The 72,089-nt window shown below is 40.6% G+C and overlaps 1 long non-coding RNA gene across 1 annotated transcript; it reads left to right on the plus strand.

The window, feature by feature from the left end:
• The first annotated feature begins 36,349 nt into the window (after positions 1-36,349).
• LOC140689684 (uncharacterized) lies at positions 36,350-36,916 on the plus strand. Its single transcript, XR_012064717.1, has 3 exons — positions 36,350-36,454; positions 36,549-36,649; positions 36,833-36,916. It is a non-coding gene; the product is annotated as an uncharacterized lncRNA (long non-coding RNA).
• The last annotated feature ends 35,173 nt before the right edge of the window (positions 36,917-72,089 follow it).

Here is a 72,089-nt window from a genome sequence, read left to right on the forward strand (position 1 = left end):
AAGTCCAGAGAGACATATACAGATAGAGCATGGCTAAGAAGAAAAAGAGGAAAAATATATCTATGGGGGGAAATTAGATTCTGGGAGCAGTGGTCTAGGTAATTCAGACTAAGCCTCCCCATGAACCTCACCGGAAAAACACAAAGGACATTTTCCTGAAGGAATCGTAGAACCAGCAAGATGGCAAAGAATCGCCAAACAAATCCTCGGAGGATGGAGGTCCAGGAAGGTGAACGAAGCATATGGGGGCCCCCTCTCGCCATAGGGTTGTCCTCTGACTCTGGAGTGTGGCTGATCAGCACTGTGACTCCATCCAGGGATCAAGGGACGGAAATTGGAGTCCCAGGCCCACCACAGTCAGGGAGACTGCATATCCATCTTAATTAAGGTTGGGATTCTGGATGTGAACCAGAAATCAGCAGGAGTCACAGGCACTGTAGCTTAGTGCCGAATCATCTCTGTCCTTGAAGCTGGACTGAGGTGTTCCCAGCCTGCTACAGATGCCAAGTGCCTGGCACAAACAAACAAAAACCCATTTTGGAAGAGGATTAGACTTCAGTCTAGTTTTAAATTTGTTCATTTTTCAGGCACTCAATTAAAAATAACCAGGCAGACACAAAGACAAGACTCCATGAGGGAAAAAAAAAACAAACCCACAAGCAATAGAATACCCACAACCACTCTGGATATTAGAGGGTAAAACACAAAGGATAAAATAACTTTGCTTACTATGTTCAGCAAGATAAAAGACAAGACTGATGTTTCAGCAGAGAACTGGATGCTACCAAGAAGAACCAGCAGACATATGAAAAGAGGCTTGATCTCATTAGTTATTGCAGAAATGCACACTAAACTCACAATGTGCTACTACCACACCCTGACTACGATGGCTAAAATTTAAAAAAACTGATGATGCCAAGTGTTGCTAAAAATAGTGTAACACAAACTCTTGTGCACCACCAATAAGATTATAAATTGTTTAAGCCACTTTAGAAAACTGTTTAGTGTCATCTAATAAAACAGAACATATGCATAAGCTAATGTGTAGTAATTCTACGTCTAGATTACACGTCCGACAGAAACTCAGGCACACAGATGTCAAGGGACTTAAACAAGTAAACGTCTAACAGCAAGACTTGATCAGCAGAAGGAAAAACGGACAACCCCACTATCACAACAGTCGTAGTTAACGTGCGTACTTCAGTAAATTAATTGAGCAAGGACAGAAAAGTGGAATAACAGCTAATAAGCCTAATCTAAAGGAAATAAAAGATCTGACTAGAGAACCCATTGTTTTCTATTCATAGACGTTAAAACAGACTAACTTCATTAGGCAAATAATGCAAATTCAGCAATTATCAGAGACTCATTATTGCACAGACTACAGTATCTTACAACAATGGAATCGCAAATCAGGGTAAAAGGGTAACCAACTTGTGCCCTTTCTCTTGGAAATTTATGAGCATAGCTCTAGATAATGGTAGGTCAGAGAAGAAACCATAAAAGATACTAGAAAATACTTAAAACTTTAATGACAATGAAGGCACTAAATACTGACATATATAGGAAGGAGCTAAATCACTGCTTAGAGAGAAATCTGGTGTTTTGAGTGCTTATTAGAAAAGAAGAAAGACTGAACACTAATGATCTAAACATGTAACTCAGAAAGTTAGAGGATGCTCAAGCAGAGGATAAGAGGATAGAACAGAATAATGAAACTAAAGAAAACCATGGAAAGAAGCAATAAAATTGAAAGCTGGTCCTTTGAGAAGACTAAAGAAAATCATAGGAGGAATAAACACACAATATCAGGAACGAAAACAGGGTCAAAATTACACATACAAGTTGACATTTTAAAAATATAGAATACAATGGACAGCTTTATGCAAACACAACTGAAATTTGGGGAGGAAAATGGACATTTTTAAAGAAAGATAGACATCAAAATTAACTCAAGAAGACATGTAACACTTGAATACACCTAGAAGCACTAAAGAAACTGAATCAGCAGTTCAAAATCTACCCCTTCAAAACATATTAAAAGCAAACACATAAAACCCTGGATACCAGCCAGCCCAAGATGACACTTCAGACAAGTTCATCAGACATTCCAGAGGTGGATAAATCTCTATTTACACAACCTACTCCAGAGAGCAGGAAAAGAAGGAATCATCCCCGCCTCACAGAGTGATGCTAGGAAAACCCAGAAACCAAAGCAGATGAGAATGGCATGAACGCCTCACTTCCTAATGCAGACGTAAAAAAAATCTTCCTGAAAATGTTAGAAAGCCCAGTTTTACCAAGTCTTAAATAACAACATCGTCAAGCACAGTTTATCCAACTAACCAACATGAAAACAGTTTCATACTGGAAAAGGCAACAGGGGAATTGTGTAATTCAGCACATGGACACAAACATGTCAATTAAGATTTAGGGAGAAAAAACGCTTTATCTCCATAGGTGTAGAAAAGGCACCCTTTAAAATTTAACACTCATTCTCGACACGGATTCTTAGCAAACTAAGACTAGAAGAGGAGTTCGCTGACCTGAGAAAGGTGATCTACGAAAACATACGGCAAGCACCACTCATAGGGATGAAATGTGAGAAGGTGGGGTGCTCAGGACGACAGGCATCTGCTTAGCTCGGGGACAAACCCAATCCCCCGAGAGACTGAAGGTGTGGGGAGAGAGAGGACACAGAAGCCTGAGGGCGGTGGGGAGGACGGACTTGTGAAAGAGGAAACACGACCTGGTGTCCAAAACGGGAGAAAAGGACAGGTGTCAGGATAAAGATGTCCCCGAGTGGACACTGTGTGGAGGGACTTAGAGCTAAGTGAACCTGGTGATTTGAGTACCAAGATCTGGAAGGGACAAAATTCTATGTAAATCAAGAAGCATCTCCATTAAGCTGGATCCAAGAGCGTACTAGAAATACAAAGAAAAAGGAAAAAACACCCCTCGTTACATCTTTACTTTAAGTCACTCGCGACATAAGAACCAAGTTTGGGAGAAACTTGATAAAAATTGATGCTAAGGGGAATTTTAAAAACTAGCTAATCACTGACATCAATGACTGACAAGCTTTTGTTTCCTTAAGAGATGGAAAGTATTGCCTGATTTTAATAGTATTTTTTGATAGTGTCTATCCACACTGTTAGCGAATGCCACACATAATGAGTGTTTCTGTGCTATGTGGTCAGCCGCGTAATTGCTAGTTTAAGATACAAAATGAAAAGCTAAACAATTCAAGGTGAACTAACCCAACCCATGTTTTCCTGAGCGTCAGTGATTACACAAGAATGTGATGGTTCATGGTTCTCTATTAAGTTATACGGAGGCTGCTCCCTGGTGACGGAGCAGTCGGGTGGGGTTGTCACGGTGGCCTTCCCAGCCCCTTTCACAGCCTCTCTGCTCCCCTCTCGCCCATCAGAGTCAGCCCCACCTTGAACGACGCCAAGTTCAAACACTAACATGGACATCCCTGCGCTGTCAACCCCACAGACTGGAGAAACAAGACTGCGAACTGACCTCCTCAATTACTCCTTAAAAAAAGATCTCAAGCTTATGAGTAATACAATGTGTACACATAACTAAAGGCTACAAGCTGAAACACCTGGAACTTCCAGACTGGCTTTCAACTTCCAATACAAACATTCAGCAGAGGCGAAAGCTACTGAGCTTCATTACAGGTAGCGTGTGAAGAGGTGATGTGATTTCAGGAAGTAAATAGAGCTTGCAAAGATTTTTCATTTGATGGTGGGTTTCCAAAATGTTCGATAATTGTAATTTCTGAAATAGCTGTTATCTTCCCATAGGTTAAAATTAATTAGGTAGCCAAGTGTGAAAGTCTGTGTGGTCATAGCAAACCAATGCCGGAGGGTCTAGAAAATGATGGTCAGAACTGAAGCCACAGACAAAACACTGTGCCCGCGGTCCTCCCTCCACTTTCCACGGATGCTTCTTCCACGGACTTACACGAACCCTCGGCTCCTTTGCACACCAGCCCCCACCCTGCTGCCGTGACACTGTAGGCCGCCGTAGGCCCTTAACTCTGAGCATATAACTCTCCATTTGGCTGAAACTGCCTCCACAAACCATTTCTTTTCTCTTCCTTCAGAGGTTCCTTATTCTCAAAGTTCTCAAATTTTGTTCAGTTTTAAACTCTTTTTTGAAACTGAATTTTTACAATGTTGTGTTAGTTTCTGGTGGAGAGCATAGCGATTCAGTTACACACACACACATACATACACACGTTCTTTTTCCTTATAGGCAATTTTAAACTCTGTATTTACCTTCTACATGTTTTATTCACCTCCTCTGCTCTAATTATCAGTGACTACTTGGCACTCTAAGCCCCTATCCTTTTCAGCAATTGCTGTCAGGCTTTCTCTTAAAATTCCTGTGTCTTCAGTGAGATGCTGGCGGCTTTACAAGGTTCTCTAGAACAGCATTAATCACACTCAGGAAAGGAAAGTCAGGAACTGCTGAAGACGCCATGGCCTGTTTCATCCCCCCATGATCATTTCAAATGACTTCAAAATTCCTGGCTGTACCAGTTCTAGAAGGACCTTGACCCCCACTCCATTCCAACCATCTACTCCCGAAGCCACCCCTGGGTCCTGGTCACCCCGACAACTTCTTTAATTCCTATATCCAGCACTCAAGCCAAAGCTCTCGAGTGCTGCACCCAGGCCCCCAGCCTCCCCAGTCCCTTCTGATGGTTTCATATCTTCGCATCGTCAGTCTGGTCTGGGGGCCATCATTTCCAGCATTCTCTCGCCTGTCTTCTCCACTGTATCCTCCCCTGTCTCCTGTGCACACTCCCTCCTTGACTGGCCAGGCCAGCTCTCCATCGCTGCCCCCAGGTGGGGGGCTCTTCACAAGAGACTCACTGCTGGCCCCTCCACCCTGCCTGGCCGTCCTTCCTCACGTTGCCAGCCGTTCTGTCTCCTCTTATCCTGCAGTAGCAATGGCACATCCTCACGTCTCTTTAGAATTCTTTCTCGACTCGCAGTCTCAATGCCCATTTCAAAAAAGAAGCTACATCCCACCCCCAACTTACCTCTCTACACAGCTATTCAGCTCCTCCTCTCTGGGAGGTGAGGGTGAGGGGCTGCTCTGTGCTTTGAATTCCATTCCCTTTTCCCACCCCAACAGCAGCAGACCCTCCATCTATCTCCCTTCTCCCTCTGGTACCTTCAAAGGCTCCCCTCTGCCATATAAAGATGCTCAGTATTCTCCCACTTTTAAAGAACAGCATATATCGAAAATCACAAACTTCTAAGAGTACGTTTAACACTCACTGTGGACAGTGGCCTGCTCCGTCTTCCCTGTGTCATTTTCTGAGTATTGTCAGCACCTGACTCCCGGGTCCTGACTGTGACCCTGATGCTCACCCCTGTGATTCAGCCCCTGCTACTTCCCAAGCCACACCCGCTGACCACGCCTCCAGCCCCCTGCCAGGATCTGGAGGCTTCCTCTCCCCTGTCTACCACCCTGAGTGCTGGACTCCTGGCTGAGTTTCCTTTTGTGCCCCAAGTCCCTGTGGGGACTGCAGCGTGACCCCAGACCCCCACGTCCTGCACTCACTTCCGATCAACATCTCTGTTCCACTGAGGGTCCTGACCTCCTCTCAACCCCAGGAGTTAGTAGGGGTCCTCTTACTCTCAAATTCACATCACTGCACCTAGCTGAATAAAAACACTGCACAACCCACAGCTCTACCCTGGAAGACAGGATCCACCTTGGTTGATTGAGTCCCCTCACACCCTGTATCCAGGACACTGGCCACCAGGGTGGAGCCCAACCACACAGCAACTTAGAACCCTCAACCCCCTGCCACCCCAACCCCCAACCCTAGCTCCCTTGTTTCTGGTCTTCTCTCCTTTTCTACTGATCTCCAAACCACCTCTCATCAAATCTACGGGCAGATGCTGATGCTGCAACAGGTGGTTCATTTCGTTTACCCCATATTCTAAGTTATGGTAAGTACTATACCCAAATTCTGAAATCTACACAACTCTTGGAGTGCTTAGCAAACAACACTATTCCAGACTTCATGATATTTCATAATTATACATTATATACAACATGAACACTCTAGGATTTGTGCTCAGAGAAGATCACCATTTTAAAAATACAGTATTCATGAAACTGTTCAATTGGTAAAAAAAACAAAGAAGAAAGATTAACATCAGGTGGTAATATTCTGCAAAGTCAAATCTTGAACAAAGATTTAAGGATCCTCAGGCTGACAAATGTATTGGTTTCTGCTAGATCAATTCTTGGCTTTCTCATTTTATACTATCCAGACAAAAGAACTGTTATTATGGCTTTAAAAATATGATCCAAAATAAATCTGAGAAAATACAGAAAAAAGTAGCAGTAACTGTATATGTCGTATCTTCTGGAATAAAGACGTATATGTCGTATCTTCTGGAATAAAGACAAAGAAAAAAACAGCACGCTAAAACCCACTGGCACTCATGTGCTTCACGATGGCACCACAGAGCAGTATTCAACGGCTTCCAAAAGCAGTTACCAGATACCATCTGTATATGATGTGCAAAGGAAGTAACAAGTATACAACCGAAATCAGACAACGCGGACCCCATCTTGGACACAAAACGACACACTGAACACACTGTTATCTGGAGAGTAAGTCAAGAAAGGCAGCAGGTGGACTCTAAGCCTTTCCTACATGACGCTGTTGATAACTCGGTAGAGCTTCAGTCAGACTGTTCTCTTGCCCCGGTCCAAATGTACCCAGCTATGAGGAAGCACACGGAAAAGTATTTCTCTTTGCCAGAAAGAAATCTAATTATCAGGTGCTAAATCTAGTTTTATGCTCAAACAAAATTTCAATAAATAAAACATGACCCAGCTTCAAAGCACTAAGCAATCTTGCCGAACCTCACGGTACCTCACTAACAATTTCAAGGGGAAGAAAACAAACATTGGTATCATTTAAATTTAAACAGTCCAGTAACGTTCTGCTGTGGACACAGAACACACAGCGCGCTTACTTTACTTGACATATGAAAAGGATCACACTTACATGGAAACCAAAGGTTAAGTAGAGTCTTAAAAATATAAATAGTAGCAACAGGAATAAACTGAGTTATGGAGCTCCCAAAATGCTGAAAATGAATTTTCATGCCTATAGTGTAAGAAAAGGCCAGTGATTGAGTTATCGAAATAAAATGCGGTGGGGAGGGTACAGCTCAGGGGTAGAGTGTGTGCTTAGCATGCATGAGTTCCTGGGTTCAATCCCCAGTCCCTCCATTAAGAAACAAATAAAATAAAACAAATAAACCTAATTACCTCCCCCCAATACACACACGAAAAGAAATAAAATGCAGTAACTCGAAGTATACAGTTAAAGCCAATGGAAAAAAAGTAAAATATTTTAAAAGCTAGTTCATGATTTTCATTTTCTAATTATAATAAACCTTATACAATTTAATACACAACAGAGAATTGGGAAACAAAGTTAACAAATGCTTACAAAGGTGGTTCGCGTCACATTAAAATATGCAAATAACTATCAAATATGATTTTTAAAACCATCCAAAGCTAGAATCATGTTTGGAGTCCAGGTAAGTAAATGGCTAGTTTCAAAGAATTTCAACTAAGTTACTTTTTTAAAAAACAACAAGGAAGCTTGATTTCTTTCTTCTTTTGTTTTTTTTTGGGGGGGGGAGGTAATTAGGTTTATTAATTAATTTCTTTACTTTTATTTATTTTTTTGGAGGGACTGGGGATTGAACCCAGGACCTCGTGTGCGCTAAGCACATGCTCTACCACTGAGCTCTACCCTCCACACCCTGACGTCTTTCTGACAGTGTGGAAGCCCTTAAAAGAAGGGAGAAGCAGTTTCATTTTCATCCCAGAGGATAAAACAGAGCCCTGCTCTCACCCTGCTACCAGGTATCCTCCATTTATCAAAGCTCCTGGCACAAAATCACCTTCACACGAGCACAGGGTGGCTCAAATTTCTACTCTGCTGGAAGCAGCACCTTCTGAACATCAACAGCTTCCACTTTCCTGTCTACATTGAAATCCATCCATCATACATTTGAACCAAGGGGCGATGGGCATGGAGGAGGAGAAATGAAGCTCACGGCGGGTAGGGACCCAGGTGAACTCGCGGGGCAGCCCTGCCCCCAAGTGGCCGAGTGTGGCCTGCACCCTGCCCCGGGCAGCGGGAGGAGCATGCATCGGGCTGGAGAAAGATCCAGGATGAAGCCTCCTACCAGTCACCATCCCTTTCCCGGGCTCGGGCTCAGCGCTGGACCACACGACCACAAACGTAAAACCACTGAGACTGACGGAGACAGAGCATGTCTGCAGAGCCTGGAATCGTGGACAGTCCAGTTCTGAGACGATGTGGATGCACATTCTAATGACGTCTCTCCCGGTCACAACCAACTTTTGCTGGCAGTGCAATAATATGAAAGGTCATCTGTAATACACTTTTTTTTTAATATTAAAATTTTTATTGACGTGTAGTTGATTTACAATGTTAGTTTCAGGTGTACAGCAAAGTGATTCAGTTATACATGAACATACATATATATTTTTTCTTTACAGATTCTTTCCATTATATGTTATTATAAGATACTTAATACAGTTCCCCGTGCTATACAGTAGGTCCTTGTGGTTTATCTATTTTATATATAGTAATACATGTCTGTTAATCTTCAACTCCTAATTTATCCCTCCCTGCTCGTTTTCCCTTTGGTAAATAAAGTTTGTTTTGTACATCTGTGAGTCTGTTTTTGGTTTGTAAACAGAATTCGTATCTTTTTTTTTTTTTTAGGATTCCACATATAAGTGATATCATATGATATTTCTCTTTCTCTGTCTGACTGAATTCACTCAGTATGATAATCTCCAGGTCCATCCATGTTGCTGCAGATGGCATTATGTCATTGGTTTTTATGGCTGAGTAGTATTTCATTGTATAAATATACCACACCTTTATCTAGTCACCTGCTGATGGACACTCAGGTTGCTTCCATGTCTTGGCTACTGTAAATAGTGCTGCTGTGAACACTGGGGTGCATGTATCTTTTTGAGATAGAGTTTTCTCCAGATATACGCCTAGGAGTGGAATTGTTGAATCTATTTTTAATTTTTAAAGGAACCTCCATATTGTTTTCCATAGTGGCTACACCAAATTACATTCCCACCAACAGTATAGGAGGGTTCCCTTTTCTCCACACCCTCTCAGCATTTATATATGACTTCTTAATTAATATTAAAGTTGTATATAGAGGTCCTGTGGGACTTTTTTGGTGCTGGGGCAGAGGGGGCATCCTGGGGCTCTGGCCTCTCCAGGTCCCTTCTTAGTCCTGAACCTCCTCTGTGGGCTGGGACCCTCCCTTCCCACACCCTGCTGCCGGGGTCTCCCCTGGAATGCTTCTGTCCCCTCTGGCTGCCACTCCACACACCCCCGAGGCAGGGTCCCCAGTGGCCAACCTCTAGCTCTACCCCTGGGGGACCTCTCCCAGGACTGTCCTGTCCCCACACCTCAGGTGAAGGCTCTCAGCACCTCTGGAGGTGAGATCCAGCTCCACACCCATTGGTGACTCTCAGGGTGGGACTTCCAGAACAAACAGGCCACCAAGAGATGTGGGAAGACTGCGTCTCATCTGGCACCCAAATCAGGCTCTGAAGAAGGAGGCTTCCTATGAGCTTTAGTCATAACTGAAGAGGAATTCACTATACTACGTTCCCCCAAGTGCTACAGGAAAGGAAACAGCAGAGCACTGAGGAAATGCAGGGTTTTCTTCTCCTGGCGTCTTTTCTCAGGTCCACCCCCGTCAGCACAGGAGCTGTGGGTGCCCTCAGTCCCTGCCCGGGGCATGTAGTCAGCCCTCGCCACTGTTAGTTACTACAAAATGTGGGGCTTCCCTATAGTAGAAAATGGTGCAGAGAGAGAAAACAGCACATTCTGAATCTTCCGCCTCTCATTCTAAGGCCCAGAAGTCCCATAATAGCCAAAGAAGTCAAAATGCTTTTATTCAGAGGAGCAAGAACAGATTATTTGTTTCAAAGACAAACACAATCAATTTTTACATATCCTTGAAATTATACATGTGTGTCACTGACACAGACCCCCTACATTGTCTGCTGTGTTCCTCAGCGATTACTTATTCTGTTAAGTAATAAGTGTGGAAATCAAAGGATTCGGTTCATTGGGTTAAAAGTAATGAAATCATCTAAGATCCTCTCTGAAAACCTGAAGCAGACCCATTTTAGATAAAAAAAAAAGAATTATTTTCATTAATGTACTCATTCAGCACATAGGAAAATACTGTCTCTTTGTATAATTTCAACTTCCTCTGGCCTGCCTGCCTTTCCCCCCACTGCCCTTGGCTACTGTCACCAGCCACATCCAAATGTCCCCCTGAACCTCGCCCACCATCATAAGCACCACAACCAGAGGGCGAGGCCCCCTGCACTGTGCCCGTCACAGAACGGGCAAGGGCTGTCACAAATGTGACGGGGTCAGAGCGCAGGACATCAGCTCTGCCTCTGTTCTGTGGCTGCACGTAAAAATGACACGACTCCTCATCTCAAGATAGAAGTGCAGGGAAAGACCAACTCTCGTCCTGGCTCCTCAGGCGACCTTCTCTGAACCCTGGCATTTCTGAGCTGCCTGTGTCCGCCCCCAGCTACGTGAGGCCAGGTGTGTCTGCGGACCGTGGCTCCCTTCTGGAAAGTGCCCTCCCACCCACTCCCTCCGCCTGCCCCTTCTTTGAGGAAGAAAGCCATTACAGGCAAAGCAGCTCCTACTAATCGGCTGTCAGTGGCAAACTGCCCTCGGAGTGGCCTCTGGAAGTCCCAAAGTTCTATAAATAGCCTGATTCTCCAGTTCTGGAGAAGAATCTGAAACATCTACCTGACTCCTCTCACTCTGGACAATTAATGAGGGTGGCTCTGGAATATTCCTTACCCCTACAGCAATGCCCATCCCCATGGAGGGTTGGGACCCACACGTGCTGGCTGGTTTATGGACATCCAAGCCAGCTGGGACTAGTGTGGGCATGCCCTCAGCTCCTGCTAAGAGCCCAGAACCTGAGTCTGGTCACAAGGAGACACGGGACAGCCCCAGGTAGGAGGGTCCTTTTAAACCATCAAGGAGGAGACAGGACACCTAACAGCGATGCCTGTCCCTGGATGGGGTCCTGCACCAAAAGGGAAGAGAGACCACTGGGACAGCAGCACTCACCACATTACAAGCGTACTGATGAGGTCTACGCAGAGAGGAGAGTAGACCCCAGAGTCTCAGGAAAATGGAACTGGATCCACTGGATTCAATTAGCCCTGAAGATTACCCCACTAGACTTCTGGGAATGTGACCTGGTAAATGTCCTTAATGTTTAGGCCACCTTGAGTTAGTGTTTTGCTACATGCAATCAGGAACATTTGAATTGCCTCAAAAGGTGAGAGACTGGCTGTTTCAGGAACAGAAGCTACCATAATCATCTCCTCCACTTCCACCCTATCACTGCTTCCTCCACCTCCATCTCCATCCCCACCTCCATCTCCATCCCCACCACCCCACCTCTACCACCAGGACGACTACCACCTCCACCACCTTCACCTCTACCACTTATCACCACTCCCTCCACCAGTACCACCACATCTGCTTTGGCTGTACGAAAAAAAAAAGATTTCCTCTCATTTCTTAGTGCTCAGGCAAGTTCCCCATAAGAGAAATCAGTACATAGATTTGGTTATTTACCCGACTGTATGTTAAGGGAGTTACATGACCTTACGTGACCTCTTGCTTCTCAGTCCCGACTACTTTGACATTTCACGGTCTCTCAGTGTTTCCCCACTCAGCTCCCACAGTTAATGAAGCAGTATGTCCACCAACAATCAACAAACTCACCTTCAATGAGCATCAAACCTGCCACGCTTAGCACTGGGGGACTACAGAAGACGCGCTCCCTGCCTTGGAGGAGCTGAAGCACATGATATGGTCACGGAAGGAACACGCACCCAGAGCTGAGGGTGCGGGGAGGAGACCTGCCGGTGGCCTGGGCACCAGCACCGACAGTGACACGGGGAGAGATGGCAAGTCACTAGAGCTCAGGGCGGGAAGAGCAGCTGTGTGCCCAGAGCACAGGGGGCCATGGGATCTCTGGGGGGATGAGGGGGTGCTGGTGATGGGAGCGGCTGGCCCCCCACCCCCACGCCGGGAAGCAGGACACACTGGTCCTCAGTGTCCCTCCATGTGTCCTCCCTTTCAGTGCCTGGCTCCTCACTCCCCAGTCAGGTGCCCATGTCATGTCAAGGAGAAAGCAAACTTGATATACGTTCAAAGTCACAGGGATCCTTGGTCTTAAAACAGGCTTCTGGGGTCCCTGCATCCCGCAGATCTCTCAGCAGGAGGTCTCGGGTTGAGGAAGGAGGAGAAAACTTCTACCACTGGTGGTTCCACAGAGTCACATATATCTTCCAGAATCTACATAGACACCTCTCTACCAGGAGGAGAAACCTTCTTTTCAAATGTGAAAAACTGCCGATCATTAAAAAACCCTAGAATTATTATTCAGGTGGCACTGAAATGTGACTTCTTCACCCCAAAAATGTAATACTCCAAATAATATCTTATTAACACATATTTTCCCACTCAGGACAAAAACTCCTCTGAGGGCTTTGAAACATGTAACATTTTACCAAATGACGACTGAATACTTCTTTACCCAAGACTGATGGAACAGAGACGTGAATTATTAATTGGTTCACTGTTTCTATTTATTGTGTGCAGAAATTTTTGCGGTATTTCTCTGTAGGCCGTAGAAAAATCAGAAATCTACGTTTCTAACCACAAAGCAGGAAATAAATTACTTAAGTTCCTGTACAGGACAGCTTCTCCAAACTGAATGAATCCTACCCAACTGGCTTCATCATCCGATTTTACTTAATTTTATTTTTAAAAATTTTTATTGAAGTGTAGTCGATTTATGGTATTAGTTTCAGGTGTACAGCCAAGTGATTCAGTTATATAGACATACATGTATATATTTTCTTTTCAGATTCTTTTCTGTTACATGTTATTATAAGAAATTTAATATAGTTCCCTGTGCTTTACAGTCGGTCCTTGTGGTTTATCTATTTTATGTACAATAATGTGTATCTGCTAATCCCCAGTCCCTAATTTATCCCTCTCCATCCTTTCCCATCCTCCAGTTTTTAGGGAGGAGGTATAATCAAGAGAAGTTGTGAAATTTCAAGCCATTTGTTGAATTTAAAATATTTGGACTGTACGCTTGGGATCTGGGAGGGAGGAAGCAACAGAAGTAAGAATGGGACCCGATGGCTCTGAACAGGCAGTGACACCACAGTGAAACTAAGAACTGAAACACCATTAACTCAATCTAAAGACAAATAGTTGCTTTTCTTCTCCACATTGATGATCAATATGTCACTCCATTACTCCAAGGGAAAACAAGAACTTGTTCTGTGCTTTCTATAGCATTTAGACTCATTAACATGTTAAAGAAGGCTCAGAATTTCTAGGCAGAACGCATCTTCGTAACAGGCTTGTCCACCGCAGGCTGTGCCTAAGAACATCTTACCAAGTGTCTCTGGGACACGGTCTCAAGGACCCAGGGAGGTTGGATAGATTCCAGTCCCCTCCACAAACTGGGGTGTCAATCAATCATGCTGTGGGGATCACAGAATCCTCTAGAAAGCCCATCCCACTTAATCCCTGCAGAGAAGGCTGAGACAATCACCTCTCCATAGGGGTGAAGCGGCATAAATCTGACTCCTGGGACCAAAGCCAACAGTCTCAGCTGGAGCCTGGGGCTTCTCAGCGAGAAACTGGGACCTTGGACCAAGCGCTAGTGGCCCTCTTGCTTCCCTCCCTAAATTCTTCCAAAGGCAATAAAAACTGCATTTGTTTTCCTCAGGCAAAGATAAAGGCAAAATGTAAAAGTAAAAATATAAATGTTATTCTATTGGTCATGCAAATTGGATAGATGTGCACGTGACAGGAGATATGAACTAAGTTTAAATCCTTCTAGTTTAAGGTGTTCTGTGTACTCTGGCAGTCAAAGGAAGCCTTACATTTGATAACAATGTTTCCAATTAAAAAAACAGTACAATATGACCAATACTTCGGTCTTTTTGAATTGGAAGAACACTTACGAAGAGACACCTACGATGGCAAAGCTATTTCCTAAAGAGAATGAGGACCATACGGTCCCGTACAACAGAAGTCATGACAGGCCCTTCCCCAAGCATCTTCCCTTTAGACTCTGCGGCAAAGGTTTTAAAATATAGGTCTCATGATTCTGTTACAAAGTCAAGTGCGTTAAAGAATCAAATCAGGACATCTTTTACCTCCCATGAAATCCTTTCCTAAACCACATTTTAACAAAGTATAGCACTCTCTTCTTTTAAAAAAGAAGATCACATTTTAAAAGTGGAGGGGGAAAACTCCTTTTTTAGCCCCATGCCAAAGATGCTCTATGTCCCTATATATTCTGGATATTATACTATTAATTGACCATCGCTTATGGTAGGAAGTGGAAGTAGCCAAGCTGCTAGAGTCTTCTTCTTTCTATTGTCTTATTGTTCAGAAAATCACTTTATTGCTTTTCTAAAAGTGGGACGTGTTCGTTGTAAAATCTTCTGACAACCTAAAAATGTTCAAAGAACAACCAACCGCGACCACAAAACGCTGAGACAGAACATGAATTCAAACTGCAAAAGATCGAGACTGACTGCAGGAATTACAGTTCGTTAATACAGTCCCATTACTGACAGATCGATGGAATATCAGTACAGCAAAGTCCACGCCTCTCAATGCACCCTTCAGAAAGTGGAATATCCAAACCATAACAATGTAGCCCATGAAGCTCCGCTGACCATCACACCCGAACCCACTCCTCCCTGCGATCGACCTTCTGTAAACCCCACGTTTCCCTCTCTTTCAATCTCAGTGTCAAAATGTCATCCCTCCAGAGAGGCTGAAACATTTCACTTTTGAGATAAAGTCCAAAGGGAAAGATCATCAAAAAGAAATAAGTGAATTCTGCAGATGGTAACTGCACCTAACATTCAACATCATATAAAATAATGCAATAAAATTTCAATTCTCATTTTTATATTTTAACAAAGAATTCACGTTTGTTTCTCTATTTATTCAATGTTTCACTTTTGAAAAGCAACTTGCTTTATTTTAAACCACTCTTATAGGTTCTTTGGTCGTTTTGTTAGGTCTGCTTAGTTAAGAATTTCCTATCTTTTTACCCCTTTTATCCCCATTACTGCTTAAATGTCTTCTGAGAGGTCACATTTCACCTACGTCTTGTATCATGAAATTGGTCAAGCACACTTTTAAGTAAAACAACTGGGTACAAAAAACCACCATCATTAACTGAACTGGGATCGGTCTTAATATGAGAGTGTTTCTATTTTCTGGCACTACCAGAAAGTTGGGTGTTTGGGGTTCATCAAATATTTAGTCTGTATTCACATGAACAAGTGGATTTGTGATTTTCTAAGAAATTTACATTATCCACTAAATTTAATTCAATTTTTCTTTTAGAGTTCAGGAAATATTTCTTTATCTTGGTCTCTGAATCAGAATCATTAAGAATCACTTAATATAAATGCACCTAAGGAGACCTGGTAAGAAAGTTACATGGGTTGGTAAGCTGTTGGAGAAACCGGTTTTACTGAAACACACTCAACATGAAATAAGCCTGTTGTGTTTTTATGAAACTAAAACAAGAAAAAGAAAAAAAAAGAAATCAAAGGAAAATTTTGAACCGTCCACTTACAGTGAGTTCACAGAAATCGATGCTATCCAAGCTTTTGCTTCTGTGGAGTCTCCCTTTAATTCGTCGTAAAGAAGGTTTTCCTTGGCTGACATTAGAAGTAGCACCATTAGGATTTTCAGAGGATGGCGTGACCCTGCAAGAAAGGGAGAAGTTTTCAGAAGACAGGTTGGTGGGTGAACATGTTTCTCAAGTATGAGGTAAGCGTGTACCTGAGGATGGCTTTGGAAATGCCGTTCTCCTTTCTCAGCCAAAAAGCTAAAAACCACTGTGGAGCTGCGTCCTAGCAGAGAGCCTTGCCAAGGATTTCTTTGCAGCTTGCTAATTTAGAAACCCTTTGTGACAGAGGTCAAATACTCCAACATTAAGATTCACTAAAAAGTCAACTCTGTCACCATCAGAAAAGCAATTAAGACTGGACTGAGGGAAACGAGAATGTGTGTGTATGAGTGTGTGTGTGTGTGTGTGTCTGTATATATATGCATGACCAGGACATTATGCTGAACACCAGAAACTGACACACTGTAACTGACTATATACTTCAATTAACAGCAACAACAAAAAAGACTAGACTGAAGTTTCCTAGGAAACTCGGAGGCATGACTTCCCTCTGGGTAGTTACTTATCCAGTGCTCAGCCTGGTCCCTGACACATCCAGTGCAAGTCGGCTGTCATTGTGTACAACCCCAGAAACCTTTTGTTAGGCATAAAAAAAACCCTTTCTGAATGTAAGCATGATAGTCAATACTTAATTCAGTGTTCCTATGGAATCTAGAAAATATGATAAAAAGAAATGGCAGATAAACTAAGCCATCAACAGGGGGAAGGCATAGCTCAAGTGGCAGAGTGCATGCTTAGCATGCATGAGGTCCAGGGTTCAATCCCCATTATCTCCTCTAAACATAAACCAATAAATAAACCTAATTACCTTCCCGTCAAAATGATAAAAAGAAATGATACAAAACATTAAGCCATCGACAGAATGCATGCTGGGCTACGTGTTCACACATATCAACACACACTCAAGACTGTCACATGTTCTGTCATTTCTGTGGCCCTGCTGGGGGCGGCCTTAGAACAAGGTACCTTAGAACCTGGGAGGAAACTGCTCAGTGGATTATTGTCTTAGATAATAAATATTACAATAGAGATTATATAGCATGAGTCTGATTTGTAAATGAGGTTTATGGAAAAGTTTCCTTATTTTATGATCCTATCTCCTATTTATAATATAGTCCATGTTCATTTATTTATCAACCTTCATGACCTATTTGATTGTTGATATTTAAAATGCTGTTGTCTGAAAGGGGTAAAATACACCTCTTGTTCCTTGAAAAGGACACAAAGGATGGACTACTAGCAATATAATTTTGACTTAATAAAAATAAGATAGAAATAAATATAAAATAGATTAGTTTAGGTACAGCTGTAGTTTAAAACAAAGTGCTACATCCATGTAGTTAGAATATCTGAGGAGGACACAAAGATACAAAAAATGAAAAGTAAAAGCTTCCCTTTTGTCCGCATCCTGAATCTCCATCCCTTCTCCTAAGGACGCTCACTGCTAACAGTTCTTTGAATAACCTCCCAGACAAATGCTTGAGTTTATCGATGTATGTGTTAATCTCCTGAAATTTTTAAGTAAAGTGACCAAATTGCTTACATTGTCCTGGACCTTAAATTTTTCACTTAATCACCTATTTTCACACTCTTCTCATAATAACCCATATGGATCTACGTCATTTTTTTTAATGGCTAAACAGTATTTCATGATGTAGCTGTACCACAATTTATTCAACCATTCCCCTACTGATGGAGAATGTTTAGTTTAGTTTTCAAATGTTTGCTATCAAACCGCAAAGCAATGAACATCTTTTGTGACAACATCCTTGGGTACAAACTCAGTATTTACTTAGGAAAAGTGACTAGAAGTTGCCAGGTACTGCCTTTCAAAAAGGCTTTATCAATTTACACTTCCATCAACAGCATATAACACTGCCCATTTAGGGGTCCTTAAACACAAGGACAATTTGATCATTTTATTTTATTAGGTAAAACTCAGCTTCGCTGTATGTGTCTTGCTGAATTGCTGATTTCTATAGGAAAGTCTACTACAGAGTTCCCCAGCGTGATGCGGGTTTGTCAACTGATCTTTGTGTATCATTTGTTTTTCCTTTACCTATTTCAGATCTGTTTTACTAGCTGCCTTAATGTTTGTGGCTCATATCCTCTTAGGGATTTAACTTTTTATCACATGAAAAGTCTCTGTCGGAGGGAGGGTATAGCTCAGTGGTAGAGCATGTGCTTAGCAAGCATGAGGTCCTAGTCTCTGTGTCGGTGAAAGATTTTACCCTAAATGCTATTTTGTCTGATTAGTTCCCTATCTATTCTTTTTTGGGAAGGAGGTAATTAGGTTTGTTTGTTTGTTTGTTTGTTTACTGGGGATTGAACCCAGGGCCTCATGCATGCTAAGCATGCACGCTACCCCTGATCTATACCCTCCTCCCATCTATATTTTTATATTAAACTTTTCCTGGCTTATATTTTCAACCTTCCCAAGTGTCTGCCTCTCTCCTCTAAGTTGTAACTTTAACACTTGGTAAACAGCATGGAGCCATATTCGCTTTCTTTTTCACCCAATTTGAGAATCAGCATCTTTTGAGAGGAACTTAATCCATCCAAAGTATTGCTTATTGATATGCTTAGATTTACTCCCACCATCTTATTTTATGGTTTGTGGTTTTTTTAAATTTACATGCTTTGTTCTTTTTTTCTGCCTTTTCAGTATGACTGAGTTTTATTTGTCCCCACCGACCCCTAGACTTTTCCCCTTTCCAAATAGATTGAAAGTAATACATCTTATTAGGGCGACTTGAACTCTAAAGCTAACTAACTATGCAAGCACACATATTTATGTATTTATATGTATATGTATATACACACACGAAGATACACATATAAAAACATACATATTTAAACTCATATTCTTCTATTAACATGTAGGGTTCACTGTTACTCTTATCTCCTCTTACACAAGAAATGACATTCACACATCTTCATTTTTCTTCTTTCTCAGTACCACCACGTCCAAAAGTCCAAAAGTCCACTACCTACTCTCGGAAACAGTTTTAAAACCTCCTAACTTTTCTTTCTTTTGACCCCTTTCTTTAATGGAGGGACTGGGGACTGAATGCAGGACCTCATGCATTTACCACTGAAGACCCTCCCTCTAATTTGATTTTCAATTTTGTCAGTTCAGCCATTCTTTAATTTCAATGAGCAAATTTTCCATTTCTAAAGTGTCTAGTGCTTGTTTTTTATTAATAGAATATTCTCTTGCATCTTTCTGAAAATTATGATAATTCAATGTTTTTTTTTTCTGAGATTAGTTGCTCTGTTTGTTGAATATGGTAATTCTCTTAATACTGGCTTTCCCCAGTTGTTCTGTGATTTTTCAAGCCTACTTCTGTTTGTATTTGACAGTGTCTGTTTCCCCACTGCAGGGTTCTCAGGGTTCTCAGGGTTCACTTTGGCCGTGCTGCCAGAGAGACAACATGGGGTGCAGGGAGGTTTGTGAGATAACTTCTCTTCCGGGTCAAGAGACCCAGTTGCTCTCTCAGGTCCAGCCCTATCTCTGGCCCCAGTGCCCACCTTACTGCCTTAGTGAGAAAGCAATACTGTTGTCCGCTACTTGTCACAAATCAGTGAGCATGAGGGGGTGCATCAAATCTAATTAAGTCTTCACGTGTCCTCTGCTCCTTCCATTCCCCGATGCTACTTCAAGATCCACCCTTAACTTGGCAGGGTGCACAACTTTGCACATTTTCCGGACAATGCTTTCTGCAAGGCTCTTCTCTCAGTAGATCTGTCCTGATCTACCAACAGCATTTCAGAGATTCCTCAAAAATGCTGGTCCACCGAAGGCAGTCTTTATTGTTTAGTCAGACTGTTATTACTTTTGTGGTTGCTTTAAAAATGTTTATTCTTTGTTATTTTACTGAATTTCCAATGAGTCCACCTTTCAAGTCACCGCCCAGAGTAAAATGTTCATGATGTCACTTTCATTATCCTCAGTACAAGTAGCAGCACTTGAATGCGCTTGTTCTCCTCTCTGCAGGGTAAAAGCTTCCATGAAAAGAACAGAGACCTCTGTTCAAGAAAACAGGGCATGTGGGAAAGAAAAACAGAATTGTAAAACAACATACAAGTCTTTTTTTTTTTAATTGAAGTACAGTCAGTTACAATGTGTCAGTTTCTGGTGTACAGCACAATGTCCCAGTCATGCATATACATACATATATTCATTTTCATATTCTTTTTTCATTAAAGGTTATTACAAGATATTATATATAGTTCCCTGTACTGTGCAGAGGAAATGTGTTTTTTAATCTATTTTTATATATGTTAGTATCTGCAAATCTTGTTTATCCTAGCTCATCCCTTCCACTTCCTCCCCATCCCCCACCCTAACCATAAGATTGTTTACTATGTCTGTGAGTCTGTTTCTGTTTCGTAGATGAGTCCATTACTGTCTTCTTTTTTCTTTTTTTTAGATTCCACATATGAGTGGTATCATATGGTATTTTTCTGTCTCTTTCTGGCTTACTTAGAATGACGACCTTCTGGTCCATCAATGTTGCTGCAAATGGCATTATTTTATGCTTTTTATGGCTGAGTAGTATTCCAAAACAATATACAAGTCTTAAATTCTCTTAATTTCCTCTCTCTCACTTTATTTTGATAGCATTGGTTATGTGGTATCATCATAGTATGAGAAATGAGTAGAAATGTAACAAACCTTTTAAAATTTTTATTTCTATATTACTGTATTTTTTTGCCAAGGGGGAGGGATAATTAGGTTTGTTTGTTTGTTTTAATGGAGGCACTGGGGATTCAACCCAGGACCTCGTGCATGCTAAGCATGCACTCTACCACTGACCTTTACTCTCCCCACCGTAACAAACTTTTTGACAAAGAAAATTTTCCAAACTTTTTCTTTCATCTGACTTACAGAAGTATCACTATTTTCCCTTTTTCCCCACAAACCTAAAAGCTTAAAACCTAAAGTCTGCAATAAGAATTTATATCCACCAAATTTTACAAATGACGAACAGCCAAGAAATTTACCAGACTTAACTCAATGTAATACTAGATCCAGAAACAAAGTAAAACAGAAACAAAGATTCTAAAAATGACTGGAAGGATGGACTCTCCTCCTCTCTACTAGGATCACAATAAAACTTTTACTAACCAGGAGAGCTGAGCCAGTCCATCCCAGGTGAAGATCAGGTGAGTACGCACCCTACCTGCAGACTCAGTGGCAGGATTGTGTCCTGTCCAAGAACTGAACCAGGCTCCTACAAAGGAACTTCAGTAACTTTAGAGCTCCGACTAGGTCTTTGTGAAGCTAAGAGGTCAACTGTTAAAAAGCATATGGCTCAGTAATGACCCTACTGCCTTTGGTGAGGGATAAAGGAAAGGAATAAACAGGTCCAGATAATAACACAGAAGGTTAACTCAAGTACAAGTAGAAGGGGTCTTGAGATACAGGGGAATTTAAGACGTCACTTCTTTAGACAACAAGTTTCTTCTGTCTAGCACAGGGAACTATATTCAATATCTTGTAGTGACCTAGCATGAAAAGGAATATATGTATGTACATGTATGACTGAAGCATTATGCTGTACACCAGAAATTGACACATTGCAAGCTGACTATGCTTCAATAAAAAACTCAAAAATAAAATAAAATAAAAGCAAAAAAGGTAAAAAAAAAAAGATGTCACTTCTCTTTTGTTTTAACATTTTTTGACAATTAATACTTGTTCTGGGGTGGAAATATGTTTCTCTGCTGGACTGTCACAAGAAGACAGAAGCATGCCTTCGACTTGGGTGGGAAGAGCTGTACCTGGGTACAAATAACTCACCAAGGACAGTTCCTCCTGATGAAGCGTAAGGAGATCTTGTAATCCCAAGGTACACTGTCCCTCACCCTGATGGTGCGGGTCTGCACCCAATAACTCAGACTTTGGAGTTTATTGATCAAACATTTAGGAGAATAGCCTCTCATGACAAGGAGATAAAGTCATCAGCTGAGGAAGAAGCACCCTGGATACTTGCCCTTGAACTCTGCAGAAATCAGTATTTAGCTTAGAATGAAGTTTTTCTTTCCAGATTCTTCTTCTTACTATTTTTTAAATTTAATGGAGTTACTGGGAATTGAATCCAGGACCTCGTGCATGTTAAGCATGTGCTCTACCACTGAGCTATATCCTCCCCCGTCTTTCCTAATTCTTAATTCCACTCATCCTTAGGGAGCAATTGGGGAGAAAACAACTGCCTCCCTCCACTCCCTTCATAACTTCTCTAATGGGGTTGTGTTTTTATTTGCGGCCTCGGCTGATGCACTTGAAAGGCAGAAACCCGGGGTCCCCCCTCTCGTTTTGTTATGACTCAGGAGCTTGGGCTCACAGCCATATCTCGAGCACGGGTCACTTAGGACAAGCCACTCCCAAGCTCATCTGCCTCACCCGTTTCCAATTTCCAGTGGAAAAGAACTCAAGTCATCACAACTGGGCAAAAATAACCCAGATGGTAAAAACAGAGCGGATATCCAAGAGCAAAACTATCAACAAAAGCAATACCTACTAATCCTTCTACAACACATCAATTCTAAAGTATCAGTGATCGGCAGCTACAACCAAGTCAAGAGAACGCCAAGAAGTGCTGGCAAAGCACTGTTCCCCCAAACGAGGAGAATCCTAGAGAAAGGTGTGAGAATACGAGCCTTGGGATACTGCTAAGTAGGGCAGCGCTGCCGACTTTAGGAGGGTGCTGAATCCTTCTGAAGGATTCTTCAGGAAAAGCTAGTAAAATGCTAATTTCTGTTGACGAGCACCAGACTTTGAAACCTCAACAGCTCAGTAGAAAGGTTTATATTAAATGACCCTTAGTTGTACTTCCAAATAATAATATGTGTAACTGCCTATAATTTGCACAGTAAAGAAACTAAGATGGGACTTGGGTATCAGTCCCATCCCCTCAGGGGGACCTCTGTGACTGGTGAGTGGGCCATGGGCCACCCTTGGAGAAACAATATTCTATCAGACACTGTCCATTTTCCATCTTTCTCTCTTTCCAGACTGTCATGTCCTTGTTCAGGTGTGTTTTTAACCCCAAGAACTGGCATGAAACTTGATGTGTGAGTCGGGGCCAGTCAAGGGCCTTATTTATAAAACTGGGGTGCTATGGCCCCCACCTCATGGGGGTGCAGTTGGTTAAATGAGAGGGTGTTGAGTTCAATGAATGGCAGGTCTTATTTTGGGAGTCTGATTCTCAGATGACTACTCAGAGGAATGCATGGCTGCTGCATGGCCTTCTATAATTAGGGACTCTAATAGCCAGGAGAAATAGGTGAAGAAGCATGGAGAAAATGAAATGACACTCTTTCCCCACCTAAGATCAGTGTAGACTCCCCTAAAAGCACTCAGTGCAAAAAATCAAGACTCTGATAACAATAAATAATTATGAAAACATTTTTTTCACATTTCACCTAGCACGGAGCTGGCCGTGGTACCTGTCCTGGGTTGAATAGGGCCTCTCCTGCCCACATGCCCTACCCCCGGTGAACGTGACCCTATTTAGCAAAAGATGGAATGCAGTTGAGGCTCTCCAGATACGATCATCCTGGACTATCCAGGTGGGTTCAAAGTCTGATGACAAGTGTCCTAAGAGACGGAAGAGGACACACAGACAGACCATGTGAAGTTGTCAAGGGAGACCGCAGTGATGTGGCTACAAGAAACTCCTGGACCCACAGGAACTGGAGGAGGCAGGAAGGATTCTCCCCAGAGTCTTGGAGGGAGCACAGCCCTGCTGACACCTTAATTTCAGACTCCTGGCCTCTGGAACCGGGAGAGAATACACTTCTGTTGCTTTAAGCCCCGTGGTTTTGGTGATCTATCACGGCAGCGCTAAGAAACCCAGCACCCTACTGCTTCTCTCCATCACAGGCTATGATCGGAGGTTCCCAGAGGTGCCTGCAGGCTCAATGATGCAGGTCTGGTCGTCTGGCCGCTTTAGGTTCCGTGTAAAAGAGTCTGCAAGCAGGACACTCATTCTTAAAGGATTTGCAGAGCCAATCAGACAGACAGAACGATACAGCAAAAAGGACCACGGACCAACTTGAATGGCCAAACTAGACAGAAGTGAGGGGCCAAAGTGCTGGCCCATTCAATGAGCACCTCTACTAAGAAGGGCACTGGCTTTGCGGGCACGCAGTCTTCTCACACAGCCTGGAGCCAGGAAAAGAGAGACACGGGGAGCATGCACATGTCCATAAGCATCTTCACACAAATCTTGGTATATGCTGTGACCAGCGATCACAGCATGTCCTCACATCCTGTCCATGGACACAAGCTGGTGCATCCCACCACCTGAGATGCCCTGCTGACGTCTGCTGTCTGTTCCCACCCACCATGCTGGAGTCAGACCCCACAGCCTCATCCTCTAGCCATATAACAGGGCGTCCATCTCTAATTCTCCATATGCAGTGGCTAGGACACTGGAAAAATGAAATACTATCTAGAAAATACATTCCAGAGGCTGTAAGAGATGGATTAATCAGGCAGCCCAATAGTGTCCAACTTGAAGAAAAAAAGTGTGTGGGGGGCAAGGGTAGAGCACAGTCATAGAGTGCATGCTTAGCATGCACCAAATCCTGGGTTCAATCCCCAGTACCTCTACTAAATAAATAAATCTAATTACCAATCCCCTCCAAAAAAAAAAAAAAAAGGACTGTGCATCTATGTTTAAAGGACCACCCCTCCAGAGTTCTGCAGTATGTTCCTCACTCTGCCCTGGAGAAACTCGACGAATGTTTGCAAATCCACTTAACACTGAGTGGAAACTCTGAAGTGCTCATTTAAGACTGTGGAAAAGCTCAACCAAATCCCCCTGCTCTGTCCAGGCTGTCTCTTCATAAATGTTTGTTTGTTTGTTTTTCAATTGAAATAGAGTCAGTTTACAATGTTGTGTCAATTTCTGGTGTGCAGCATAATGTTTCAGTTATACATATACATACATATATTCCCTTCCATATTCTTTTTCATTATAGGCTACTACGAGATACAGAATATAGTTCCCTGGGCTATACAGAAGATATTTATTTTTTATCTCATCAAATGGTTTCTGATGCTGGTCCCAGTTCACTGCCTGCCTCGACCGTGAATGTTTAGAGCACAAATGTCACCTGGTTGCTCCCTTGTGTTCTCTCTGCACCCACTCTATACTGGTCAATGTCATTTCAGAAGTGGCACTCCAATGACGAAAAAAAAATAAGCCTAGTCTCTTGACGTTGTGACCAACTGTCACTAATATTCACGCCAAATAGCTCGTCAAACATTATTTTCATATCTTGGTTTTTAAATGTAACAGCAAGAAAATTCCTTAACTTTCTTTTCCAGTTAAGCATTATTAAGAATTCATTTGTTCAACACATATCTTTTGAGAACATATTCTGTAACAGATACTAATTGCAGGAGATCTAGTAATAAACAAAGTAGACAAAAGCCCTGGTTCCAAGCAGCTTACATTCTAGGGAAGGGGGAGAAGTAATATATGCGAAGATTTAAAAAAATATTCAGTATGTTAGATATTGATAAGCACTCAGGAGAAAAGCAGGGTGGGAGGAAGACTGCTGGTACTAATCATTTTTTTTTTCCTGTCCACCATCTATCTGTAACGATAGTTTGTTTTCTACATCCGTGAGTCTATTTCTAGTTCATAAATAAAATTTGTATCTTTTTAAAGATTCCCCACATAAGTGATATCATATGATATTTGTCTTGCTCTGTCTGACTTACTTCACTTAATATGATCATCTCTAGGTCCATCCATGTTGCTGCAAATAGCATTATTTCATTCTTTTTATGGCTGAGTAATAATCCACCGTGTGTGTGTGTATATACACACACACACATATACATATATATACCACATTTCCTCTATCCATTCATGTGTCTATGGACATTCAGGTTTCCATGTCTTGGCTATTGTAAATAGTGCTTCTGTGAACACTGGGGTGCATATATCTCCTTGAACTATAATTTTCTCCAGATATATGCCTAGGAGTGGGATTGCTGGATCCTATGATAACTTTAGTTTTAGTTTTTTAAGGAACCTCCATACTGTCCTCCCCAGTGGCTGCACCAATTTACATTCCCACTAACAGCGTAGGAAGGTTCCCTTTTCTCCACACCCTCTCCAGCATTTATTATTTGTAGACTTTTTTTTAACAATGACCATTCTGACTAGTGTGAGGTGATACCTCATCGTAGTTTTGATTTGCATTTCTCTAATAATTAGTGATACTGAACATCTTTTCATGTGCCTGTTGGCCAAATGGATGTCTTCTTTGGAGAAATGAATAGTGACATATTCTTGATGTATTTGCTAAAATCTTCTTCCATTGACATTTCTTAATTCAATTGGTGCCAACTTTTACCAGCCTAGTCTTCCATGCATTGCCACTTGCTGTTCGTCAAATTAAAATAACTTTTGACCTACTGTATAGCATAGGGAACTATATTCAATATCTTGTAGAAACCTATAATAGAAAAGAATCCAAAGAAAAATATAGATAGATAAATAGATAACTGAATCACTTTGCTATACACCTGAAACTAACACAATATTGTAAATCAACTATACTTCAATTTTAAAAATTAAAAAAATGAAAATCCCTTTTGCAGAATGAATTTCTTTTTGTAAACAAATGGGGGGTGTGGAGGGAAGATGACACTAATATTTATTCAGCACCTACATTCAGCCAGGCATAATGGCAGGCACTTTTTATTTACTATTGCAGTTGATCTATGACCCTGCGAAGTAGACAAGCACGATTCTCACTTTACAGAGGAAGAAACGGATACTCCGGTAACTTGTTTAAGGTCACACTGTAAGTGGCACAGCTGCAACTGGAACTCTGCAGCCCATATTTTTTGGTCTTACCCTCAAAATTCTCGACTATTGGGATTTTTGAAAAACTCTTTTTTTTGTGGCTGCTCAATCTTTATATTTCTCAGATCATTTATTTCATTTTGTCTTATACAGCAGCAATGACTTTTCTCCAACACTTAAAAGCACCTCACTTCCTTGCTCTCTAACCTTAAAATTAAATTGGACTTTGTTCAACTGAATTGCATAAACCTCTATGAACTATATTAACCACAAATGTTTTAATTAAAATGACCGCTGAATACTAAGATCACTGGCATCTTTTGTGTATGGTCGCCATCCCTGTACTTGACCGTTTCTTCTGTCATACAATCTTACACCCAAGTCCCAAGTCGATGCAATGCCTTGGGAGCCACCGGAGTTGCATATGACACATTTCAATGCTAATAAAATGCAATACAATCCGACAGATAATCCAGTGTGTAAAGCAGATCTGGGTAACTCCCAGACGTCTTCCTTTAACGGCGTTCTTTTCCCGTTACCCCGGTAACAGTTTCCAGGTCGCGGCACCCGGACTGCCTGCAGATAAAACCCAGTCCCTGATCCCGCAACCATAATCCCGCAACTTCTGCCCCTTGTAGCTGCAGCGGCGCGTCCTTGACCACGGACCCAAGGCACCGAGATGCTGAGAAATCCCAAGAGGCGCAGACAGTGACAATGGACTGGCCGCTGTCTCCGAGCCGGTCTGGCTGGGGGTTCCGGGCCCGAACCGGCCGGGATGGAGGCCGGCGCCCGTCCGCCGGGGTCACGGCCCTGCGCTCCGGCCGCGGCCGCCGAGGGTCGTGCGCGGCCCCCGGGCTCCCCACAAAGCCCCCCGCGCCCCCCGCGCCGCCCGGCCCGCGCCCCCCGAGCCCTCACCACAGCTTCCTCTTGAGCGGCAGGAGGCTGCCGCGGTTGGAGGGGGTGACGCCGATGGCCATCTGCAGCACCGTCAGGTATTTCTGGTACTTCATCTTGTCCCCGCTCCTCTCGCGGGCCGGGCCCCGCCGCCGCCGCCGGCGCCGCAGGCACAGCCCCTCCAGGCGCCGCATAGATCAGCCCTGGGCCATCCGCCCCGCGGCCGTGCGCGCCCGGCTCCCGCTCCCGCCGCTCCCGCCGCTCCCGCCGCTCCCGCCGCTCCCGCCGCTCCCGCCGTCCCCGCCGCCGCTGCCGTGCGTGCCCGCCGCTCCCGCCGCCGTCGTGCGTGGCCGGGCCCCGCTCCCGCCGCTGTCGCTCCCGCTCCTCCACCCCCCGCGCCGGGCGCACCGCCCCCCGGGCGGCGGGGCTGGGCGGGGAGGTCCGGCCACCCCCGCGGCCTCGGTGTCTTCAGCGCAGGGCGGGAGCTCCCCTCCTCCAGTTGTCTCTCAAGGATCCCAGCGACGGGCTTCCAGAGAGGAAAAAATATTATTTTTTATTTGTAATCACCACTGAGTAGCGAGTGTGTAGCCATCATGTTTGCGCTCCAGCCTGGAGTGCTGGGACACTGTGTGCAGACTGCATGCGCAGACCTGCACCTTGTGTGCATACAGTGCATGTGTGTACACAGTGCAGGTGTGTCTATGCAGTCGGCACCTGCAGGCGGGTTCAGGTTCAGGCTGTGAAAATGACCCTGAACAGGGCAAAACTGTCTTAATCATCTACGGGGGAAATTAAGATTGTTCGATGACCTTTAAAAATGCTGTCAAAACATTCCAAATTCTCTTCACTGATGCTTTTAAATGTGTAGGGAAATGAAAAAAAATATATTGAGTAAAGCTCATCATTTGTTATACTGGAATTTAAAACATTACAGGGGATGGGGCTAGCTCAGTGGTAGAGTGCCTGCCTAGCACACACAAGGTCATGGGTTCAATCCCCAGTCCCTCCACTTAAGAAATAAGTAAATAAATAAACCTAATTACCTCCTCCTCTAAAAATTTTACAAATATCCAGAGCTAACTTGTTTTGTTTCTTTGCAAGAAAATCTTATCAAGAGTCACGTGAACAGTGTTTGTGTCTTTTCCTGGAAGAACTGCTGTGCACTGACAGAGCATCCTTTCTGTGTCTTGGCAAAGCATCACGTTTGGATCACATTCCACATTTTATCCCCTGGCCCTTCACCGTCGTGGAGTGTACCAGAAGTCCTTAAATGTGCCATCCTCTGGGACATACTCACCCTCTTTCCCCACTCAGTGTCTCATTCAGAATGGTCCTCTGTTGTGTGTTTAGTCTCCGGAAGGGTGGCCGTGCCAACATTCATATGGGTGCCTTTTTCTTTTTCTATAACTCCAGTTACATCCCATTCATGTTTCAGGTCCCTTCCATCTTTACCATTTTTCGTTTCTTTGCTGCACTTCCATCTCTGTTGACCAGTTCCCTCTTTCAGTTACTAGTTGTTTTTAACGGGGCTGTGTGGGTTTACCACAGGGAGAAAAGGAGGTGACACCACCACACACTTTGCTGTCAGTGGTGAAGCTAAGAATGCTCAGAGACCAAATGCAGACAGACTTTGAAAGAACGACTGAAACTGGTCACTGATCACGAGGTTCACCTTCCGTAGGCAGCACTTTGTGGACCAGAGAGCCAGGGACGAGTTTATGCTAGGTGAATTTGCTCAGTTAATACGTGTGGAAACTGAAATTTGAACCTATTGTTGAGCAGCAGGTCTTACTTCATTAAGCCAAGTAACTAACATCAGGCCTATCTGAGCCTGCAAAGCAAGGACAGCCTGTAAACGTGTACACATTGTATGTAAATGTGAAGAGTACCGCTGTCAAGTGCCTTTGCATCCACTGGGCAGAATTACCATGTGTCAACCATTCCCTCTACAGTGCGCCCCTCCTGTATCTCTACTCAAACATTTCATTTTCAAATTGATTAGCACATGAGAAAATTAGAACAAAACAGTCTCCTTCTGGTTTAGGCTCTCAACATGATTTCAGAGTCACTTCTGTAGAAAAGCAGGTCTAAATCTATTTTCACTTTTATTTTCCCAGAAGTTTTAGCTCTCACACAAAATGAGGAATTGTCAGATCCTTCACACTGTAAATGTATATTCATACCTGGGAGAGGGCCTTTCAAAGGACTGGGAGCAGTACTTTTAAAATACATCAGGGCCTATACTTACCTATTCACCATTTCTTAGATGTGCTTGAACTTTTGCACCACCTTGCTATGTTATTGTAAGATATCTGATGAAAATGCTGTGTTACACTCAAAGATTTAGAGAACTGGAGGCTGAGGGGATCTATTCAGGATAATGGGAGATAAAAATAAATCTGGCAGAAGCACTTCCACAACGGCAGGAAAATCTGCTTCTCCATAAAAGGGAGAATATTGGCTTAAATTGTCAAATCAACCTTTTCTGAACTCCAGAAAGTAACCAAAGGCTTGCATCAATCCAAAGATTGTTTTTTCAAGAAAAACGACTGCATTCTGGTAAGAACAGGGAGCCTTATGCATTTTAACTTGCCCAGTTCCCACCCTCTTCTGCCCAGGTCTGCGGGAGACTTGAAAACTAATAGCCTCACAACTACAGTAGCTTTTTTTTTTTTTTAACATTTTTTATTGAGTTATAATCATTTTACAATGTTGTGTCAAATTCCAGTGTAGAGCACAATTTTTCAGTTACAACTACAGTAGCTTTGAAACTAGCAGCCACTGGAGGGGAAGAATGTGTTTAAAGACCCCCAAAACCCTATCCCCAGAGAATTGTCATTATTTGACCTGGTGATGGTTCCACTCACAGGGCTTCTGTTTATTTCGTCTGCCTCAGAAGTCACTGTATGCAAACAGCCCTATATCTAGGGCATTTGTCAATAACAGTCAGTAGCAGTTTAACATAACAGCTGCCTGAAGTGGTGAAACCAGTTGTGGTTAACAAGAGGTTCACTGAAGAAAAGAAAAAAAAGCAATTTGGAGAATAAAAACCCATAGGGGACGTTGAAAAGCTCCGATGTGTTCCTGGGAATCCAGAATGCCATGTACACGTGCAGGACTGTGTGCATGCTCAGAAAATGCCTGAGAAGGCCCTAATCACTCAATTCTGGTTGAGCTTGAGGTTCAGTGCAAGCAGAAGGTGAAGGCTAAGGAAGAGTTGTAAATTACCTACCAGAATGTTGAAGGCATGCTCCAACACACACACACACACACACACACACAGCCTCTTAGCAAAGACTAGGAGATTTACTGGTTCAAAACATTAAAGTTTTGCCCAATAATTAGTTGACCACTTAACTACCCAAGCAGAGACTTAGTGGCCACACATAACAAAGAATACAAACTTTTACAGAGTTAGTCCAGAAAAGTCACTAAACAACAACAAGTTTTGGAGTAGGGAGAGGGATGTGATTTCTAGAATCACCATGTTTTACTATTCAAAATGTCCACATTCGAACAACAAAAATTATAGGATATGCAAAGCAACAGAAAAATCAGCCCTTACACAGAAAAAAAAAAAACCTGTTAATAGAAACTGTTCTTGAGAAAGCCCAGGCATTGGATTTACTGGACAAAGACTTTAAATCAGCTATTATAAATATGTTTACTAAAGGAAACCATGTGCTAAGAATTAAAGGAAAATATGACAACAATGTCTCACCAAATAGGTAATATCAATAAACAGAAATTAAAAAAAAAGAAACTCTGGAGTTGAAAAATACAATAACTGAAATTAAAAATTCACTAGAGGGGCTCATCAACATATTTGAATTGGCAGAAGTAAGAGTCAGTGAACTTGAATATAAATCAATGGCGATTATACACTCTGAGGAACAGAAAGGAAAAAGAATGAAGAAAAATGAAGAGACTCAGAGACCTATGGAAAACCATTAAGCATACTAATATATGCATAAAGTCCCAAAGGAAAGGACAGAAAGGACCCAAGAATATTTGAAAAAATAATGACCAAAGTCTTTCCAAATTTTATGAAAAATACTAATCAGCACATCCAAGGGGTTCAAAGAACTCTAAGTAGCATATACTCAAAGCAGTCCACACCTAGACTAAGTGTCAAACTGTCGAAAGCCAAAGACAATGAGAGAATCTTAAAGCTGCAAGAGAAAAGCAACTTATCACATATAAGGGATCCGCAATAGATTAACATCTGACTTCTCACCAGAAGTCATGGGGATCAGAAGGCAGAAAGAAGGCATTTAAGGGGCTGAGAGAAAAAGACTATTAACCAAGAATTCCACATTCAGCAACAATATCCTTCAAAAATGAAGGAGAAATTAAGGCATTCCCAGATAAATTAAAAATAAGAAATCATTAATAGCATACATGCACTATAAGAAGTACCAAGAAAGTCCTCCAGGCTGAAATGAAAGGATACTAAACAGTAACTTAAATCCACAAGAAGAAATATAGACCATTGGTAAAAACAACTATCTAACTGAATATGAAAGAGAGTATAAAATATTTTTTAAATTTTAATTTTTGAAATCTTTTAATTAAAAATGTTTTTATTTGAAACTCTTATCTGATTTAAAAGACAACTGCATAAAGCAACAATTATAAATTGAGTTGATGGATAATGTGTGTGTATACATATATGTGTATATATATGTAATTTGTATGACAAGAATAGCACAAAGGAGGAGGGAGAGAATGGATTTCTACTGGGGCCTAGTTTTGGTGTATTATTGAAATTAAATAAGTATTAATTCTAGATTATTTTAAGTTAAGTGGTTAATTGTAATCTCCAAAACAATCCTTAAGAAAATAACTTATTAGAATATAGTAAAAAAAAAAAGAAAATTTTAATACTGCACTAGAAAATATATAGCACAAAAGAAGGCAGTAATGGAGAAATAGAGGAATAAAAGGAATAAGATATTTAGAAAACAAAGAGCAAAATGGCAGCCATAAATTCTACCTTATGAGTAATTTCATTAAATGTAAATATGCTAAATATTACAACCAAAAGACACTGGCTGACAGAATGGACATAAAAACATGATCCAACTATATGCTATCTACAAGAGACACACTTTATAGACACAAAAGTGTTGAAAGTAAAAAGGTGGAAAGTATTAAGAAAGCTGGTGGCTCACTATGAAAGAGAATGTGACAATGAATGTATGTATGTTCATGTATAACTGAAAAATTGTGCTTTACACTGGAATTTGACACAACATTGTAAAATGACTATAACTCAATAAAAAAAAAAGTTAAAAAAAAAGAAAAGAAAATCACTGCCTGCCCAGTCCAAGAAAGCTGTTAAAGCTTCCTATCCACCTAGGCCAGGGGATGAAATAGAAACACATGCAAATAATCAGAACACAGCAAAGGGTCCGAGCTTAAGCCACCTGAGTAGTTCAGGACCCAAAAGATATAAGTTAACATGAACATTAGTCCAGTACACTTAAATCCACAAGGTCCCAGCAAATGCAAATGAGAAACTGTCATCTAAAGCAAGTCACACGGGTTTCCCACGGAAAAATATCCTTACTGACAGCAGATCATACCGCAAATCACAAACCATGTGAAAAAATGAATGACCAGGAAGAAGAGGCAAGAGGAACAACAAATAATCCTGGAGATAATAGGACAATTTTTAAGACTATAAAATAAGCATTTTAAATGTTTGCAGAGACAGAGAAGCAAATAGAAATCACACTGTAAGAAAAAATCAGTATGAGAAAAGAAAAATAAATTCTGGAAATATAAGTCAATGAAAAACTCATGACACCCCAAACATGGAGACTATGCATTCTTTTCAAGTACACAAGAACTGTTTCTAAAAATAACTATGTATTAAGACACAAATGAAAATGTGTTCTTTGACCAGACCAAAATGCAAATAAAACTAAAATAAACCATATGTATTTTTAAAAACAGTAATAAAAAAAAGAAAGAAAGCTGGAGGGGCTATGCTACTCTCAGACAAAACAGACTTGCAGAGCTACTTTGTTCCTAGACCCCCAAAAATTTCATGCTGACAAAAGGATCAATACATCAAGAAAACTTAATAGAAACACGTGTGCCCGTAACAGCTGAGTCCCTGAATGGCAAAAATGGACAGAAATGAAGGGAAAAAACAGGCAATTCAACAATAATAACCGGAGATTTCCACATCCCCTACTTTCCATGATGGATAAAATGAGGCAGATTATCGACAAGGAAGAAGTCTTGAGCAGCACTGAAGACCAACAAGACCCAGCACATCCATAGAACATTGCACCCAATACAGCAGAATACATATTCTTTTCATGTACACATGGGACAGTCTTCAGGACAGATCACATATTAGGCCACAAAACAAGCCCTTGATAAATTTAAAAGTATTCAAATCATACAAAGTATGTTCTCCAAACACACTGGAATTAAATTAGAAACCAGTAACAAAAGGAAATTTGGGGAATTCACAAATATGTGGGAATTAAACAGAACACTCCTAAACCCAAATAACCAATGGAACAAAGACAAAATCATAAGAAAAATTAGTGAATATTATGAAAGAAAAAAAGGGTAACATCAAACTTGGGTGCCTCTAAGGTATTGCTTTGAAGGAACTCTGTAGTTGTGAACACAGTATTTTAAAAGATGAACTAGCCTAACCTTCCACCTTAACAAATTAGAAAAGAAGAGTACACTAAACCCAAAGCAAGCAAAAGGAAGGAAATAATAAAGATTAGAGGACACAACATTGTAAAATGACTATAACTCAATAAAAAAAGTTAAAAAAAATAAAGATTAGAGTTCAAAGACATGTGATAGAGACAAGAAAAACAACAGAGAAAAATTAACAAAACCAAAAGCTGGTTCTTAGAAGACAGCAATAAAACTGACAAACTTTGGGCTAAATAAACACCAAGGGAGAAAAAGGAGAAGACTCAAATTACTAAAATTTGGGATGAAAGAGAGGATATGACTACCAATCTTACAGAAATAGAAAGGAATATAAGGAGACGCTATGAGTAATTGCATGCCAAGGAATTAAATAACATAGGTGAAATGGAAAAATTCCTAGAAAGACCAAACTACTGAGACTGACTCAAGAAGAAACAGAAAATCTGAATAGAACTGTAACAAGTAAAGAGACTGAATTACCAACAAAAGCCCAGGTCCAGGGGAAAGTGTTGGTGTCTATCTTGTTCACTGTTCTACCTCTAGTCTCCAGAACAGCACCTGGTATACAGTAGGCACTCAACAAATATTTGTGGAACTTAAGTGAGGGCATGAATGCAAGACAAAAGACTCCATGTCTTTTCATAAAGTGTATCATTTTCCTAAAGGATGACACAAACTACCCACATAGTTTTGCACACAGTGTAGATAAATATTACATCTGGGAAACTGACATCACTTTACAAAGTCAGAGAAATGAAACTCTGCTGTTCTCAGAGGCTGGCCAATGCTTCCAAGGAAATGGGGGGCGGGGCTGAGGAAGGAGCTGCTGCAATGACTCTATACAAGACCCAGGGGACACCTCCCAGCAGGCAAAGCACTGGGAATTACAGCACCAGGACCTGTTGTCCACCTTACTCCCAGACAAGGTCCTTCAAGTTGTTTTGACAACCACCCCAGTAAGAAGCACATTTTAAATAATGGCCCAGGACACAGAGACACATACAGGTGCGTATGTACGTACAAACACACACACACACACACACAATTGAAGCAAAAGATGCATGAATACAATATTTTGCCTTACCACCTGGGCAGACCCTTTCTATTCTCTCTCTCTCATTTTTTTAAATGGTCTGTTTTGTTTTGCTTTTTAAATTTTATTTATTTTATTGAAGTATACTTGATTCACAGTGTTGTGTTGCTTTCTGGTGTACAGCATAGTGTTTCAGTTGTACAGATATATATTCCTTTTCACATTCTTTTTCATCATAGGCTATTACAAGATATTGAATGTAGTTCCTTGTGCTATACAATAGGACCTTGTTGTTTATCTATTTTATATATAGTATTTAGCATCTGCAAATCCTGAACTCCCAGTTTATCCCTTCTCACCCCATCCCTTTCCTCCCTAGTACCATAGTTTGTTTTCTATGTCTGTGAGTCTGTCTCTGTTTTGTAAATAAGTTCATTTATGTCATTTTTTTAGGTTCCACATGTAAGTTATGTCATATTCTATTTTTCTTTCTCTCTCTGGCTTACTTCACTTAATATGAGGATCTTCAGGTCCATCCATGTTGCTGCAAGTACCATTTTGTTCTTTTTTATGGCCGAGTAGTATTCCCTTGACTGTGACTTCTTTATCCAGTCCCCTGTTGATGGACATTTAGGTTGTTTCCAAGTCTTGGCTATTGTAAATAGTGCTGCTAGGAACACTGGGGTGCATTTTCAAATTAGGGTTTCCTCCAGATACATGCCCAGGAGTGAGACTGTTGGGTCATATGGTAAGTCTATTTTCAGTTTTTAAAGGAATCTCCATACTGTTTTCCATAATGGCTGCACCAAACTACATTCCCCACCAACAGTGTAGGAGGGTTCCCTTTTCCCCACACCCTCTTCAGCATTTTACAAGCCACCCAACATATTTTCCTACCCTCTAATAGATCGTAACTGTGGCTTCTTATGTAGCGCTGATCTACGAGGTGCCAGTGACCAATGCCACCACGCTCCATGTCCTCCTTCACCCCAGCGACCACCAAAAGTCCCAGCCCTCCAGCCAGCCGGTAGCATCCAGGCTTACTGCCTTATTCATCTCAGGTTAAGGTGAGACGAAACGCCCTCTGCAAAGCCCCAGGAACCAGCGCCGCCCTTCCTCTGCTGCTGGAACATTCTCTTCCGCTCTAACCCTTCCTTGCAGCTCAGCGATCCCCTGACCGAGCGCTCCCTCCCGCAGCCTCTACAGTAGGACGCGTTTTGTCTCTTGGAACCCCTCTGCCTCAAGGAAGGTCAGAGGGTGGGGTAAGTTTCCTTCTTGCTAGTACCGCCTCTTCTAAACCATCGTTGCTCTTTCTCACACCAAAATCAAAACAAGAAAATCCTAAAAACTCACTCCTCTGAAGTTTAGGGTCTGAGGCTATACAACCTTCTGCCCCTCCCCCCAGATGATCATATCCTGACTTCCTCTCCTTTTCTCATTTCCAGCATAATTTTTAATGACTCCAACATCCGTGCAGATGGACCATCCAACGCTCTGGCCCCTCATCCCTTGGTCTCATCTCTTCCAATGATACTTCCAGGTACTGCAGGGCCTTTCCGGAAAGGAGCAGCCACTACTCAGCCCCTGTCCGTAGCCATCAGGGGGAGATGCTAGACCAATATTTCCACATTTCCAATTCATTTCAACAGATATTTTCATGGGTTGTCTCCCAAATTTTAAGTATTAGCAACAGCATGGGCTTTCAGTATTAAGATGGTGACATTAAAAACCTTCTTTCCCTTTTTTTCTCTTGAAAATCACCTCAAAAGAACAAGCAAAAGAAAGGGAAATAAAAAATTCTGTCTTCATTGAAACATAGAAGTATCTAAAACCCCATTTCAGAAGTTGGAAAGCAGTGGAGGAATAGTTAGTGTCTTAGCAGAAGGGAGGGGACAAACCTAAGTAGCTACCCAGGGCGGTACCATGAGAAGAAAGGTCGTTCTCACTGCAGAACTGCAGAGATGCTGAGGGGTAAACTGGAGGCACCAGGTACCATGGAAGAGGGATGTAATTTGAGGGAGATGAGAGGCACTGAAAATGGGGGGTTTATTTGAAAGATGGGATAAGAAATGTCATCTACTCTGATACGCTCTCCCTGCCATCAGTTAGGCAACTACCTTTCCACTCTCCTGCAGAAATGGAGGTATATTCCCAGCAGAAAAACTAGAATGGCAGCAGTACAGTGTGGTGGTCAGCCAGACTGAAAAGGGGGGAAGTATGGGAAAGTCTGTGTATTTGAGTGGTGAGCCGCTAAGCTCTTTTCTCTCACCCAGCTCCAGAATGTTGGCAACCTTGGGCGAGAGATGTCTATATACTCCCAAGTGGATCATTAGCGTTACTGGCTAAATCCATATATTTTCTCATTGTGACTATTAAAAAATTGTTTAGTCCTGACCTGTAGTATTATACAATGATTGCATTTCCTTTCTTTTACAACTTTCAGTTTTACCTGGAGTTAATAATTGCCTGGTTTTTACTTTATTTTTTTAGGGGGGAGAAGTAATTAGGTTTATTTATTTATTTATTTAATGGAGGTAGTGGGCATTGAATCCGGGACATTGCACATGCTAAACAGGCACTCTACTACTGAGCTATACCCTCCCCCCTAGATTTTCAACCTGTTTAATGTTCCTAGCATCCATGGCTAAGAATTCTTATATCTGCAACGGTAACATGAAAGGCTTTGCAATACAGTTTCCCCTACACTCAGACTAGACAGAGAATCTATTTCATTTTCCTGATGAAATGAAAAAAAGCCTTACTTTATCCTGGACTCAGCCCTCTTGAACCCTCCGCCCTTCTGCTCCAGTGTATGTTGATTTTCTAGCTAATGTCCCAGCTAATGTCCTGCATGTTCCCTTCATTCTTCCACATTGGGTCTCCTGGATGCTGGACCTCATATCTTCCTTCCTGGCTTACTTCCTTGTTTTGATGGATAATTTCTTTTAATAACTTCCTGAGAAAGAGTACATGAGACCTGGATATTTTGAGAACTTGCAGATCCGAAAAGTCATGATTTTACCACCACTTTGATTTATTATTTGACTGAGTGTAGAATCCTCAGTTGCAACTAATCTGACTCAGAATATTAAGTCATTGCTGCATTGTCTACAGTTTCCAATGTCCCTGTGTACTCTGTGTTGTGAGTACGTCATTTGCTTGCTTGATTTTCCCAGTCTTTGGAAGCTTGCAGATTTCCTGTTTATCCTGCTGGTCTAACATTTCACAGTGACACTCCTTGGAGTGGGGTCTGGTCAGTCACCATGGCCCTATCACTAGAACAGTGTGTGGTCCTTGGTTCCGGGGCATTTTCTGATACTATTTCTTTGATGTTTTCCTCTCCACTATTTTCTCTCTTGATTCTTTCCTGAAACTAACTCCTTGTTAGCTGGATGTCAGATATCCTGTTTCAGTGCTCTAATTGTCTTATCTTTTATCTCTTAGCTGCTATTGTTTTTTCCCCTTTGTTCATGCTACTTTCTGGGAAGTTTCTTCAACTTTCAGACCTTTTACTGGATTTCAAATTTTTGCTATTGCATTTGTAACAGCCAAGAACTTTTTCTTGTTTTCATTGATTGATGGAATGTGTGTGGATGTACCTGTGTGTATTTAATTTTATTTCATGTGTGCAGTATTAAATATCTTTTATGATCTCTCTGGGATATTTATTACAATTTATTCTTCCCATTTTCTGTTAATCTGGTGTTTTTGTCTCTTTTGGGCATATGGAAGCTTGGCTCAAATATGTGATCATCTTTGTCATTCAAATTTAAGAGTGACTCCTGATGGGATCGAGTTAGTTTAAGTTGCCTTCCTTGAGGGCAGTCTTTAACATTTTAGAGCCTTCTCTTCCCACCACCAAAAGGCCATGTGGGATAGCAGGAAGTAAATAAATAATTCAACCAAGAAATGGCAGTATTTGAATATTATTTAGAAGTAGATGGATAATACTTTTAAAGACAGCTGAAAGTTGAATGGCTACCCCTGGGGAGTAAAACGGGACAGAGGACTGTTAGTTTCCTTATAAAGCTTTTCACAATATTGTACATGTGCTATGGTGACTGAAAAATTTTAATGATTTTTAAACCTGCTAATACAATTTTAATAATAAATTAGATCATGTTACTCCCCATCTAAAATCCTTCCAATGTCTTTCCATTACTTTTGGAATAAAATCCAGACTCCTGTCTGTGGCATTGGAGGCCCACCCACGCTCCTGATCTCTTCTCACTTACTATGGTTTTTGCTTGGCTGGCTCCTTCTTATCCATCAAACATCACCTCCCCAGAGATGCCATCCCAAGGGCCTATTTAAATGTCTCCTTTCCATTACATTTTACTAGGGCAGCCCATCTGTTTCTGTCTTATCACAAACGTATCACAGTCTGTAATTCCCTCTTTTTTAATTTTTAATTATATTTACTTGATTATTTTTTGTCTCTCCCACTAAAATGTCAGTTCAGTGAACTCAAGTTGGTTTGACTAATAAAAGACTCTTCCCCGTAAAGGCATGCTAAAACCTCAAAGGGCTCCATCCACATTGTGAGGGTGCACCAGATTTAAACCTACCCCGTATCCATACTCAGAAGAAATATTATCCTGGTGCTGTTACACCAGGAACCAAAAAAGAAAGGAAAGAAAGGAAAGAAAGAAAGGAAGGAAGGAAGGAAGGAAGGAAGGAAGGAAGGAAGGAAGAAAGAAAGAAAGAAAGGGAGAGAAAGAAAGAAAGGGAGAGAAAGAAAGAAAGGGAGAGAAAGAAAGAAAGAAAGAAAAGAAAGAAAGAAAGAAGAAAGAAAGAAAGAAAGAAAGGGAGTGAAAGAAAGAAAGAAAGGGAGAGAAAGAAAGAAAGAAAGAAAAGAAAGAAAAGAAAGAAAGAAAGAAAGAAAGAAAGAAAGAAAGAAAGAAAGAAAGAAAGAAAGAAACCCATAGAGATCAATCCCTCACATGTAATCTGAAATACTTGAAGGTGTGAATTTGGCTTAAAGTCACCTGAGAATGGTATTCGCTAGGTTCTTGACAGGAGCAAATAAAAATTCTTTTAGAAGCCTACACCTCCATACTGCAACTGTAAAAATCCCCACAAATTATTTTTCCAGCAAAATTAGTGATTCATACAAAAATGTATTTACATACAAGGAAACCAATTACCATAAATGAGAACCACGGTAACAGCAGATAGTCAATACATGCACAATGCCTTCAGAAATTAACATAGACAATTTATAAAATATCTATGTTACAGGAAATAAAAGAAAATATTAGAAAGGTGATGGAAACAATAAAAACAACATAATTTATGTAATTCCAAAGTATTTCCCCACATATTACTTGTACATTCCAAAGGGCAAAAAACAGATCTTCCTGGTGGCAAAATTTATCAGTCAGCTTAACTAAAGGGTCAAAGTTAACCTCACCAATAATGAGACAAACTGATCGCATGTGCCTTCTTATGTGATGGAATGAATTCCTGCTCAAAATGTAGGCATCCTCACACCCACTAGGTTGGCTACTCTCAAAAAAGCAGTAAAGAACAAGTGTTGGTGCGGATGTGGAGAAAGTGGAACCCTGGTGTGCTCTTGATGGGAATGTAAAATGGTGCAGCTGCTGTGGAAAATAGCATAGCAGTTTCTCAAAAAATGAAAAATAGGATGACCGTACAATTCAGTGACTTGACTCTTGGGTGCAGACCCCAAAGAGCTGAAAGCAGGCTCTCAAAGAAACACTTGTTCACCTATGTTCATAGTAGCGTTATACACAATAGTTAAAACTAAATCCATAGTCAGGATGTTCCTCTGAAAAGAGTTCCAGGCCCATGTCCATCAATGGATTATTTTTTTAAAAGTTAGAAAAATAATAAAATAAAATAAGTAAAAAATATTTTAAACAGAACGATAACAAAATATTGCATATCAAAATTAATGAATGCAGTCCAGAAAGGGAAACTCACAACTTCAAAGTCTGTATGCTGACAGCCAGAAACTGAACTAACTCAGTATCTGTCTGAAGAAGTTACAGGTGTACAAGCAAGAAGAACACTGAAGAGAAAAGGAAAAACTTCTAAAATAGAAAACAATTACATGATAGAGATGTTCAACAAAACCAAAAGTTGCCTGTCTATTTCAACAAATTAAAATATCTCTGTCAAGAGTGATTAAGAAACTAAGAAGGCACAAATAACCAGTATCTAGAAACACAAAGGAGACATACTTCCACTCATATGTGGAATCTAAAAAAAAAAAAAAAGGAAAAAAGAGGACACTAACAAACTCATCTACAAAGCAGAAACAGATGCGAAGACACAGTAAACAATCTTATGGTTACCGGGGGAAAGGGGGTGGGAAGGGATGAATTTGGCAGTTTGAGATTTGCAAATATATAAAAATAGATAAAAAACAGATTTCTTTTCTGTGTAGCACAGGGAACTATATTCAATGTCTTGTAATAACCTTTAATGAAAAAGAATATGAAAATGAATATTCATATGTGTGTATATATATGACTGGGATATTGTGCTATGCACCAGAAATTGACCAGACTGTACTTCAATAAAAAAAAAAAAAGACAATACAAGGTTAACATGATCCTCAATAAAGTTAAGGAAAAAAAAACCCAACAGATTAAATAAAAGAAAAAGATTAACATGAAATCTTTATATAAACAGACTGGAAAAATTTAGACAAAATGGCCACATTTAAAATATATATATATAACTTAAAAAATTTATCCAGGAAGAAATAGTAAATCTCTATGAAGAAACAGGAAATCTTTTAATTCAGGTACCCATAAATCACGTTCTGCCCAGGACAGTCCCAGTTTATACCTATTAGAGATTAATATCCATTAACTATTTTAATAACCCTTTTAATTCTCAAAAGTGTTCCATTTGGAGGATAAGCCATATGTTCATCCTTCCCACTTATAATCATTAGAGAAACTAAATCCACAGTCAAGATGTTCCTCTGAAAAGAGTTCCAGGCCCAAATTCGCCAGCAAGTTCTACCAAATATCCATGAAAGAAAGAATTTTAAACTTAAACTCTTTTCAGAAAATAGAAAAAGGAAACACTTACCAACTCTTTAGACTAGTATAACCCTGATACTAAAATCTGGCAGACAGTGCATGAAAAGAAAATTACAGGCAATCTCACCCATGAACACAGAGGTAAAAATCCTAATTCAAATATCTGCAGACTGAATCTAGCAGTATGTAAAAGGACACTACATCGTGGCCAAGTTGGTTATATCCCAGGAACTTAAGGTTGTTTTACAGCAGAAAATGAATTAATATAATCCACCATTTTACAGCATTAAAGAAGAAAAATCATAACATATCAGTAAGTGTTGAAAAAGCATTTGATAATGTCAATATACATTCATAATTTTTAAAAAGTCTTATCAAAGGGAGAATAAAAGGGAACTTCTTTTTTATAGTGAAAAATGTTATATTTAGGATTAGCCAGCTGGACACACTTTAGATGATCCCGATTTTGTTGGCAACATCCAAATCATCGTAGTCAAGAGCCAGTCATACACACACCTTCTTTCCATCAGGCCTGATCAGGGTGTTGACCTGAGCCACGTCCATGTCACAGAGCTTCTTCACAGCTAAAAGAGAACTTTTTTTAAATACAAGTTATCTTCAAAACTCATGCAGCAAACATTCTTAACAGTGATATTTTGAGATCGGGACGAGATAAGAATCAATATCATCACCTCTATTTGACATTGTAGTGGTGGCTCTAGCCAATAAAGTAAGAAAGTAAAAAGAAAAAAGCTGTGTAAGAACTATAAAGGAAAGGACAAAACTGTTATTATTAGAAAAGAATATGCTTATATAATAGATAGTTCAAAATAAAACTAGAGATATATTTTATTAGAATTAATAAGAGATGGGGGAGGATATAGCTCAGTGGTAGAGTCCATACTTAGCATGCACGAGGTCCTTGGTTCAATCCTTAATACCTCCATTAAAATTTTTTTAATTAAAAATTAAAAAAAAAGAATTAATAAGAGATGAACAAGTTTGCTGGATACAAAGAAATCAATTTCACTTCTGTACACCAGCATCAAAAAACTGCAAAATGAAAAAAAAAGCTATTTATAATAGTACCAAAATATATGAGGTACCTAGGAAGAGACTCTAACAAAAGATACTATGGAGAAAAATACAATTATTTATAAAACTTTATATCAACAAAGATAGAAACAGAGAAACATAACAAACTTATGGATTGGAAGACTGAATAGTATAAATGGATCAGTTTTCCCAAAATTAATATATAGATTCAATGTAATCACAACAAACAAAAGTTGCTGTTGAACTTGGCAAACATTGTACAGTTTATATGGAACAGGAGAGGGTCCAGAAAGCTGGAATAAACAAGGTGGGAATATTTGCTCCGTAAGATGTCAAGACTTAAAACAATATAACTTAAAACCATTTAACAATTACGAAGCAGGGGTATTGGCTCAGGGATGGAAGACAGATCGATGGACCAGAGGGAGCACACAGAAATAAACCCACACGCATATGGACACTTGATACACGACAGAGTTGGCATTGCAAATAAGAGGCAAAAGGATGGATTTTTCATTAACTGTTGCTAGAATAACTGGGATTTCATAGGAAGAAGCCTGAATATGATCCTGTATCTTGCATTACACACAAAAATCAGTTATAAGCCAATATATGTGAAAAAGCCAAACTGTAATACTTTCAGCAGATAATACACGAGGATATCTTCAAGACCTGAGAGCAAGAAGGATTTTTGAAATATTACATAAAAAGCATTTAGCCGTAAAGGAAAGGATTAATAAATAAGACAACATTAAAATTAAGAGCTTCTCAACATCAGAAGACATCTTCTACATCATCAAAAGACCTAAGACTAGAAAAAGATACTTGCAATGAATATAACTGATGAAAGACTCCATCAAGAATATATAAATTTTTAAATGCCTACTGACGAGAAAAAGGCAGATAACTCAACAGAAAAACGCATCAGGATTTGAATGGGTGGCTGCTCGAAAAAAGGAATTCTGCTTTTTTCTTTCTTTCTATTTTCTTTAGATTCCACATATGAGTGATATGGTATTTCTCTTTCTGGCTTACTTCACTTAGAGGACACTAATGAACTCATCTACAAAACAGAAACAGACTCACAGACATAGTAAACTTATGGTCACTGGGGGAAAGGGAGTGGAAAGGGATGAATTTGGGAGTTTGAGATTTGCAAATATTAACCACTACATATAAAAATAGATAAAAACAGATTTCTTTTGTATAGCACAGGTAACTGTATTCAGTATCTTGTAATACCCTTTGAAGGAAAAGAATATGAATACAAATATATGTACATATATGCATGACTGGGACATTATGCTGTACAGCAGAAACTGACACATTGTAACTGACTATACGTCAATAAAAATAAAAAAGGAATTCCAAGTGTGTAATAAACATATCAAAGGTGGTTAGCCTAATTTGTAGTCATAGAAATGCACCTTAAAACCACAATGAGACCCCCTACAATCCTATCTGACTGGCCAAAATTACAGAATCAAAAATAAGTTCGGGAGAGGCTGTGGAAACTACTTCATACACAGTAACAGAAAAAAAATTATCTCTGTATTATCAAAACAGCAATATACTGTAGTAGAAGAATGCCAGGGTGCTGGACAGTGCCGTGGCCACACCTCCCCACTTCCTGTATTGATGGATTTGGTGAGCAGGAGGGCAGTCGATCCCGGCTCCTGTCAGTCCGAGGGCTAAGTTGTTCAGCTGCCACTTAGCTGTTGTACTGCTTTAATAGTTTCCTTCCACTGACACGAGATGAGGAATTTCTTCCAAGGGAATGCTCGAGAGTTGGCAATGCTCCTAGTGGCATCCTTCAGTTTTGGCATCTAGTGGCTCTGATATTCAGCTGAATCATGTAGAAAACTGAAAGAATTATTGGTCATTCTCTCAAGGAAATACACCATTTTCTTCTCTTCTTTGGTCAGTGATGGCATTTTTTTTCCCCCAAGATCACTTGGTTTAAAGCCTGCACACCTCACCTCCTCCAGGAAGTTCTCCTAAACTGATGTCTCATGGCAGCTGTTCTTTGACCCTTTCTCTTTCTATCCTGTATCACTATTGCAGGAGGATGTCTCAGCTCTTTCAGTAGACGGTGACTTCGTGGAAGACAGAATCCTTGTCTGATCACTTTTTGAGTTCCGTACAGAGACTCTGCCAGTTTCTCACACACAATAGGTGGTTAGTAAACGTTTGTCTTGTGAGTGGGTTGATCTTCAGTTTATTAGGTAACAAACATGCAGAGTTTTAGGATGAATCAATTAGGAATAGAAGTTGGTACCAGTACCGAGAACCTGTTAGAGTGGCTTAAACAAATGCAAACTTTTTTCTCTCATGTTAAAAAAAAAAAAGTCATTAGTCTGCCAGTCTGGAGTTGGTAAGATGGTTCCACAAAGTCACGAGGCACCCAGACACTTTTTGATTTCTGCTTTGCCTTCTTTAGCGTATTGTTTCTGTCTTCAGGGTCACAAGATGGCTGCCAGGGCTCCAGCCAGCATGTCGGCATTTTAGGAAAATAGAAAGGGAAAGGCAAGGGGCAAATAGGTGCTTCTCTCATCCAGGTCAGTCCTCCTTTAAAGACAGTTTCAGGAAATGCTAACCAAAGACTTTAACTTCAATTTCAATTTTAAATTTCAAATTTCTACTTCTGCTTCTACACCCTTAACTGCAAAGGAGGCTCGGAAGTAAAGCTTTTTAGCTTGGCACACTGACCCTCTGAACAAAATATGAGTTATATTACTAAGAAAGAAAAGGGGATCAGACGGTGGAGGGTACAGTTCAAGTGGTAGAGTGCTTTCTTAGCATCCACAAGGTCCTGGGTTCAATCCCCAATACCTCCTCTTTAAAAAAAATTTTTTTTTAATTTTAAAAAAGTTTAAAAAAAGAAGAAAGGGAGATAAGACATTGGGTAAGTAGCCTGCAATCTTTGGCATAAAGTCTCAATTGTTTATCAGTAAGTGTTACATTTTTTTCCCATAAGTTTTAATTGGTTCTTCAAGATTTTAAAATTTCTCTTCCAAGTCTATACATAAGTTATTGAAATTTGGTGGGGAGGATAGAGCTCAGTGGTAGAACATGTGCTTAGCACGCACAGGGTCCTGGGTTGAATCCCCAGTATCTCCATTAAAAAGTAAAATAAATAAATCTAATTACCTCCCCCCACAACAAAATTTAAATAAAATAAAAAATAAATAAAAATTTAAAAAATCTATGAACCTTTATCCAGACTCCAGCTTTCCTATCCAGGGTTTTAATGTAAGACCATCCACTTGGTACTCTTCCCCTCATCAAAAGAAATTCATTTGCTTTTCCCGTATCTCTAAGTAGGTATGGTACCATCTGGTGTTTTCCATGTTTGACCCAGAGCCACAGCTGGTATCATCTGACTAATCAAGAGATGGGAAGGGACAGGGTCAGGAATGGGTTAGTGACACAAATCACTTGGTAATTAAAAACGCCTTGGTTATAATATTTGCTCCCCACAATAAAATAGCCACTGCAGGATTTTGATAAAACTGTGTCATGTTAAACATCAGTCATTGGAAGGTCCGAGTGTGAGTCTAAGAGGTGCTAAGGCTGATGTGAGGTATTCGGTTCCAAAAAGACAATTAGAGAGGAAGTGAAAGATACACTTATCGTTTGCTTATTCTTAGTCTACCACTTCATATATGTTAAATTCCCCTTAAAAATCATTTGGGTGACTGAGGTACAAGTGACTAAAGATAATAATTGATCTACTTATCCATTTCATTCAATCAATAATTGTTGAATACATACCATCTGCCAAGCATCGTGCTAGTCACTAGAGATGTAAATAAGAATTTTTAAATGTAGACTTCTCAGAGATAAGGATATGTTGAAAGGCCGTAATGGACAGCAAAAAACTGAGGTGGGTACTCAGAAATCAGCTTCCATAGACTAATAATCTCAGAAAATTAGCAGAAACTAAGCTTAGACACTTTGTAATTCTCTTTCAGCCACACAAAATTAAATTAGAAATCCTCAGAAGACTCAGGCATAGATTGTTTATGTTTTTATTTTTTTTTTATTGAGGTATAGTTGATTTACAGTGTTGTGTTAATTTCTGGTGTACAGCATAGGATTCAGTTATACATATATATACATATATTCCTAATTTTTTATTATAGCTTACTATAAGATATAGAATATAGTTCCCTGTGCTATACAGTAGGACCTTGTTATTTATCTATTTTATATATAGCAGTTAGTATCTGCAAATCCCAAACTCCCAACCTACCCTTCCCTCACCCCCTTTCCCCTTTGGTAACCATAAGCTTGTTTTCTATGTCTGAGTCTATTTCTGTTTTGTAAATAAGTTCATTTGTATCATTTTTTAAGATTCCACATATGTGATATATGATATTTATCTTTCTCTGTCTAACTTACTTCACTTAGAATGATCATCTCTAGGTCCATCCTTGTTGCTGCAAATGAGACTTTTATTCTTTTTATGGCTAAGTAGTATTCCACTGTATAAATATACCATGTTTACTTTACATACTCATCTGTCAATGGACATTTAGGTTGCTTTCATGTCTTGGACTATTGTAAATAGTGCTGCTATGAATATTGAGGGGGTGCGTGTGTCTTTTCAAATTAGAGTTTTCTCCAAATATATGTCCAGGAGTGGGACTGCTGGATCCTATGTTAACTATTTTTAGTTTTTTAAGGAACCTCCATACTATTTTCCATAGTGGTTGCACCAAACTACATTCCCACCAGCAGTGTAGGAGGGTTCCCTTTTCTCCACATCGTCTCCAGTATTTATCATTTGTGGACTTTTGGATGATGGCCATTCTGACTGGTATGAGATGATACCTCATTGTAGTTTTGATTTGCATTTCTCAGATAATTAGTGATACTGACTATTTTTTCATCTGCCTATCGGCCATCTGTGTCTCTTCATTGGAGAAATGCCTGTTTAGGTCTTCTGCCCACTTTGGATTGGATTTTCTTTTTGTTATTGAGTTATATGAGCTGTTGTATATTATGGAAATGAAGCCCTTGTCAGTCACATCATTCACAAATATTTTCTCCCATTCTGTAGGTTGTCTTTTCATTTTGTTTATAGTTTCCTTTGCTGTGCAAAAGCTTATGTTTAATTAGGTCCCATTTGTTTATTTTTACTTTTATTTCTTTTTTTCTATTTTTCTATTTCTATTACATTTTAAAATATTTTTTATTGAGTAATAGTCATTTTACAATGTTGTATCAAATTCCAGTGTAGAGCACAATTTTTCAGTTATACATGAACATATATATATTCACTGTCACATTTTTTCGCTATGAGCTACCACAAGATCTTGTATATATTTCCCTGTGCTATACAGTATAATCTTGTTTATCTATTCTGCATTTTAAAATCCCAGTCTTTCCCTTCCCATCCCCTGCCCCCTTGGCAACCACAAGTTTGTATTCTGTGCTTATGAGTCTGTTTCTGTTTTGTATTTATGTTTTGTTAATTTTTTTTTTAGATTCCTCATATAATAAGCTATCTCATATGGTATTTTTATTTCTCTTTCTGGCTTACTTCACTTAGAATGACATCCTCCAGGAACATCCATGTTGCTGCAAATGGCATTATGTTGTTGGTTTTTATGGCTGAGTAGTATTCTATCATATAAAAATACCACATCTTTATTCAGTCATCTGTTGATGGACATTTAGGCTTTTTCCATGTCTTGGCTATTGTAAATAGTGCTGCTATGAACACTGGGGTGCAGGTGTCATTTTGAAGTAGGGTTCTTTCTGGATATATGCCAGAAGCAGGATTTCTGGGTCATATAGTAAGTCTAATTTTAGTCTTTTGAGGAATCTCCATACTGTTTTCCACAGTGGCTTTCCTTGCTTCCCTCTCTTAATGATTTAGATGTCTTCTTTTACAATTTTGTGTTTTTCTTTTTGTAATTCATGGCAGTTATTGCCTTTCCAGTTATGAGTTTCTCATTTTTGTAGCATCCTGCTTCTTTTCTATTTAGAGGAAACCTGTCAATATTTCTTTTAGCATGGGTTTAGTGTTGCTAAACTCTTTTAGTTTTTGCTTGTCTGTGAAGTTCTTCATCTCTCTTTCTATTCTAAAGGATAGCCTTGCTGGATAGAGTATCCTAGGCTGCATCTTTTTTTCATTCAGGACTTTGAATATATCTTGCCACTCCCTTCTGGCTGTAGTGTTTGTGTAGAGAAGTCAGCTGAGAGCCTTATGGGGGTTCCCTTGTAACTCACTCTTTGTTTTTCTCTTGCAGCCTTTAGGATCATTTCTTTATCCTTGACTCTGGCCATCTTGATTATGATATGTCTTGATGTAGGTCTGTTTGGGTTCTTCCTGTTTGGGACCCTCTCAGCCTCCTGTACTTGGATATTTGATTCCTTTAGGCTTGGGAAGTTTTCAGTCATGATTTCTTCAAATACTTTTTCAATCCCCTTTGTTCTTTCTTCCCCTTCTGGAACCACTATTATGTGTAGATTGGCACACTTTATATTATCCCATAGGTCCCTTATATTGTTTTCATTGTTTTTTGTTTTTCTCTCAGCTGTTCTGATTGGATGCTTTCTGTTGTCCTGTCTTCTAGGTCACTTATTCGTTCCTCTGTATTAGCTAGCCTGCTTTGCACAGTCTTTAGGTCAGCTCTCATCTCAGCAAATGAGTTTACTAATTCTACTTGGTTCTTAATAGCTTCTATTTCAGATTTGACATATTTTATATCTCTAAACACTATTTCTTTTAGTTCCTTCAGTAATTTGATCAGTCCTTTTTTGAAATCTTGATCTAGTAGGCCATCAATGTCTATTTCCTTGATCGTGCTTTCAGGGGATTTCTCTGGATCTTTTAATTGGGAGTGGTTCCTCTGCTTCTTCATATTGCTCATATCTCTCTGGCACTGTGGCTTAAGGAGTATCAGTTATCTAGTTGTACTGGAGACAGTGTGCTCTTAATGATTTTATCGAGAGGTCTTTATGTCTTTGCCCTGTTTTGTGAACTCAGCTTGCTGTTTCCAGAGGCCCTCTGTTGGTACCCTCGTCTGTGCTGCTCCCAGTGGCTGTTGGATAGCAGATCGCGCCCCCTCCCAACACTGGGTAAGGTGCTGAGCTCTTACCTGGTGGGTGGGCGGGTCACTCCCCCTCCTGATGCTGCAGTCAGATGCTGTGTTCCTGCCAGGAAGGCAGGTGGCCGCCCGTCCTCTCCTGGCTCTGGTTGCTCCGCTGCTTTGTGCAGCTGCCTGCTCTGCCTCAGGTCAGCGCTCCCAAGGTGGGCTCGGGGAAGACCGCAGAACGGCCCTGCCCCTGCTCCGCATCGAATCTCAACTCCTTGTTTGTCTTGGCAGCGCGAGTTCTCTGAGGTGCCAGGGCAGAAAGATCCTATCTGCCTCGGGCTGTAAACAAGCCTCAATCCTGCCAAGGAGGTTGTAGAGCCCCCGGGTGCGGATTCAGGGCTCGGCCCCACCCCCATCCCGGATGCTGCGCACAGGAGATGGCGGCTGTGGCCGCGCCCCGCCTCTCTTCTCCCGAGAAGCGCCAGTAATGGCGGCACAGGTCTGAGACAGAGGCTACAGCGTCCCTCCCCCCAGGGCACACCAGCCTTGCTGCTTTGCTTTTTTCGCAATTTATGAAGGACCAAGGTTCTTCTGCTCCATAGCCCCTCCCAGCCACGGCGTGCAGCACCCTGCAGTCCTCCGGGGCCGCCTCAGTGCAGCTGCCCCTGTCCTCCACCTGGCTGGGGCAGCCTGGCCCGGCCCCAGTTGCGGGCTCGCATCTCAGGCTGGGTGTCACGGGGACCCTTTGTGCCTGTTTAACTCAGTTCTGTCGGTCAAGGGGTGCTTGGGGTCTCAGAGGCTCCTCCTCCATCCAACGGAGAGAGGAGACCCAGTGAACAGAGTGCCAGTCCTCCTTTGCTGCTCCCTCCCCACAGGATCAGTCCTGCACTGTTTTGCTTTTTCTTCTTTCTTTTTTCCTTTTCTCCTACCTGATTTTTGGCGTCTTTGTCTTTCAAAGAGGGCGATGTTCTGTCGGAGTTCGACAGGTGCTCTGGTTGGCTGAGTAGGTCCATAGATGTGAGTTTTGGTGTATTTGTGGGAGAGGGTGAGCTACAAGCGTCCTTCTACTCTGCCATCTTGTGTCTCCCTCTGCTTTTATTTCTATTGCCTGGGTACACTGCTCTAGGAGGCATAGACTGTAAACATGAGATTTTGACATGTACAAATTCGACGATCTTAACGAGTAAAGAAATACAAGTTGCCTAAATGGCATAATATAGAAATAAGGTGTTGTAGATAGTCAGCTATTCTGCTTGAAAGATAAATGTGCACAGGTTACAGCTGAGTAAGTGGCTTAAGATTCCTATAGAATATTCTTCTCTTTAGGAGCTTACATAAAAAAAATTTTTTTTAATTTAAAAATTTTAAAAAGAAACTTACATAGAAGTTACAGAAATGCAGTTTAAAACCAAGTCCTAGAAAGCACTCATTAATTTGAGGGCCAGTCATTTTGGGGGGTGGAAATCACTGGATTGTCAAAAATTGAAACAGGTTAATTTTGGTTGACTGACTGATACAGTGGGTGAAATCTCAGCTGAAAGTCATGAATTTAGAAACTACCAAAGCTATGGCAGACAAAACCTGCCCACAAGAAGGTGTCCAGTCCAGAGGTGCTGGGGCCCCATGCCATGGGTTTTCAGTAAGTTCCACTTGGAGTTCAGGCCAGTGTCCTGCGCTTTTGACCTTGGAACATCAGTTGGTCTGATGTGCTTGTTTTGTTCCTGTTAGTTGGATGAATAATTTATAAGCTCTAAAACTCAGTGTACTCTTATGTAAGTTGTGTTTAAATAGAACCATTTTGATGTCCTGTACATACTCTGTTAATTTTCTTAATGATTTTTGAAAGGCTTAAAAGGATTTTCTCTACAAAATTTATAAGGCTGATTTAGGAGATTGACTTTGGCTTAAATGCTTAGGAAGATTTTGTTTCTTACATTTGTAATCTTCCCTTGGTGTATCTGAAATGTTTGCGAGAGTCAATTGTGTTAAAACTGTACTTTGAAATCGCCAAGGGAATTTGATTAAAGTTAAATATGTAAATATGTTATGTGTATGGGTTAACTGAAAAAGCACAAGTGAAAATGATTGTTCTTATTTATTATTATTTATTTTTGATTGAAGTATAGTTAATTTTCAATGTTGTGTTAGTATCTGGTGTACAGCATAGTGATTCAGTTATATATATATATATTTTTTTTTTATCACATTCTTTTCTATTATAGGTTATTACAGGATATTGAGTATAGTTCCCCGTGCTATACAGTAGGATCTTGTTGTTTATCTATTTTATATATAGTAGTTTGTTTCTCCTGATCCCAAACTCCTAATTTATCCCTTCCTCTCCCCTTTCACCCGGTAACCATAAGTTTGTTTTCTATGCCTGTAAGTCTGTTTCTGTTTCATAAATAAGTTCATTCGTGTCATATTTTAGGTTCCACATATAAGTGATATCATATGGTATTTGTCTCTTAATTGTTTCTTATTTTCTAAGTAAAATAAAGCTGTACACTAAGCTGAAATGTTTAAGGAAAATCAGATTTTTTACCTTTGTAACTCTAAGAATAGAATAGGGAGTAAAACAAGTAATTTTAAGGATTCCTTTCTGTGCACAAAAGCCCAACTAGGATAGTAACAGCCCCAAACTCAGAGTTAACCAATGAGAAATGTGGGAGCAGACTGTGGGGGTGGGCTGTGGGTCCGTCATTAGTCGGGGTGCTTGAAGAAAGATCTGCATCCCTAGCAGCAGAGTCGGGATGTCTAACACCCCTCTTGCATCCCCGTTTACACAGAGCACACACAGCTGGCAGAGGAATAACACCAGGGGCTGCTTCCTGTAGAAAGTCAGCCTGCCTGGAGAGGGGCCCTGGGTGACCGCTGGGATCAGAGAAAGGGACCAGCAGGGTCTAAGGTAACTCCAGGAATGTTTGTATCAAATAGGGTGGGGAAGGCAAAAAGCACAGAGACTATTTCTGTCATCCACCCCAAGATAAACCTCCTAATTTGGCAATGTGTATTTTCCGGTCTGCCCGCTTTGACCACACCCACCACCTCATCACCCTGCCCACTGGTACAGGGGCCACACTTGGGTCTGGGTGACAGGGAGGCCCGTGGGAAACTGCAGTTCCCTCTACATCCGGATTGTTTATTCAAAAGGTGAAATGGCCCAAGAATCACTGGGCACTGGATGACAACCAGCAGCATTAAAAAGACCAAGGTGATGAAAACATGATGCTTAGTGAAATGAGCCAAACACAAACGGACAAATACTGTGTCTAGGAGGTCCCTAGAGCAGGCAGAGGTACAGAAACAGAAAGGAGATGGTGGGTGGCAGTGGCTGGGGGAGGGCGAGGGGGACTGAGTGTTTGATGCGGACATTTCATTCGAATGATGAAAAAGACCTGGAGATGGATGGTGGTGATGGCTGCATAGCAATAGGAATGGACTCGATGTCCCTGAATTGTACACTTAAAATGCTGAAAATGGTAAATTTTCTGTTAGGAATCTTTTACCACAATAAAATATATATATAAAAAAAGACCAAGATGAAAAAAAAGCGAAATAGCTGATCTGGAGAAAAATAATTCAGGGAAGAGATAAGAATTTTTAAATTTTAGTTCAAATCGGTAGAAAACTTAGATGGGGATATTGCGCCCACAAAAATAAGATTGACTGTTATGAAAAAGGATCAACCAGAGAGCAAGAAAGACTTCCTACCAATTAAAATATGGATTTCCAATAAAAAGTTCAGTGGATGGGTCAAATGTCCATCGCTAATAAGCCTAAACTGAAGAAGAAATGTGTTGAGATGTAGAACAAGGAAAATATGAGAGAGAAATTAAGAGACACGAGGATAGATCCAGGCCACTAAACCCTATTTATCAAATAGGGTTTGTTAAAGCAGTGAGCAGAGACAAAGAGGGAATTAAAAAATTGAGAAACAAAAGGAATAGTTCTCTGAGCTGAAGAAAGTCAGATTGCAAGAGATCATGTGCATGAAGAGGATGAATGCAAAGAGACTCACGCCTTTAATACACCCTGGAGAAATTTCAGAACACCAAAGGTAAAAGATTACCTTCGATAGAGTAAGAATCAGCAGACATCAGGCTTCATATGGGCACACAGTGTGTTGCTAAGACGACAAAGCTGTGCCTCAGAATTCTCAGGGGAGGGGGGGCTAGAGCTCAGTGGTAGAGCATGTGCTTAGCATGCACCAGGTCCTGGGTTCAATCCTCAGTCCCTCCATGAAATAAATAAATAAATAAACAAACCTAATTACTCCCCTCCCCCACCCCCCAAAAAACGAATTCTTAGGGGAAACTCCAAGTCAAGTATGGCCAAAATTAAGTCATTTCAGACATGCAGGGATTTGGAAAGTTGATTTAGGATTCAGCCCATGAAGGATATTCCTTAAGATGGCCAGTAAGGGGAAAAGGGAATTCCAGACAGAGGACCATCAGAATTGAAACAGTGGTAGCTGACTGTGCCTTGGATGAAGCAGAGAAATTCTCAAAATTCTCAAAAGAGAATCCACTGAACTTTGATATTTGGTGCACTTTTCTCTGGTTCATATGAGTTTGGAGACCTAGAATTCCAGTTCCTTTTCTGTGGGTATAATCATACCACTTTATTTATGCAATAATTAAAAATCCTACCATAAATATTCTTTTACTAAGTTTGGTTTTTATGATTAATCTGTAGACTTAATTAGGGCCACGGAACAGGCTGAATATATAACAAACACTGAGAACTTAAGAATAAAATTAAATAAATAATAAAATAAAGAAATAATACAATAATAAATATATAATAAAATTAGCAATAAAATTGAGTGATAGCATTTGGGAAAGGAGGCAGGAGAGACTTACACTTAGTAAATTATCTTCACCTTTCACAGATGCAGTGCAAAGGTGACAAATCAAAGTACATAAACCTAACTATAGAATTTAAAACAGTGCTATTCTGACTGCAGGTCACAACCCATTAATGGGTTATGAAAGTAATGTACTGGTCCCAGACAACATTTTTTAAAAAGTGAAATAAAACAGAATTGGAAGTATTAGACTGCACGGCACATTTTCAAAGTACTGGGGAGCAGCATCAGCAAGATGGCTGAATAAGATGTTCCTCACTTGCATCCGCTCGCCAACAATGACATTTTGGCATTTATCTAAGGACAAGTGATTCTAGGGGAGGTATGGGCTCCAACACCATATGCCAGGGGGCCTGGGCAGTGTCTTGCCCACCTGTACATCCAGTAATATCATATAGACCTCAGTCCCTGCAGTGGCCCATGAACGGGCTCCTACCCCTCTCAGCTGTGGTCCAGGAGCCCCCTGATAACCCTGACTTAGACAATCACCCGTGGATGAGAGAGCATTTGTGGAAGGCCCTTAAAGTTCCGTGCAGAATTTCCAGCACACCACTGGAGAAAAATAAAACGCATTCAAACTCATTGGAGAGGGTAAAGGGAACAGTATGACTCTACCCACAACATCCCTCCCCCAGGGTGGCACAGCTCAGCGCCAAGAGAGAGCTCCTGGACTCGTGATGTCCCCCATGGGACATGAATGGCCAGCGGGGACATGAAAAGGTGCTCAACACCACTAATCAACAGAGAAATGCAAATCCAAATCGCAATGAGTATCACTTCACACCTGACAGAACAGAATGAGTGCTATCAAAAAGACAAGAAATAACAAGTGTCTGTAAGGATGTGGGAAAAGGGAACACTTTGTACATTGTAGGTGGGAATGTAAATTGGTGTGGCCACTATGGAAAACAGGATGGAGATTCCTGAAAAAAAAGTCAGAAATAAACTACCATATGATCCAGCAATTCCACTTTCCAAAGGAAATGAAATCATGGTCTTGAAGAGATAATCTGCATCCCTATGTTCATTGCATCATTATTTACAATCGCCAAGACATGGAAACAACCTAAGTGTCCACTGGTGGATGAATGGATAAAGAAGATGTATATATACCTGTATACACACACACACACACGCATGCACACACGCACACGACGATTATTACTTCAGCCATGAAAAAGGAAATCCTGCCATTTATGACAACACGGATGGATCTTGAGGGCACTGTGCTAAATGAAATAAATCCAACAGAGAAAGACAAATATTGTATGATCTCACTTACATATGGACTCTAAAAAAACCAAACTCATAGAAACAGAGAACAGATTGGTGGTTCCCAGCAGTGGGAGTTGGGAGTGGAGGAACAGGTGAAGCTGGTCAAAAGGTAAAATTTCCAGTTACGAGATGAATTAGTTGTAGGGATGTAATGTACAGCAAGGTGACTATACTTAATGATACTGTACTATATAAGCATGATATTTACCATTCACTTTGAGACTGTTTTTATAAGTCTCTTGGAAATACAGTGAGCTGCACCAGTTCTTCAGGGAGGAAGTGATGACCTTTAGTTTTGTTTCTTCTCCTTTAGATATGCAGTTCTTCAGGCTTGTGCTGGAAAGCACGGTTGGTTTTGTAAAATTGCCATTGCTTCAGCAGACAGTAGCTCACTGTGCTCACCTTGAACGTTACATAAAACACTGAAGGACTGTGCCATTATTTGTCAAATTTACATAATGGAGGATTATTGGAGTTGCCAGTCCAAAAATCCCCAATTTTAAGAAATCCATCTTTGTGCTTCCTATACAATGCTTCATACACTTATTTATTTGGGACACTGACTTGAATTCTCTGCACTGGCATATACCTAGTCTGAGCATATACTGATTTGTGTTCTAATTTACACCAGAGTCCAATTCACCATTTAACCTTACATTTTTCATGGTATAGATTTTTTTCTATCTGAATATTACTTTTAAGCTTAAGAAGTAGCCCTGAGCAATTGGTCCACTTGGAGAATTAGGGCTGGATTCAACATAATAAGAAGAAGAAAACTATAGAAAAAGTACAGTAACAAACAGCATAGTTGAGAACCATAACTGAATGTTAATGAGACAAATTATCCAGTGAAGAAATATCAATAAAATTAAAACAAGGGATGTTTGTTTTCGGATACCAAGCAGAGTGATCTTGTGATTCCTGCAGCCTCGTAGAACGGGGAGAAGGATTGAAAGCCCTGCAGCACAACAATGGGGACCTGTCAATTTCAGGAACAGGGAGAGAGACTTGCTAACAGAGGAAACACATTTCCTTCCAATATGAGTTTAGATCAAAGTTTGCAAATTCATGGCCTAAGGGCTGCACTGGATCACAGACATCTTTGTTTGGCCTGAACAGTATTTTTTTAATCGGGAAATTCCGTATAAAAATCTGGCACCTCTTGAACAATCATTCCTTCACGTCAATAGTTGGGGTGGGGTAGAAGTCGTTCTTAGATGGGACTTGCACTTCCAATTTACTACAGTTGCCAAAACACTATTTTGAAACGCTTGACTTGCTTGATACTCTAATATTACCTTCCTGGCTTCTGTATGCACTTCCATCTGCAACTGTTGACTACGCTATTCCCAAAGTGGGGGAAAAACAGATCCTGTACTAAGGAGCTGGAGACCAAGCTCCTGTTGACGGGAAAGGAAACTCAAGGCCAGGACAGAATAAAGACTAGACTTTCTCTCGAGACTGCAGGACTCAGGCTGAAAGAGCTAGACTGCTTCTTATGGAAATGGATAGAGATTTCAATTTCTAGGGAGAGGAAAGTGGAACTTTGGATTGAAAGACCTGAAAAAAAGAGATACAAGTTTACTTGCTTACTGTAGGCATAAATCTGATGGCAGATAAATCCTGTTAGGACTAGATGGAGCCCCCAGACAGATTACAAGTAGTTTAAAATTTTTTTCCAAACTTCAAAACTATGCTAATGATTATACTGTTTTTTTTTAATTAAAGAAAAAAAATTATAAAGGTTAACAGGACCCTTAAGTCTAAACCTAGGAGTATAATTGCTGGGTCACGAGATGTGCACATCCCCAAACACTGATAGAAAGTTCCAAACTGTTCTTCACACACTCCCACTAGGGTGAATCCTAACGCACACTGTTCTACAGTTGGCCAGTGTTGATGGTGTGATGCTCTGGACTTGGTGCCAATATGATGATTATGAAATGATACATTTTTGTGGGTTTAACTTGCATTTTCCTGATTCTTACTGGACTTGAGCCTTTCCTATTTTCTCTTGTCTGAATTGTCTGTCTCTTACAATTTTCCTATAGTGTTGTCTTTTTCTTATTGATATACGTCTATCCTGAATTAGTCCCTTGAGGGTGATATGTGTTGCAAATATTTTCTCCTAGTTTATGCTGACTTTTCACTTTTTTTTAGTGTGACTTTCAAAGAGTAGAATTTTATATTCTCATTTAGATCAATCTATTAATCTTCTCCTTTATAGTTTGTGCTTAGTTTTTGAAAAATCAAGAACCATTTTGGCAATATTTCAACAGTTTGCCTATAAGACACAATGCATTTTACATGTACATATACATATACAAATATGTCAAAATAACAACTATGCCTAAATTATACGGCTCTAACTAGCTTTAAATATTATAATTAAAAGTGTATAATTAAAATAAGCATGCCAGCCAATGGTTTAAAAAAAAAGTTTCATTCTGGTTTGGTATTTATTTAGCTCTTGAGCTACTGAAATCAATGGCCGAGTCAGGCAATTATCTGACGCTTGTGGGTGGCAACCTTGGAGAATCTCAGCCTCTTCTTCCATCCCATCCTATTTTTGTCCTTAATAGCAGATCTATATCTCAATTTTAGAGTCTATTATTTTTTATAATCATAATCTAAAAATATTCAAATAGAACTTGACTTCATGCGGAATGAAACTTCAGATCCTCAGCACCCTATCCTTCTTAGTGATTTCTACTCTAGCCCCTAACATTATTATATAAACTCTTATATAAAAGATTGTTTTTATTTAGTAGTATCTAAAAGTAATGGGAAAAGGAAAAACAGGGACCAAGTTATCCATAACTACCTATGCCTTCTGAGGACGTCAGCGTAATTTACATTAGTGAGGAAAGAAATATCTCTGTGGCTTTCTCCTCCTAACATAGACTGGAGGGAGGGAGGGGTGAGAGACTCTAGTTGAACTGAGCCTTTGGATGGTCAGTGGAGTCACAGAGCTGGGTTCTCCAAAGGAATGGACAGAGATTTGGGGATGGAGGACAGAGAAGGAGGAAGAGAGGACGAGAAGGCTGAGGTGACCCTGCTTTCTTACTGTTACCTTAGACCACTCGTCTAGTCTACTTTATCCACAGGTGCCTTGTGTGAACACTGCTTTTGAGGAAAGGAAATCTATGTTTTATGTGATGCAAGGTGTAAAAGGAACAGCATATATGGGAGAGTGAGATTACCTTCCATTGAACTAGTTCAGCTATGGAAGATGATCAGAGCAAATAGGAACTGGGCTGCTTTGTGGTCCTTGAACACATTAAGAAGTATGTATGTCTTTGATCAACCACAGCGAGGGGCTCAGGCAATTTTGTTAGAATCACCCATCATCTTAGTTATACAAACTAAGGAGAAGAATGGGAGACACATTGGTTTCACTGGTCCATTGTAATTCCAAAATCCATCCAGGAACTTACCTACCAGCAACAGCAAAAAAAAAAAGTTTCTTAAATAGGATCCATTTCTGTTCCCTGGAAGTGGTTCCATGGTCATTATTTTTTGAGGCTCTTTAATCCACCCTTTGTGCTCTTGGCTCTGCCTTCTTAATTGTGCTTCCTTTTCATTAGAAGCTTCTCTCTCAACCTGCTTCTGGCCTCCCCAAAACTGGGGGCCTCCAGAGCTCTTTTCCTTGTGAACCGTCTCTGCTCCTTTTAGTTAAAGCTGGTGGTACTTTCACAAGTATGATTGTCTTTAAAATGTAGTCGATTCCCTATGAATCTTATTGGGGATCACACTACGGCAAAAAACAAAAACAAAAACAAAAACTAAAAAAACCTCGTAATTTTTTCCAAGATGGGCTTCTCATTACTTTGGGCCACATGTGAAGCTGCTATAGGAAAATATGACCTTCATATTCTTAGAAGTCCAACTGTCTGGTTGAGAGGCCCTCCTTGGTGCTGCCTTAAGTCTTACAGAAGTTTTAATCAAGGATCTTACAGCCAAATCCTTGATTAAATCTTCACTCTCAGGCTATTTCTTACTTTGAGAATGTTTTGCTGGCCAGAGAGGCTATCTTGGGCCATCTATATTCCTTCTTGTGTATTTCTTCTTTATCCTGCCCCAAAAATAAATAGTTTCTTTAGTTAATAGTGTAGTCTCTTCCTGCAGTTTATAAACGTAGCTAAAAGAAGCCAGTTGCACATTCTTTCTTTTCTAAAATAGGTGCATACATATATTTTTAAAAATTGAGGTCTAATTGACATATACCATATTAGTTTCAAATGTACAACATAATGGTTTGATATCTGTATATATTGTAAAATGATCACCACAGTAAGTCTAGCTAACATCCACTGCAATATGTAGTTACCTAATCTTTTTCCCTTGTGATGAGAATTTTAAAGACTGACTCTCTCAGTAACTTTTGAATATGCAATACAGTATTGTAACTATGGTCACCATGCTGTACATTACATCCTCATGACTTACTTATTTTATAACTCTAAGTTTGTGCCTTTTTACTCCTTCACCCACTTTGTCCACCCCTACCTCCTACCCTCTGTCAATTATCAATCTGTTCTCTGCATCTATGAGCTTCTTTTTAGATTCCACATTTAAGTCAGATAATACAGTATTTGTCTTTCTCTATCTGATTTACTTTACTTAGCATAATACCCTCTACATCCATCCATGTCATCACAAATGGCAAGATTTCCTTCTTTTTTAGTGGCTGAATTATATCCCATTGTGAATATGTGCCATATTTTAAAAGTCCATTCATCCACTGATGGACATTTAGGTTGTTTCCATATCTTGGCTATTACAAATGCTGCAATGAACATAGGAGTGTAACATACCTTTTCAAGTTAGTGTTTTTGCTTTCTTCAGACAAACACCCAGAAATGGAATTGCTGGATCATATGGTAGTTCTATTTTTAATTTTCTAAGGAAACTCCATACTGTTTCCCACAGTGGCTGTACCAACTTACATTCCCACCAACTGTGCACAAGGGTTCCCTTTTCCCCACCTTCTCCCCAATGCTTGTTGTCTCTTCTCTTTTTGATAGCAGCCATTCTAACAGGTGTGAGGTGTTAATTCATTGTGGTTTTGATTTGCATTTCTCTGGTGATCAGTGATGTTGAGCACCTATTCACGTACCAGTTGGTCCATCTGTCTGTCTTCTTTGTAAAAATGTTAACTCAGATCCTCTGCCCACTTTTTAACGAGATTGTTTGCTTTTTTGCTATCGAGTTCTATGAGTTCTTTATGTATTTTGGATATGAACCCCTTATCAGAGACATGATTTGAAAATGTTTTCTCCCTTTCATTAGGTTGCCTTCACCTTCAGTATTTTGCCTGGAAATCTCCTCATCTAGATGAGCAGGTTCATTACCTGCAGCTTTCTGTCTTTTACAATACTGCAGGTGATAGTCCGGCCCCAAATTCTACCAGAAATATAACACAACTCACCCTTGTTTTTTGAGGCCCCAATAGCAATTTTCCCACTTCTCTTCCAGCCTCTGTTCCTACCCAGTATCCAAACTAGTGACAAACATTTTCAGTTTTTATAATGGCAGTACCCCAGTTCCAGGTACCAATTTCTGTCCCCATTACTTGTTGCTGTGTAATAAACCAGCCCAGCGCTGAGTAGCTTAAATCAATTTCAGTGTTATTGCTCACAATTCTGTGGGTCTGGACTTGGGCTTGAGTTGGTGGGAACAGCTCTTCTACTGACTCCCCTCCTATGGGGTCAGCAGGGCCAGTAAAGTTTGGAAGATCTGAGCTGTTGGCCAGTTGGTGCTGGCTGTCAGCTTGTGTACCTGGGTGCTCTGCTAGGCATCTTATCACCCAGGCTCTCTTTCTTTCCATGTGGCCTATCCAACTGGCTAGTCTGGGCTTCTGCACACGGCAGTCGGCTCCTAAGAGGGCAGAAACAGAAGCTGCAGGCCTCTGAGGGCCCAGGCCGAGAAGTCACATGCAGTCACTCACACTACACCCCACCGGTCAAAGAAGGTCACAGGCCAGTCCAGATTCAAAGGAGGAAGAAATTTCATTTCTTTGTTGGGAAAGGGCACACAGGATGAGACAGATTGGTGTGACGGTCTTTAGAGACGACCAGCCTCACAGAGAGAAGGAAAAAGACCAGGAACCCAAATGCTCTGTGAGGTTATCTCTGTGGCTTATTCAGCAACAAACCTGATGTTCAAACCACCTCCTTCGCTCTCTGGCTTATTAAGCCAAGGTAGGTCAGGAGGGAGTTAAGGCAACACAAGAGCTAACCCACACAAGACTGCTTTTACGACATTCCTTTTACTAAAAAAAAAAAAAATTTGGAGGAGGTAATTAGGTTTGTTTGTTTATTACATGACTATCTGTATTTTCTTGGGCTTTTTAGGACACTCCTACTGTATTTTCTCAGGCATTTTGAGAGAAATCACCGCAGAAAGTGCCTTGTTTCATGGTTGAACAACTCTGCGTTCCAGAGCAATCTCCCATTTGTGAGGACGATGCTGCCTTTCTGTGACGGTCAGACCTCTGAGCCCCTCACAGGGGCCGGCTCTCTTCTGAGTATTTTCACTCAGATTTAGATATTCTCCACTCAAGGCTCAATGCCTCCCCACTTCTTTACTTGTCTATCGTAAGTCATGACTTCCCAAACATGTGTTTGCACATATAACATAGAATTCACAGAGGGAATTTTGCCCAGGACAGCGTGTTTAAGAAGAGAGGAAAGACCTACTGGATAGCACCAGGAACTATATTCAATTTCTTGTAATAATATATAATGGAAAAGAATCTGAAACTGAAAAGAAAAAATATATGTATGTATATGTTTAACTAAGTCACTTTGCTACACACCTGAAACTAACATTGTAAATCAACTATATTTTAATAAATTTTTTTTTAAAAAAAGAAGAGAAGAGAGTAACAGATTATCGAAAGTTTTAAAACAGCTGGCAATAATGGCCATCATTGAAAAGTCCACAAATGATAAATGCTGTAAAGAGTGTGGAGAAAATGGAACCCTCCTATACTGTTGCTGGCAATGTAGTTTGGTGCAGCCACTATGGAAAACAGTATGGAGATTCCTCAAAAGACTAAAATTAGACTTACCATATGATCCAGCAATCCCACACCTGGGCATATATACATAGAGAACTCTAATTCGAAAAGATTCAAGCACCCCAATGTTCATAGCAGCACTATTTACAATAGCCAAGACATGGAAGCAACCTAAATGTCCATCAACAGATGACTGGATAAAAGAAGTTGTGTTATATTTATACAATGCAATACTACTCGTCCATAAAAAAGAATAAAATAATGCCATTTGCAGCAACATGAATGGACCTGGAGATAGTCATTCTAAGCGAAGTAAGCCAGAAAGAAAGAAAAATACCATATGATATCACTCATATGTGGAATCAAAACAAGAAAAAAGAGGACACTAATGAACTCATCTACAAAACAGAAACAGACTTGCAGACATAGTAAGCAATCTTATGGTTACTGGGGGGAAGGGGGTGGGAAGGGATAAATTTGGGAGTTTGAGATTTGCAAGTATTAACTATTATATATAAAAATAGATTACAAACATTCTTTCTGTATAGCATAGGGAACTATATGCAATATCTTGTAATAATAACTAATGAAAAAGAATCTGAAAAGGAATATATGTATATAAAAGCATGCCTGGGACATTATGCTGTACACTAGAAACTGACACACTGTAACTGACTGTACTTCAAAATTAAAAAAAAATTAGCTGACAATGCCAACAAATGTGCTCTTTTCCATAAATGTATTACATACTGGCCTGGCTTAAACATTCAGCTTGATCTTGTGGAAATCCAGTGCTTGAAATTTATTCTGTCCCAACTTTTTCATAATTTATTCACTCTCAACCAAAATAATTATCTAACTGTAGCCTTTTCTATAATTAGTATCCAGTGGGTGATACAAGCGGGGAGCACTTCTGAGAAAAGATGAAGACAAAATTTACTGTTACGCTATAACTGACAAAATAAGAAATTGCTCAGATACAACAAACTCTGCTTGGTGCTTTTTGTGCCAAATGAAAAATAGGAGCCTGTATGACTGGTCAAAGAATCATTTCTCCCTGAGGATGGTGCTTATGTAAGAAGATGTCTCAGACCCCAAATTAGAATGAAGCTTTCATCAGTTGGGGAAGGTGGCTGTAAAAAGATAAGAATTAATGAAAAACTACAACTGATAAAAAAGAATGAGAATTTAATCACAGCCTTATCAACCCCCAACAAGGGATCACAAAAAGGCTTAATCATGTCCCATAGTATTAAGACAACAACCCTCAATTTTCCTGACAACAAGTTTTTGGTGCTAATATTTGGTCTTTTGCTTCCAAGTACCAGCCGCCTAAAAAAGTCAGGAAGCTTTAAAAAAATGTATGTGTGTAAGTGTGTTTGTTTTATAAATAGAAATACATTTGAGGATATGTGAAAGGGGCAAAGTATTTCTCTCACCACCCATTAAGAACTTTAAAATTACTCATTGTTGTATAATGTTTTTCAAGACATTAAATGAAGTGAGACAGTTGCTTTGACAATATGAATAACACATATATAATTAATAACTTTCCCCTTCTGTTTGTATTGTACTTACTCAGTTTCTTTTAGGCTCAGTAGAAAGACTATATATAGGAAAAAACAATGTGTATATGTAATAATAAAGACATAATGTAGACTATTAATGAAAAGTCTTTTGCATACATTTAGTTTGAAGAGAGCTCCAGATATTTCTCTACATTCATCTTTCATATTTAGGGTATAAATGGCATGAGAAGGTCTTCAAAATTAGGTAAGTCAAATGTGTTCTGGTTGAACATAAAAAAGTGAGAAAAAATTAAGTTTCCTAAATATACAGTAGAGGGTAAGAGATTGTTAGAATTGTAGAAATCTTTTCCAAAATTGATTCTGAAACTAGATAATGGTGATGGTTGTTCAACAATGTGAATGGGCTAAATACCTCTGAACTGTACACTTTAAAATGACTAAAATGGTAAATTTTGCTCTACATGTTTTTACTATAATAAAAAAAAAGTGATCTTCCCCAAAACACCCATAAATAATTCATCAAAACAGGCCTGAAAATCTACTTTGCCAGGAAGCGAAAACCTGATATTTGAAGGAAAAAAAGAATGGGAGGTGGGGTGTATAACTCAGTGGGAGAGTGCATGCTTAGCATGCACAAGGTCTTGGGTTCAATCCCTATTACCTCCATTAAAATAAAAAATTAGAAAATTTTTTTATATATGTGTATATATATAAAATCAATACTGACATCAGAAACCAACATAACATTGTAAGTTAACTACACTTCAATTTAAAAAATTCTTTTGTTTAAAGAATAAACCTGGTTGAATTTTCTGGGATTGCCTGTCATTTTCTTTGTTGACAACCTGCAAAATGTTTTCAAACTTCCGTGCAAGTCTGAGTTCAGTCGGTATAATCAGCAAAGACGTGATGTGCACTTGGGCCCAGGCAGACTGGTGCCCAGGGTGTCCTTGGATATTTAAATGTCTGAATTCACTGCTGAGCCAGCTGCAGGCAGGAGCGGGCAGGGGCAAGAGCTACTGATGCTCATCGTACAGGGTGGAGTCAGCTGATGGTGAACCGGGCCACACAAGTGGCCTTTTATGCCTGGGTCCTGCTGGCCACACAGTGACACAATCCCCCATTCATTTACTCCCTTTGGACATTTGTGATCTTGGGGACTTTTGGCTTTTTGCTGCTGCAGATGATAGAAAATAGGGGTGGGTGAATGTGATAGTAGGGTTTTCTCTAGACTAGGAAAAACTCCCAGTTAAAAATAAAATAACAACAACAAATGGGAAAGATGGACGACACCAGGCAGTGGAGCTCTGGCGAAAATGACTTCCTCCAGACTTTATCCTAAAATATAAGGGAATCCAGCACAACTCCAGACCTGATAATAGACTATAAGAAACTGTCATCAGTAGGGAGGGTAGAGCTCAGTGGTAGAGCAGGTGCTTAGCATGCATGAGGTCCTGGGTTCAATCCCATTTCCATTAAATAAATATACCACAACTTCTTAATCCAGTCATCTGTCAATGGACATTTAGGCTGTTTCCATGTCTTGGCTATTGTAAATAGTGCTGCTATGAACATTGGGGTGCATGTATTTTTTTTAATTAAAGTTGCCTCTGGATATATGCCCAGGAGTGGGATTGCTGGATCATATGGTAAGTCTATTTTAGTCTTTTGAGGAATCTCCATGCTGTTTTCCATAATGGCTGCACCAAACTACATTCCCACCAACAATGTAGGAGGGTTCCCTTTTCTCCACACCCTCTCCAGCAATATTTCTGGGCTTTGGAATGATGGCCATTCTGACTGGTGTAAGGTGATATCTCAGTGTAGTTTTGATTTGCATGTATTTATATAATGGAATACTATTCAGCCATAAAAATAATAAAATGCCATTTGTAGCAACATGGATGGACCTGGATATTGTCATTCTAAGTGAAGTAAACCACAAAGAGAAAGAAAAATACTATATGATATCACTTATATATGGAATCTTAAAAAAAAGACAAACTTATTTACAAAACAGAAACAGATTCACAGAAATAGAAAACAAACTTACGGTTACCAGAGAGGGAAGGGGGTGGGAGGGGATAAATTGGGAGTTTGAGATTTGGAGATACTAACTACTATATATAAAATAGATAAACAACAAGTTCATATCGTACAGCACAGGGAACTATATTCAATATCTTGTAGTAACTTATGGGGAAAAAGAATATGAAAATAAATACATGTATGTTCACGTATGACTGAAGCATTATGCTGTACACCAGAAATTGACACATTTTAAACTGACTATATTTCAATAAAAATACATATATACAAAAAAAGAAATGTTTACCTATAGAAAAAATATAATTAAATAAATCTAATTACCTCCCCTCCAAAAAAAAAAACCTCTCCTAGACTATAATAGGAATAATTAAGATCATCTGTTATTATGGCTTTCTCATAATTTGTCAGACAGCTTCGTTGATACAGTTGGAGCCCAAGCTGGTGAGGAACACAGTGGTTCTTGGGTAGAGAGCAGTTTCTGCTTCCATCACGTGACAAAGTGCAAATGGTTTACACCCTTGGGGGTTGGGGTCCAAATTACTGTCACTGACTGTGCTGCCGGCAATTAGGTTCCTGTTGTAGAAAGAATTCAGAGATGAGTCACGAGTCACGGAGGTTAAGACAGTAAAGTGAGGATTTATTAAGGGATAGGATGCTCTCAAGGGGAGAGCAGGCAGGCTCAAGTGAGCGGCTGCCCTGAGTTTCTTTGACAAGCTGGTTTCATAGACTGTGAAAATGGATGGGCAAGATATCCACTCAGGAGGGAAGGTTTTGGGGCCGTATTCCCGATTTCCATCTAAGCTCCATCTTCCTGAGGGGAGGAGGAATTTTTTTCCTTATTTAGTCTGGATTGGAAAAAGTGCATGATGGGTACTTCACATCTGCAAGGCTATTCTTATTGTATTGAGGGCATAATGATCAAAAGGTTACATTTGGACACTGGAGATTCCTGCCTTTCCCCGCCTTTCTTTGTCGGCCTCCAGGCTATTTGTCACCCCAAGATGTGTGACCACTTGTCAGCCCAGAGTTTCCTGATTTACTCTGCATGCCCAGGGACCCCTGGTGCTTACCTGATGTATGGTTTCCTGCATTTGGCTCTGTGCCCCTCCTTTTTGCCCAATTCCTGCCATTTGGCTTGCGTCCCCCTTTCTCTGCTCATATCTAGCCACCTGCCTGCTCTAACAAGTGGGGAAGAGTCAAACTACAAGAGCTGTCACAAGAATGTCCGGAGTATTCTCTAAAGCACTGCCTCACAGACCTTAACATGCATATGGATTAAACCGGCATCCTGTCAAAAATACAGCAGATTTTGTATTTCTAACAAGCTCTCAGGTGATACTGATGCGGCTGGTGTGAGGACACACCTCATACAGAAAGGCTCTAAAAAACTAAGGGCTCACAGGGGAAGACTAGCACGATTCCAGCTGGAGCTGGTATTGTTAAAATTCATTGGAAAGTTTAAAATTGTCACCTTTGATCTAAAGGATTGATTACAAACATGAAAGCCTAACTAAACAAAGTGTGCTGAAATCATTCATTTGTACTTTTTAGGTTAGAGCTAATGTATCTTGGTTGGAGGAGGTACTATCTCCAAGGGGGCGTTCAGAAACAGAGGGGTTATCACAGTTGCCATGACAACAGGGAAATCCTACTACTGTTTGGGGTCTGAAGGCCCACGATGCTAAATGTCTGACACTGTGTGAGATAGTTCTAAACAAAGAACTGTCCCACTCCAAATGCCGAGAACCCTATTAAGATACCCAACCAACATCAGTGGAGACAAATGTTGCATCTGTATCTGAGGCCTCAGCTAATCAGTTCTTTGAACATCTTTTTGAATTTATATTCTGGAACTGTTTCGCCTTGCCCGTGTGTTTTAGCTCATCTTTTTAGAAATTTGGCTGCCTTTGGAATTTTCCAGTGGGGAAGAGAGGTCCTTCTCTCCAGTGAGTGTACCATAATCTAACACAGTCGTGGTCATCCTCTCAACAGAGGATGATCTCAAATGGAAAGACTTCATGAAGTTCTAACGAGTTTATCAGTTCATCAGTGTTCTGAATGAGAAATCAGGAGAGGGGATGTCCAGGAGCCCCCTTGAGATGACATTCTCAAATGCTGCTTCTGGGGTCACTTTGCTCCAAAAATGGTGCTGTCACCCATGTGCCTGATCCCAAACACAAATAACCCCAGGGCATAGGGTCTATCAGAGTCCCACCACATTCTTCTTCCACAAAAGGAAGATTCCATGGTCCTAGATTTGCTGGATCTAGCAAGCTTTCTGACTGTCAAAATTTTGACCCCTGAGCCCCACAGTGTCAAACATTACACTGAGGATATGAGAAATTCTCACAATGACCCAGTTGAGATAAAAATAGATGTAGCTATGAGACATAAAACAGGGAAACAAAGGCAGTGTTAGAGGAGAAGGATGCAGTTAGACATTTTTGAAGATAACGAAGACCCAAATCAAGTTTGTGTGGGAGAAAAGAGGTCTTCACAACTGTTGTTTCAGACTAGCAAAAAAAAAAAAACAAAAAACTAGATACAGTGATAAGTAGAGTCAATGCAATACAAGGAAAATAATGTGTAACTTCTTGAGCTCTCATATCAGGATCAAGAGCTGGGAAACTTCTAAACTGGTTTGGCAGGCTCAGTGTGATTCAGTCTGGGAAAAATTTGTTCATCCTGGCATGGTCTTGGGATTGCTAGGAAGATGGGAAAATTCCCCAGCACCCCAGGGGAGCAGTTTTACCACTCCAAGGCTCCCAAGTTACTCCCCCCCACCACCACACTCTGATATCCTGAAGAAGATATTCTGTCTGGTCTTTTTGCAATTCTAATTAAAATGTATATTCCAAGAGCAATTAAAGGACTATTTCTTTAAATTTCTTTTCTTTTCAACTTTTTAAAATTGAAGTATTGTCAGTTTCCAACATTGTGTCAATTTCTGGTGTACAGCATCATGTTTCAGTCATACATATACATACATATATTCCTTTCATGTTGTTTTTCATTATAGGTTACTATAAGATATTGAATATAGTTCCCAGTGCTATACAATATAAACTTGTTGTTTATTTTATATATAGTAGTTAGCATCTGCAAATCTTGAACTCCCAATTTATTCCTTCACACCCCCTTCCCCCTTTTCTTTTTTAAGGCAGAAAGAAGCAAGGCTAGTGTAGTATTAACGGTGAGATAGTTTTTAGCCCTGAAACCATCGTTGACTGAATGCATCATCAGCGCTCATTCCTGTTGTATCTAGTTATCTATCCAATAATTGTAGTGGCTTAGCAGAAAAAAAACCTACTTTTTTGGGGTGGGGGCGGTGGGAAATAGTGATTTTATTTGGAAACCCAGCAGACTGAGAAGATGGACTAGTATCCAAAAGAATCATCTTCCCTGAGTTTAAAAAAAAAACTATACATTTTAACTAGAATTCCACCAACTCTCAGATGAGTCAACACTTAATCTGAGAAAAAATTAGCCACGTGAGTCAAATAATGTGTACATAACACCCATAATCAATTGTTCACATGAAAACGCTGATTCTCACGTGGCTGGACGTCTCCCTGACACAGGTTTCCTGGGGTGCTGGGAAGGAGGGACTGGCCGGGACCTTGGGCACACAGCATCCTCTTGGTGAGCTGACCACGCTGATGCCCACCCTGCCTCAAGGACCTGTGGTGGTGACTCTGCTCTTAAAGTGGTTTGTGGACCCTCTTCTGAGAAGGAGCTGTCAGCCCCCGTGTAATGGCTGCAGCTGGGATGTGGCAGGACTTCTCTCGCGGGAAAGGGTCAGGGCAGGAGAAAGTCCTACAGAGAAGGCTGTGCTGTGTCTGCTTGGCTCTGCTTGGACACTCACTTCTGTTAAGCCCGCTACCTGGTCCAGCGGTGGGAGCGTGTGTGTGTGCGCCTGTGTGCTCCCCGGCACCTGTGGCCTCCCGCAGCAATCCCCGCCACAGTTTGGATGTGCAGAGAAATGTTGTTTCTCATTTTGTTTCCAGTCTCTTGACTTCCTCAAGGACCCAGCAGGGAAACTTAGCAAATGAACCAAAAGAACCCAACTAACTGGCCCATCAGGTTTAAACCTTAGAGGCAAACGATACTTTAAACAGTCTCTGGGCGCGGCCCAGCCTCCCACTTTCCATCTGGCTGAGTGTCCTTGTGTGAGATGGTCCTCCTCTGTGTCCGGGTGATGCTTCGGGCTCTGGGGATGCTGTGCTCCCTGCTGGCTTCCAAGCTGAGGCAGGAGCTGCAGGTTCCCATTTGGGAGGCATGGCCCCAGGTGGACCCAACTTCTCCATCTCACTGGCTGAGACCCCTCAAGAGCCAGTGTGTCTCCCATGCAATGCCTCTGGGCTCTCTGCAGCCTGGCCTCACCCGCCACTGTGTCTCAGCACCTGCCCAGGGGTTTTCAGCTCAGGGCTGCGCTGGTGGGGACTGGCTCCAGATGACCCCTGGGCTCGGTGCTCCGAGGAGGGTGGGCCACCTCACATGGGCTCAGGGGACCCTACCCAGCCACTCCTTGCTGAGCCCATGCGTCCTGCGCCCCTTCCTGCGGGAACATCATGAGGACACTCAGCACCGACATCAGACTGATCACTTGGCCGGACCTCCCTTGCTCTTCGTCTGCCACCACCCTCCAGGGGGGAGGAGGTGGGCTTTGCTTTCACACCTTCTACTGGATTGAAGAAAGCCCCAAGGCCCAGGAAAGACACTGAAGAACTCTCTTCTCTTCAGGAGATGGTTTAAGTCCCGAGTCTAGTCTGGGCTATTTGAATGGCAGCTCCGTGAATCGACCAAATCCACAAAGCCTGGATTGCAAGCA

Source organism: Vicugna pacos, chromosome 27 (genome assembly GCF_048564905.1).
Source record: "Vicugna pacos chromosome 27, VicPac4, whole genome shotgun sequence".
Taxonomy (NCBI): Eukaryota; Metazoa; Chordata; class Mammalia; order Artiodactyla; family Camelidae; genus Vicugna; species Vicugna pacos.